The sequence below is a fragment of the Salmo trutta genome, chromosome 30 (genome assembly GCF_901001165.1).
Source record: "Salmo trutta chromosome 30, fSalTru1.1, whole genome shotgun sequence".
NCBI classification, from domain to species: domain Eukaryota; kingdom Metazoa; phylum Chordata; class Actinopteri; order Salmoniformes; family Salmonidae; genus Salmo; species Salmo trutta.
This window is the reverse complement of record NC_042986.1, coordinates 2,024,691-2,096,779: the sequence shown is the minus strand read 5'-3', so window position 1 is coordinate 2,096,779 and position 72,089 is coordinate 2,024,691. Positions and strand designations below refer to the sequence as shown.

Genomic DNA, 72,089 nt, shown 5'->3' with positions numbered 1-72,089 from the left:
CATGCCATATTTGGAATAGATAATGCTAACAAAAGGTTGGAATGTTGTTATATAAATTCAACAAAAGACTAATTAGTTAATTTGACAAAAGTACAAATCAGTTTAAATTGCACTGTGGATGTATTAGACTTGAGAATTGCATTGGGGGCATACTTACAGTACCAGTCAAAGGTTTGGACACCTACTCATTCAAGGGTTTTTCTTTATTTGTACTATTTTCTACATTGTAGAATAATAGTGAAGACATCAAAACTATTAAATAACACATATGAAATCATCTAGTAACCAAAAGTGTTAAACAAATCAAAAACATTTTAGATTCTTCAAAGATGCCACCCTTTGACTTGAGGACAGCTTTGCAAACTCTTGGCATTCTCTCAACCAGCTTCACCTGGAATGCTTTTCCACTTTTTTGGTTACTACATGATTCCATATGTGTTATTTCATAGTTTTGATGTCTTCACTATTATTCTACAATGTAGAAAATAGTAAAAATAAAGGAAAACCCTGGAATGAGTAGGTGTCCAAACTTTTGACTGGTACTGTATATATTTGTTACTGCTAGACTAAAACAATCTCTGTCGACCATCAGCCTAACGACCAAACAATCGACCAGTTGACTAATTGGGGTCAGCCCTAGTGTTCCTTACATGTAGGCTTTTGATTGAACGAAACTGCACTCACTTTTTTCTATAGGGCACTTGGAAACAACTGCACTGTGAAACCTATCATTACAACAATTATTATTATTTTTCCCTGGTTGCACTGATGCTCCCAAAATAAAATGTCAGGTTACACAGCAAAATATCTAGGAGCATATGAGACCAAAATAGTCACACTTTAGAGCCCTGTGGTTGATAGTGTTTCTGTGGCCCATTGTGCTTGGGTTGTGGATTGCTCTGTTCAGGTATTTCTGTATTTCTGTCATAATATTGCCTGTCTTTCTGTCATGGTCTTGACTTCAGATATGTGGTGGACGTTTTGAATGTTGATGAAGCATGTTTTTCTGAATTTATTGCTTTGTTCTGTATTCTTTGTAGTCTGTTCATTTGATGTGTGGAAGTTGTAATCCCGGCAGGTACATATTCAAGGATTGATCTGATCTAAACTTTTAAAATGGTTTCAGGTGCTGCTCTGTGTTTCCTTTCACAAAGTGCTTTTAAGCGATTGATCCTCCTTCAGTTCTCAATATGGGTCTTCCACAACATGTTTCTTAGAATTGTTAACCCCAGGAACTTGGCATCTTTTTCCATTTTCATTGTTTTATTATACAATTTGAGGGTAATGGGTTTCTTTGGTTTTAGGTTTGCGTTTCTGGTGAATAAGATGCGCTGTTTCTTTTTCAGTGTTTAGTTTCACTCGCCACAAGTTTGACCACTTTAAAAAAAATGTCTAAGCACTTGATGTGTTTTGTGGAAGCTAGTTGTTGTGGACATTTGGAGCTGGTTCAGTAGCAGAAGTCGTCAGCAAATTGTGATTCCTGAGATGTAGATGTTTCATAGAAGTGGGCTGAGGACTGAACCTTGAGGGCCTCCAGCTTCTGGGGTGAATGGTGGCTGTGGAAACCTTGGCTGTTTTGGAGGAAGCTTGGGATGATATTTCTGATTGAGTGCGGGAGTTGGAGGTTGTCTGCTAGTTTGTGGCACAAAATTATCCTTTTGACCAGTGTGATTTATATACTTCAATGGGCAGGACCAGCAGCTGCTGTGGGAGGATATGCAAATAAAATATGAACTGTCATTGGTCTATTATAATCAGATCAGATTAGTACGTAATGGTCTGGGCCAAAACTCGACCCACCCAAAACAAGCAAATTCCATCCGTTTATTTTTTATTTTTTAAACAGCTCTTACACAAATTAGAGCGTTATCATAATTTTCACAATTTCAGAGTGTATTTTCGAGCCTCTGCACAGCCCTTTTACAAATAAATCAAAGCCATATCAGACGCAATGATTGTTCAGTTGGAAGTGCAAAGAAACATTTGCTGCTTTCCAGCCAGGTACTGCACGATCTCGCTTGCTTTTGCTTGTCATTGCCTAAAGTGAAACCACAGATGAATGGGGAAGCTCTCATGCTGCGTTCAAGACAACTCAGAAATTTGACTTGGAAACTCATTTTAGAAAGATGAGGTCCACGTTTCCCACTTGCAAAGTATCAGAATCAACTAATAGGAAGCTCAGCGCAAAAAACATATGCAAATTTAACTGAGGCTTTGCAGATGGGTGTACCCAATAAACTGGCCCCTGAGTGTATATCTGGTGTCATTTCATGGGGACTGAGGAATACGGAGTGTTGCTGGCCCATTCCATTGGCCCCAATGCAATACACTCTATTTGAAATACATATTGGTTTCTAGAGAAAACGATTCTTTGTGCCGAGGTAAAAGTGGCGTTAGAAGTACTCGGTATGGTCTGTAGAATCTATATATGGTTTTATTTCATGGTTTTATTTCTAGATGGCACATGGCCACCGTGACGTCATTCATCTCTACTTCATTTCTGAGTGTTATTTCCTTTTTTTGTGGAAAAATGTCAATGCCTTACATTTTCCAGTTGTTTCAGTTTTCTACTCAGACTACTGCAGCAATGGCACGCCCAGGCCCAATGCAGCGCCAGAGAGCAGAGTGCCATCATAGCCATGAAGACGCAGAGGCACAGAAGAACTCTGCTTGCGGCTTTTACTTCCTGGAAGGAGCGTTTCCTCTACCAGCAGAGCTTAGCCAGGGCAGCAGCATGCCACTGGAGACAAAGGGCACTCGAAAGCAAGGCAGCCAGCCACCGCGTCACCTGTCTGACCTGGTATTCTTTCACCCGGTGGAGATGGGCGCTGCACAGACGGAGAGACAGGTATTAAGTATATCAAATAAGTAGCCAAATAAATTCTGTTTTAAGGTGCAGAAGATAACTAATACACAGTAGAATACAATATGAACATCCAACATACTAATTTGTAGCAGGAAGACTCAGTTTGAGCTGTTAGCACACCTTTCATATTCCGACTTGGAAGCACAAGGTGCGAGTTTCCCACTTGAAAAGTATCAGAATCAACCAATACGAAGCTCTAAGCAAAAAAACGGTTGACTAGATAGTGTTTAATACTTTTTCATCATTTGTTTCTTCATGTCATATAATCATATTGACGTCCATGTATTTGCTCCCTAGGTGCCAGCGGGCGAGGGTGCTGGGTAGGGAGTGGGCGCGGCGCGCCAAGCAGAGCATGGATGACCAGGAGAGGGCGACGGAGCTCCTTCAGCAGAGACAGAGGAGAGACGTCACAGAGAGGTTCTACTACTGGATCACAGCCCATCAGTCCTCACTGACCAGTTTGGTATTCCACAACCAGACTCTGTGCAAGAGGTGTGATGATGGGGAAATGTGTGTGCTGTGTTGCCTTACGACTCAAACTGAATTTTTCCTGTTCGCTACATATTTCAGTTTGAGAAAGCCGTTGTTGAAGTCGTTTGTGTTGACGTCAAAATGAGGGGTGTTGTGCAAAACAAAGTTATCAGCGATTGGATTATCTGTAACCAATCAGAGTATCAAAGCCAGTGACGCTGTACCCACGTGTGTTCTGGCTCTGGCCCAACCCATCGGTTTCTGGGACCAATCAGAATGGTTAGAATGTGTTTGCGTTCTAGAAATCTCAGTTCCAGACTCATTGCGGAGACTAAACTAAAGTCCCTGGGCGTGGCGTAGCATTCGGCCGGAGCAAGGGTTTGGGTAGCCAGGCAATGTGTTGTGTGTGTGAGAGAGAGAAAATGTAACTAATCATTCGACCTTGAATATGAAAAGGAACATTTGCCCGACAATAACAAAGCAGTGTGCCATGTATTGCAGTACCAGTTTGCTACTTGATTTTTCTCAGAATTCCATGTACTATATTTCACAAAGGGACATTCCTCCAATAACTTTTGAGTGGATTGGACAAGTAATTCTGTGTAGCATTCAGATTTATTCTCACTTCTCTCTCTCCCACGCAGGGTTTTCCAGCGCTGGCAAGCCTACACCGGCCCTGCCCTAGCACGTAGGCACAAAGGTGCCAGGTTCAATCTTGGCAGAGCCAGGAGGCTGGTGGCCCTGTGTTTTACCCACTGGAGGAGTGAGCTGGAGCAGGCTCGAAACAGACTGAAGGTCCTGGAGCAGAGACTGAAACACATACACTTCAAACTCACTGCTGTCACCATGAACCACTGGAGAACGGCCACTAGAGGGTGCATAGCGCTCAAACACTTCAACAGAGGGACAATACGTCAGGTGCAGCATCCCTTCCCTTAATACACACAGGTCCCATCTAGACACAACCCTAAGGGTTTAACCCTTTTTGCACATGCATATTTGAGAGGACTGCTGAAAAAACATAGAATTAGATGATTCTCAAAGAATTCAATATCAATGATTTGCATTCTATTTCTATGGGCAAAAACAACAAGCCACACCCAATCCGAGAAAAAGGAGCTAGGAAAAAATGTACAGTACTACTATATTTCTAATCCTAATCAAATTCTTTCAATTTCACACAACTTCTCATTGGATAGGCAGGGGTAGAGGTTGTTTCTGGACAGAGTCATATTCACATATTTAGCAGGAACTAAAGGAAGGTGACATCTTCATGAATAAAAATAAAAATGACTCATTCAATCTGTATTGTGCTTTCCCATCAGTAAGTAGCCAGTGTGTGTTTGTTTTAGTGTTTTGATCACTGGAGGGAGAGGACACGCACATCCAGAGCAGTCACTATACTGAGTGTACAGAGAGAGAGGAGAGGGGCACGTGAAGTTCTGCTATGCTGGTGGAAGTGGACCAAAGGTAGCGACATGATTTGTAATGTATCATTCTCTAACACGTTGAACAGAGGGACTGTTTAATATGTGATGTTGCCTTTGTTTGAGAGCCAGGTGGCTATAAGATTCCATATTTCAGCGTTTCTCAAACCATTCCTGGTGATCCCCAGGGTGTGTACATTTTTGTTCTAACCTGCACTAGAAAACCTGATTCAAGGGAATCAGCTTGGTTATTGATTAATTAGTTAGGCGTTTGGGGGGCTGATGCAGGGCTGAAATAAAAAAGGTCCACATTCGGGTGTGCAACCAAGGAATGGATGGAGAAATGCTGCCATATTTCAATGTGTCGCATTCACATGGGTGAAGTATGGCAGCCATTTTGTGCTGAAGCGCTCCCAGGTCCCCACCCACACACGGCCTGTTTGTGTTGGTCAGAGTCTAGATGCCAGAGGCAGATGGAGGAGGCAGTGTGGCTGTGGCTGGAGGGTCGCAGAGTGACCAGAGCCTTCCAACTGTGGCTCAGAGTCCACCATCGTCACCAAGAGGCCTCACGGCTGGGCCGGGCTCACCTAATGTGCAGGTAGGCTGTTGGTTTTAACCTGTTAGATGTACAGCGGGTATCATAAGTATTCACCCCACTTGGATTTGGGGGATGTAAATACATTTCAAATTTTTTTTTGTCAATGAATTACAAAACATATTCTGTAATGTCAAAGTAGAAGAAATTCAAAAAAAGCAAAAATAACAATGAATGAAAAATAAAACAAGTATTCACCCCCGAGTCAATACAGGTTAGAAACACCTTTGGCAGATTACAGCTTTGAGTTTTCTTGGGTAAGTTTCAGGCAGGTAGCCTAGCGGTTAAGTGTTGGGTCAGTAATCGAAAGGTCGCTGGTTTGAATCCCTGAGCTGATTAGGTGAAAAATTTGCCGATGTGCCCTTGAGCAAGGTATTTAACCCTAATTGCTCTTGTAAGTCGCTCTGGATACGTGCGTTTGCCAAATGACTCAAATGTAAATGTAATAGCTTTACACACCTGGGTTGCGCAATATTTATAATGCCAAACCATTAAAATTGTAATCTACAAATAAATAATCTCATAATGAATTGTGCATTAATTTAATATTATCATATTTTCAAAATAGCCCGTCCACTGCATGTTTACATGTGAACGTTTTTTAACCTAGCTAACATTACCATGACAGTAGCTGGCTAAGCTAGCTAGAGAACTTAGTCGACATAGCTAATGTTAGCTAGCATAACCTATTTAAAACCTTATAAAGCAGAGCATCTATCTATATAATAAATTGTGACATAACATCATTAGCTAGTATCTCAAACGAGTGTAACTTACCTGGCTTGAAAAGACATTTGTGGTGATGTCGTCTTAATTCTCGCAAAAAAACCTCCTGTGCCTTATTTTTCAAATTGGCATGTTTGTTTCTAAATGTCTGCGCAAGAGTGACGGTTTCATCAAGTTGTGAGATAGTACTTTTGTACATATAACACACTGTGGCTGAGGAAAGGCACTACTCCCAATATAAGTGAACCCCAAATCAATGTAGTGCTCATCATTTTTGCACCTGTTCGATGGTCCAATGTCCCTGTCTGTTGTTCGGTGCTTTCCCAGGTAAGGGGTCAGCAGCTCTTCCGCTGCATCAAATTCACAACTGTCTGTGCCCATGTTAGCTGGGCTAACAACAAATGTAGAATTACTGATGCTAGCATTGGAGGTGCTCGTGGAAGCAGAACAACTTGTGTGTCGTCAACAGGTGCAGGTGTACTACTGCTGATAACAGGGTCCAAGTCAAGTCTGAAGTTATTTTCTATCAAGTCATCAAATTTGTGGCTGGAGTCCGACTTGTGACGCGTGTCCACACCTCTGGGTTATAGCCCCCATCTCACCTAATCTGCATCAGATGTGCTCATAAATGCGCTGCTACTCACTGAATGTTTCAGAGATATCAAGTTATGGTAGACTACTGCCTGCATTTCATCAAATGCTCGCAGTCAAACAACCAATAATAGGCCTACTGCACACCTCTGGTTATTTTCCTCTGTTTGGTCGGGACTGTGTTCACACCATTTTGATTGAGCCATGGTGCATTGTTTAGTGCGCTCCCGAATACGGATTGTGTTCACACCAGTCCAAACTAACCGAACTAAGGGTGAAAATCGCTCCAAAACAATGTTGTGAAAGCCCAAATGGTTTGAAGGCGTGTGCTTTGTCAGTGGCTGTGATGTAGCATTCAGCCAGGAGTTGATGGACAGTCGGAAGATTGAAATAAATGGTAGTGTAGGCGGGACATCCCAGCTTCAAGTGGTGTCAGATTTCGGAGTTTGCTTTCCCCTGCTCAGATGTCGCATACATCAAGAAATGGTTGCGTGCCACGTCATTGACTGTGTCGACTGACAGATTTCTATAACATAACGTGTAGAACCACGCTAGTCCCCTCTTTAGGGAACTTAACATCTAAGAAGTTTTAATAATAAGTATTTATTGAATCTGCTTCCATTGTCCTCCAAGAGTGGCCAAATATCATTCTCTTCAGGTAGGCTTCACATACAGTGCATGTCATCTGTAACTTTTTAGTCCAATTACAGTTGAAGTTGTAATACGGCATCACATTGCTTGCCCCTGGATTCTTTGATTGTGGGCATGTCAAGACCTTTACTTCCCAATTGGTAATCTCATTGCTGTCTTTTTTGTCCCGTATAGGTCTTTTCAGGTCTGGCGAGGGGTAGTGAGGGAGAGCCTGTCAACTTTTCAGACGGCGGAGTCACGGCTACGCACCCACCAGACCCAATCAGCTTTCAGTGTCTGGAGGAGGCGCACCGTGTCCCATAATCTCTTAAGTGACCTGGTCCAGAGAACGAAATCCAGGCAGAGGAGGAGTCTGCTGAGATCATCACTCTACACCTGGCACCAAGAGGTATCTTTTGGGAAGAATCATAATGGAGTTGATAGAATGATTTGGATTCTTTCATTAGACCAGTCAGTATTGTGTTAAGTCCAGAGGAAGCTGATGAATGACAGTATACCATGTGTTTGATACGGTTTCATTCATTCCATTCCAGCCATTCCTATGAGCCTGTCCTCTAAATTAAAGTGACACCAGCCACCACTGGTTGAGCCCTTCTGTCTTTGCATGGTTAGCTACTGCACAGAGATGCATATAATATCAATAGTCCTATTTCTGTGACCTGCTGTCACCCTTATGATGTGTAGCAGGTAAGTAGGTAGTAGGTAATGTCCTACTTGGTTTTGTTTTCCACCTGCATCAGGTCCAGTTGTGTAAAAGACGATCTCTACACCTCTCACAGAAGTACTTTGCCTGTTGGGTGAACAGAATTGGCATCAGACGCATTGAAAGGAAGAATCAGTTGGAGGCTAGACTGAGGTACGTCTCATGGCTGTATGTACATGTATCTGAACGGAGACAAATGTTGCTTTTAGTCTGTATACAAAAGTAGTTGGTGTAAGCAAGGTAAATGAATGTTTATTAAATCATCGATATAATCAAACCTTTGATAACACTTCCAAAGGAAGTGTCTACGGCGGTGGCGTTTAGGTGTGCTGCTGAAAAGAGCTCGGAGGAGACTCGCCCAGGTGTTGTGGGTCAGCTGGAGAGACCAGACCGCTGCTGCACTCCTACTCACGACCCTGGTAAGAAAGCAAAGTGCTCTCCCGCACGTTGGGACACTTAGAGAAGTGGACTTATTAGGATTCACCTTAGGTTACAGTGACACTTTTTAATGAGCCATCTGTTTTGTAATGTATTCGCTTAACTTAATGGTTATTATTTATGCATTTAAAGTTGTCATGAGCTGTTATGAATGCTTACTGCATATTTTATAGTGCATATTACCACCTGTGTGTAAGGCATTGTAATTCAGTTTCCGTTGTTTGTTTGTGTGTGACCACTCCTCTCTGCAGCACACTGACCGACTGCAGCAGGGGGCCTGGCTGACTTGGAGGAAGAGACGCATCAGAACCCGGGTGTCTGAGACCTTTGCCGCGCAACTGAACCAAGCCCTCATTGCGCAGGTGAGACAGAGCAAGTTCCCATGTATTGGTGTATAGAGGACTAGTTATTATTAGCCATTGTTATTCTATAGTTATACCAAAGTCAGCATTATTTAAAATCTCTCTGGTTAACCTATAACTTTACCAAAGGTAATTTTGTTTCTTGTTAAAGGAGTAGTTCACTATTTTAAATCTTGATAACTTTGTTCCGCACCCTGAAAGTAGTCCATGGGCCAAGAGAAACTGTAATCCATGGTTCAGTTCTTTTAAACATCCATTACAAACTTCAACAAACCTTATCCACCACAAGCTAACAATCAATGGAAGTGCTGGGGGCATGTGAGCATGTTTAAAAACAATGTCCAAATCACCTGAAGTCACTTCAGATCAACTCCATATTTGGTTTGATGTTACTTAAAGGTGATTTGACCATAAAAAATAAAAAACATTCCCCCATCACTTCCATTGATTGTTAGCTTGTGGTGGCTGACGTTTTTAGTGGCTGTTTAAAGAAATCAACCATGGATTACAGTTTCTCCTGCCCATAGACTATTTTCAGGTTGAGGAACCATCTAACATCATGTTGTAAAATAGTGAACTACTCCTTTAATAGTTATTACAACAAATATCAGCATTTTTTTATGGTAACTAAAATCTCTAAATGTATAGAGTTCTTTGGTTCTCCTGTCGTTCTACCTAGAGCCTTCTATTTGCAGAGTTGTGACAGGCTCTGATTGTACCTGGTTGATCCATCAGCAAATCAAACCTCACTGTGGTTGAAGCAGGTCAGTGGCAGTGCCCCGCTACAACAGCTAGAGTTTGTTTCTGTGTTTCCTACTGTAGGTGTTCAACATGTGGCGGCAGAAGCATGCTCTTCGCTCCACAGCGACCGACACGTGACCTACAGTATAGGGAGAAGTAGCTGTCCACACCTGTCCTCTGCTCCGTCAACCCTTGACCTCTCACCCCAACTCCTAGCCCCTATATGGTTGGGGAGATCACGAGTAGTGTGTGGCTTTTCACCATACTACCAGTACAGCACTTCATATTTCAAAATAGAGGTTCACTTTTTGTTTTTTGGGGTCAATGTCATCTGGCAACAGTCATTGCTCACATTTCAAATGTATTGTTTTGAAAACATGTGCCAACCATTCTCATAGATGTTGGCTTTTACCTCCTTTGACATTGGAGAGCTCCTTTGAATGTTCTTAGAAGTGGAAACTAGTGTGGAGAAACTACTAACACGAGGGGAAACTAGTGAGAACAGCTTCGAGACATAATAGATACACTGTTCATATGTCACACTATTAATCCTGGAAAGCAGCACACTGTGCGTGAGTGCCACTATTATAACTAATTTAACACCGGTATTTGAAATTCTTTCACAATAAATACCATTCTGTGTAGACTTTTGTTTTTGTGTTTCCCAATTGAACTGTGATTGTCTTAATGATTACAATTTCAAAGTTATCAGAATATGAAACAGAATCACATTATGTCCCATTTTCTCTCCAATATGTAGAAATAAGCAGACAAAACACAATATTTAAATGGATAGGTAGATGGATGAATGGTTAGGTGGATAGGTGGAGATATTGATAGGTAGGTAGAGGGTGGGTATGTAAATAAATGGATCGGTAAATGGTTAGGTAGAAAAGGGGGATGGGTATGTAGGAAGGTGAGTATGGTAGGTTTTCATTAGTTTAGGCAGCAGCCACTGAATAAACCTGTAGTTAGAGTTATGATTACATTTGAATAAGAACATGACTTGTAAACATGGTTGTGTTAAAAAAAAAAAATCACTTTAAGGGTGAAAACATACACTAGAACTACAGTATAAACCTATTCTCTGGACCACACTGCTGTATGTCACCATTCTCCTCACCATGTGTCTTTTCTTCTAAACATATTCCCCTCTGTTCCCACCTTTTCCTCAAGACTCTTTTTGCCTTTTTTCTGAGGAGCCTATTTCTCTTGCTGGCTGTTATTTTCCTCTCCCTTTACTAGCTTTTTACCTGCCTTTGCTTCTTTTTCTTGTTGCCTTTCCTCTCCTGAATTAAGTCAAGAAGAGATTAAAATACAAGCTTTAAATGATTATACTTCTCTAAAATTGATCACCTGAAGTTTTAGAGCCAAAGTCATGACTACTTTTCCTTCCAACACTATTGGTTGACTTCTTTCCCCTTCCCATAATTTCATTCTCCTGCACGACCACCACTTCCTGTCCCTGGGCCTGAATGAGCTTCCTGGCTAATTCTCTCAGATTGGCGTCAGTGGCGGGAGCCAGGCTGAAGTACTCTACAGGGCTGGGAGAGGCTTCTGAATGGGTGTGGCTAAAACTCCAATGGGTGTGGTAATAAATAGAAATGTGATGAGAATACTTACAAGATAAGAGCAGCATTTGCAAGGCCTTCTTGTCTGTTTAACTCTGATCTGTTTTGATTTCTAGGGAGAGTCTTAAACAACAACCTCAACCAATGTGAAAGGACCTGTGGAATTGGATTTCTAGAACTTGACTATGACATTACATAGCACGCCAGTATGTAATTATATATTTTTTTAACGTCAATGAGTGATCGCTGTTTTTTTTCAGCCATTCCTATGTGGGAAATGAGTAGGGAAATAATTCGGATAAACGCTGAAACTAAGGTCTGAGGTTAACACAGGCTCAGGAGTTACGTTTTGTTCTATGAGATATGTCAGTTAACATGACATTTATGCATTTTGAAGCCTTCATGTGCTTGTTTTGATTACATTAATGCTTCAAAATTCAGTGATGTTAGCTGATGATGATTTCATGAAACAAATCGTATAAGATCTAAGCCACAATATCTTATTTTTTTGGCGTTTACAAAATAAACAACTTAAATTTCTCCATAGGTTTTGGCCAACGAGCCATGGAGGAGATAGTGCCTACAAAAAGACGCCTTTACTATTGCGCTCTATTATGACCAATAAGCATCCTGTGCTCCTGATAGATGCGGTAGTGGTCAGTCAAACTAGACAAAAATAATGAAGTTGCCATGGAAACACGTGGGGGGAAAAGACCCCGACTCTCCTCATTGCCTCCCACCAGAATATCCTACATTTAGGCAATTGTTTGTGTACAGTCGTGGCCAAAAGTTTTGAGAATGACACAAATATTCATTTTCACAAAGTCTGCTGCCTCAGTGTCTTTAGATATTTTTGTCAGATGTTACTATGGAATAGTGAACTATAATTACAAGCATTTCATAAGTGTCAAAGGCTTTTATTGACAATTACATGAAGTTGATGCAAAGAGTCAATATTTGCAGTGTTGACCCTTCTTTTTCAAGACCTCTGCAATCCGCCCTGGCATGCTGTCAATTAACTTCTGGGCCACATCCTGACTGATGGCAGCCCATTCTTGCACACACACACACACACACTACCCCATAATGACAAAATGAATTTTTTATTTTTTTTTTATGTTTGCAAATGTAATAAAAATGAAAAACCATATAGCTTATTTACATAAGTATTCAGACCCTTTGCTATGAGACTTGAAATTGAGATGTGGTGCATCCGGTTTCCATTGATCATCCTTGAGATGTTTCTACAACTTGATTGGAGTTCACCTGGGGTAAATTAAATTGATTGGACATGATTTTGAAAGGCACACACCTGTCTATATAAGGTCCCACAATTGACAGTGCATGACAGTGCATGTCAGAGCAAAAACTAAGCCATGTGGTCGAAGGAATTGTCTGTAGAGCTCTGACAGGATTGTGTCGAGGCACAGATCTGGGGAAGGGTACCAAAAAATGTCTGCAGCATTGAAGGTCCCCAAGAACACAGTAGCCTCCATCATTCTTAAATGGAAGGAGTTTGGAACACCAAGACTCTTCCAAGAGCTGGCCTCCCGGGCAAACTGAGAAATCGGGGGAGAAGGGCCTTGGTCAGGGAGGTGAACCTTCCAGAAGGACAACCATCTCTGCAGCACTCCACCAATCGGGCTTTATGGTAGAGCGGCCAGACGGAAGCAACTCCTTAGTAAAAGGCACATGACGGCCCGCTTGGAGTTCGCCAAAAGGCACCTAAAGACTCTCAGACCATAAGAAACAATATTCTCTGGTCTGATGAAATCAAGATTGAACTATTTGGCCTGAATGCCAGGCGTCACATCTGGAGAAACCTGGCACCATCCCTACGGTGAAGCATGGTGGTGGCATCATCATGCTGTGGGGATGTCTTTCAGCGGCAGGGATTGGGAGACCAGTCAGGATCGAGGGAAAGATGAAAGGAGCAAAGTACAGATATATCCTTGATTAAAACCTGCTCCAGAGCGCTCAAAACCTCAGACTGGGGAGAAGGTTCACCTTCCAACAGGACAACGACCCTAAGCACACAGCCAAGACAATGCAGGAGTGGCCTCGGGACAAGTCTCTGAATGTCCTTGAGTGGCCCAGCCAGAGCCCGGACTTGAACCCGATCGATCATTTCTGGAGACTGGAAAATAGCTGTGCAGCGACGCTCCCCATCCAACCTGACAGAGAGCTCCCCAAATACAGGTGTGCCAAGCTTGTAGCGTCATACCCAAGAAGACTCGAGGCTGTAATCGCTGCCAAAGGTACTTAAAGTACTGAGAAAAGGGTCTGAATAGTTATGTAAATGTATTTGTTTTTTATTTTTAATAAATGTGCACAATCTTATAAAAACCTGTTTTTGCTTTGTCATTATGGGGTATTGTATGTAGATGAGATTATAATTTTTTAATTCAATTTTACAATAAGGCTGTAACATTTTTTGGGGTGAAAATGTCAAGGGGTCTGAATACTTTCCGAATGCACTGTATATAAACCTTCATGCATTTGATTGTTGGACATATTTGGGGCATTCTTTCTTCCTGCCTAAGTCAAGGTCTGTATCCCAAATGACACCCAAACCTAAGTATCCCTCACTACTTTTGACCAGGACCCACAGGGTGCAAGTTGGGATACTTAGGTTGCCTAATTCTGATCGGTTTTCCACTAGTTGGTATTTTGACCAATCACGTCAGATCTTTTCAGAGCTGATCTGTTTGTTCAAAAGATCAATTAGTGAAAATAATCTGAATTGGCCTGCCTGTCTAAACGTAGCCATTGTGGTCTTCAACAATTCAGTACTACTGATCTATAGTGAGAATAATGACCTCTGCAGTCCCATCTGTCTAAAGTCCAAAGATTTAGCGGACATAAGGAACCCGGGAGTTTGACATAGGAAGCCTTCCATAAAAAAAAACTTGTGGGGCTGTCCCCAAATGAACGGCAGAGGGTGCTTCCCCTCAAATTGAGTTTTCTACACACATACTGTGTTATGGCTACCTATAGGGTAGTATAGACCACAATATATATATTGAAGCCTGTGCTGCTCCCCACCTAACGTTCCCTCAAAGTCCCTTCAGTTTCCCTTATGTCCTGTTAGTTTGACTGCTCAGCCTACCTTAGTTGTCCCTCAAGCATCATAGCCCTGCCATTCCCAACCAATCAGAGTGCTTGGAAATGTGCATCTGGACACTGCACCTGCCCACTCAGGTCAGAGTGTTATTGTCGTCTGAAGAGAGAAGACGCACATATTTCTGAGGACTTTTTATTGTCGACAGGAACACGAATGTCTGATATAATCACAAATCATTCGGAGTACCACAGTTACTATTCCACCAAGTCAAGATGGTATATAATCAAAGTGTGTGTGCTTAATGTGTGGTGGTGAAGAGGAAAAGAAAACAAAAACCCTAAAATGAGAAGCATCCGCATTGTTCTTATATCCCGTAGAGGGTCACAACCCAAGTCAGAGTCAGCATAAGTATAATAGCAGTTGAGGGCATTGTCACAGGCCGGCTCATAGCCTGTGGCAAAAATTAGGGGACATCAACAACAGGTATAGGCCAATTCAAAAAGTTCTTTATTGTAAAACACAACTTTTAACTCTAAACAAAGAAAAAGGAATGAGGTGTGGAAATGTCATAATGTAAGGTGCATGGATGCGTGAATGTGTGTGGGAACATGACCGAGTGGAAACTAAATAAACCAACAAAGTAACAAACAAAACAGGATCATACCTGGAGGAGCAGGGAGAAAGAAAGAGAGAGGTTAGTGGAGCAGTTTTATACCCTGAGCCCAGGTGGCTCCAATCAATGACCCTCCTCTGCCTGCAGGAGGAACCGCCCCTGCACTGCAGAGGAGGAGCCGTGACAGCATTGACAACCGACTGCTCAGAATGGTGAGGGCATAATACCAGCCAACCATTTTTAGATAATAATAATACTTTATTCAACTTCTATAGTGCTTTTCATTACAAGGATCTCAAAGCGCTTGAAAAAAACAAAAGAATCGAATAAAACATCTATATGATAAGAGTAGTAGGTCTGGACTACTCATTCTGAACACTTAACATGGTAAACGTCACCAACTCCAGACCAGTATTTGCATTTTTAATTGGTTTCAGTGAGTTATGAAAGATGGTGGAACTGGAACAGGCTCTCGGTAGGCTAATATGCCACCTTCCAGTGGAGTACAAGATAAATTCATTAGAGGTGCAGCTGTCTGTGTGTCTAGGTCTAAGGCATTTGATATGTAATTGTGCCCGGAGACACATGGATCACAGTTCAAGCTTAATTAAGCCAAAGGGTTCCCCTCTCCACTATCATGTTCCTCTAGTCTCCTACTACCCTGGGACTAAGGGGCTTACCATATCAAATCGTATTTGTCACATGCGCCGAATACAACAGGTGTAGACCTTACAGTGAAATGCTTACTTACAAGTCCTTAACCAACAATGCAGTTAAGAAAAATACCATAAATAAATAAATAAAATAAAGTAACAAATAATTAAAGAACAGCAGTATATAGCGAGGCTATATACAGGGGGTACCGGTACAAAGTCAATGTGCGAGGGCACCGGTTTGTCGAGGTAAATGAGGTAATATGTACATGTAGCAGTGGAGGCTGGTGCCTTGAAAATGTGAGGAGGATGGGAGACCCACGGTACAGGCGCGGAATGCACGGAGATGACAAAGTGTGTTTCAAAAATCGTCAAAGACTATTTTTAACCTAAAGCATTTAATAAAGACATTTTTAGTACAATATTATGGGGGATGGGAATGAGAGGCCTACTTACACCGTGTTGGAAAGGGATCACAGCAGTGATTGAATGAGGGTATGAGTTGAGGTGTTCAGAGGCTTGACCAGTGCAGAACAGGATTGGACTGGGAAGACAAAAAACAATAACACAACACAGTTAGACAAGAGCTAAGAATGAGTTAGTCCAAGCAAGGAGTAAAATCATTGATGTGTAATAATGTGATTGTGTATGTGATTGACTCTACATACAGTAATGAGAGAAAATTGATAGGGGTATTCACAGTAATTGGAGGGGAACATTCAATGTGCCAATGGCTGAGCGGGCACACGAGACGTGGCTTCAGTTCATGTCAGGAGAAAGTTGACAAAGGTAGTGGAGAGGAGTAGTCATTACCTCTTAAATCACAGAACATGAGGGGACTTACCTGTAAATACAAATAGCAGATACATTCCATACAGCTGCACCATCGTAGGTTTGGACAACGAGTTTCTCTATGAACTTAAACATCTCAAAGTTCATAAAGTCAAGCACAGATTGCACATCTCGCCCACTTGACACATCAAAGTATCCCAAGAAACGTTCCTGAATAAAGCCCTGATCATCCACATACCTGACAACTGCAAGCAGACTGGCGTCACCATAGGTCCCAGAGTGGTGGGGCAATTTTTACCGCCTTATATGTTAACCCCTAACTAGGAAAACTCTGAACCTTAAGGTATGACAGTGATTAATCAGTTGTTAAAAGGTTTGATACTGTATGGGCTATGATGGGACCAGTTTTTCCTAATCAGGTCACATGATTTTTTTTATAACTCCTGAAAAAAAAACTCCTGAAAAAAAACTCCTGGCCCAGGGGATGAAAACCCTGTCAAACTGCTGCTACCTTATATTTGTTCATATAAATTATATTTAGACTAGATTAGGAGGGGGATTTCCTCTACCCAGACACATAGACAACAACTGATAGACAATAGAACTCACAGGGCTGAGTTTGCTTTATGCATGTTTGCACCATGCAGGCCTATGCAACTGTTGGCCTTATAAAACATTTACTCACATCTGTCATCACTATGTTGATTCGTTAATTCCAGTTAATCATTTTGGATTAAAAACGTATAATATAAACTTGAATATAAACTACATTTTATCACATTCATATTTTCTCCTGACATACAAATTGACTATAAATACATAACGTTACCAATTAGTTTACCCTGACCAGATGGAGCAGCATAGGATGTATGCAGCTGCTCTTATTAGTAGCCTACAGTTGATCAGACTGAAAAATAGTATTGTTTTCATCCCATACAGCATGTCAGATTTCTAATGTTTAGGTGTGAACTACGCTGCAGCAATATTTATGTCATGAGTTTTTGCTTGCGTCTGTCCGTCGTGACGTGTTATTATCTTTGCTAAATAAATACAGGAGGAAAATGAATGCGCTGCGTCAAACTCTCTAATCTTTTAATGGATGATGCGATGGAAGCTGTCAAATCATTCGGAATTGTTTTCGACCATCCCAGAAGACAGTCGAAAGTTCGATATGTTCAGCAAGTAACCTCTGCAAGCTCCTTGTAGTTGCCCCTGTCGGCGGAAATGTCCATCTGGTTATGTCCTCTGAAAGCTAATTATTGCATGCCCCAAAACGCAGGCAAGGCCAGCAATACAGGCGGCTTGATGAAAGGCTCCCTGTTAACCAGCTATACTTTTGATACCAGTTGGTATTGAACGCCCTCACCGTTTCATCCTTCATGAAACTGACCTCAGGCAGAAGTCGACCCTCGTTTTTAATTCGCACATTCTCCGTGTAACCCCAGATAGTGAAAGGGGTTCTTCAACAAAAAGTCCAACATTTTCAGCAGTATTGGCCAGTCTACCATTCTGGCGCAGAACACTGCACAATCTCGCACTGCTAGCTAGCTACTGAAGTAGGGCAAGACAAACTGAAATTGCACTAACTGGACACAAAAATAAATGTTATAAAACTATTTATAATATACCTCCACAGTCTCCTGTAATTTGAAAAAAATACATGTTATATTAGTTCAAAACGAACTATATCTATGGAAGGGGGTGAGGCCTAAGAGCCTCCTAGATTTTGTATTGAAGTCAATGTAACCAGAAGAGGACAGAAGCTAGCTGTCCTCTGCCTGCCCCATGGTGCTACACCAGACAGTGCTGTTGAAGTTACTGTAGACCTTCATTGCAAAACAGTGTTATTTAATCAATTATTTGGTGACATATGAATATATTTAATATTGTTTTATCTAAAAAGGATAACTTTAATGTTTCTTTATTTTTATGAAATTTCACTGAGGATGGTCGAGTTATGTCGGTAGAGTTATGAAAGTGACTGCATAGATAAGAGTAGCAGCAGCATAAAAGAGGGGGGGGGGGCAATGCAAATAGTCTGGGTTACGATTTGAAGGGATGTGGATCAGGTTTCATCGTAGTTCAAGCATGTGGCCCTGCATGAAGGCATCATAGATTAGATTGATTGACGAAATTCAGAGCAACTCTTAGGAGATAGCCATTGGCACACATAACAGATCTGAGACTGGTTTTGTCTTTCTCAAACCCCCAGAATTATGCTGCCCCATAAGTTGGTCATGTCAGTCTCTTTTTAGAATTTAGAAGAGTTCTGCCAAGTAGGCTTCAATGCTGTTATTTTTAGTTTGTTGACTCTGGTGATGACTCATATGTGTTGTTGGCAGGAAAGGGACAAAGTAACCACATTGGTCAATATTTTGAACCCGTACCACCATGACTAACAGGGTTTGTGTTGGCATCTACCACTGGCAGCACTACAGTAGGTTAACCTCATATAGGTACATGTTTGAACTGCAGCCAAGTGCGCTAGGTTTTATGTAGGTTGTAGGTCAGCAAGTGCAAAAGATAAGAAATCATTCCAGCTTAGGCAGTGGGATATCATCTGACTTCTTACTGGCCACAGGGGCAATTAATGATACTCCACCCAATTTCTGACAAATCACAGACTTCTATGTTCTGAGGGGAAATCCCAAATATGTGTCAGCGGGTGACGAGGTCTCATAGCCTTTTTCACAGACTGTCATCATGCAAATGGTATCGCCATGTAGACAACCATGTACACATCAGGTCACAGTTGACCGTTGCAACAGTAAGTGTTTTTTTTTATTGATCTTAATAAATCATCACGTTGCACAACATAAATAAATATGAACAAAAAAAGCTGAAATATAAAGCAGTGGGAAATCACTGATTAATGTTTGTTAATAAGGCCACGCGTGAAATTTCCAAACCGGTCTGTAGCAGCTCGGTACTGTTTCAATTATTGTCTATGGCAGATTACAATTGTAATCACAAATCAAGTCTGTCATTGCTCATGTGTTCTGGTAACTCTGAAGCTTCATGAAAAAGTCACTGTATTGCTCAATTTAAACTTGGGTTATGCAATTCTATAGTCTACACATCTCCTCTCTCATTGCTACTGTCAAAGTTGTGAACAATGTGCCCCATGGTGGCGGTGGGGTTATGGTATGGGCAGGCATAAGCTATGGACAACGGGTACAAATGCATTTTATCGATGGCAATTTGAATGCACAGAAATACCATGCGATCCTGAGGCCCATATTTTTTAAATTATTAAATAAAGATCAAACAAAAAAGTAGCACAATGTAAACAGCTTCCTATACTGTACCACTGTTTTCTCACCCTTAAGTACATACATGTTTATATGAATACACCAAACACACAATTAAAAGGTTTATAAAGTCCAAAATGTTTCCCTGTGTCATTAATCATAATATTCATTGGGTCAAGTGCCTCTCGATGATTAAGATTCATCATCCAGATAGTAGCTCAGTTTACAACAGTCATATTGTATATTACACAAGATAAACATCTGGTGTTGGACTAATTTAGTTTGTTTCATGGCACATTTTCTCGCCATTTATCTTCAAATGAAATCCATAGGCTTAAAATAGTTTTAAAAAACTAATTTTGAAGTACACTGAACAAAAATAAACGCAACATGTAAAGTGTTAGTCTCATGTTACATGAGCTGAAATAAAAGATCCCAGAAATGTTCCATATGCACAGAGCTTATTTCTCTCAAATGTCTGGCACAAATTTGTTTACATTCCCGTTAGTGAGCATTTCTCCTTTGCCAAGAGAATCCATTCACCTGACAGATGTGGCATATCAAGAAGCTGATGAAATAGCATGATCATTACACTTTTTACTGGGGACAATAAAAGGCCACTCTAAAATGTGCAGTTTTGTCATACAACATAATGCCACAGATGTCTCAAGTTTTGAGGGAGTGTGCAATGGGCATGCTGACTGCAGGAATCTCCACCAGAGCCGTTGCCAGATAATGGAATGTTTATTTCTCTACCATAAGCAGCCTCCGACGTTTTATCAAATTTGGCAGTACGTCCAACCGGGCTCACAACCGCAGACAGCGTGTATGGCGTCGTGTGGGCAAGCGGGTTGCTACTGTCAACATTGTGAACAGAGTGCCCCATGGTGGCGGTGGGGTTATGGTATGGGCAGGCATAAGCTATGGACATCGGATACAAATGCATTTTATCGATAGCAATTTGAATGCACAAAAATACCATGACGAGATCCTGAGGCCCATTTTTTTAAAGGTATCTGTGACCAACAGATGAATATCTGTATTCCCAGTCATGTGAAATCCATATATACTGCTCAAAAAAATAAAGGGAACACTAAAATAACACATCCTAGATCTGAATGAATGAAATAATCTTATTAAATACTTTTTTCTTTACATAGTTGAATGTGCTGACAACAAAATTACACAAAAATAATCAATGGAAATCCAATTTATCAACCCATGGAGGTCTGGATTTGGAGTCACACTCAAAATTAAAGTGGAAAACCACACTACAGGCTGATCCAACTTTGATGTAATGTCCTTAAAACAAGTCAAAATGAGGCTCAGTAGTGTGTGTGGCCTCCACGTGCCTGTATGACCTCCCTACATCGCCTGGGCATGCTCCTGATGAGGTGGCGGATGGTCTCCTGAGGGATCTCCTCCCAGACCTGGACTAAAGCATCTGCCAACTCCTGGACAGTCTGTGGTGCAACGTGACTTCCGGTTTGGAGCGAGCAGTCGCACTACGCTTCACTCCACAGGTAATATTACACTTCACTACATTACAACGGTTTGATTTGTTTGATCCGAGCAATTCTTTTCTTTTCTTAGCTAGCTACATAGCCGTCCTTGTATCAAAGATAATCGTGTAGCTTAGAGTAATTATCGAAGTTAGCTATCTTCGTCCTCCTAACGTAGTCATCACTGCTAGCTAGCTAGTCAACACTGCTAGCTAGCCAACCAGCCAACTTCCACCGACTAGCTGCACTATCCATTACATTACAACGGAACGACTTGACTAGTGTAGTGTTAGTGAGCCAGCTACTTAGTTGTCTTTGCATCTAAGATAATTGTGTAGTTTAGAGTAATTATTAGTAAGTAGCCAGCCGCGACGCCAGACGTAGTCAACACACCTAGTCATCATTAATCCACTGCTAGCTAGCTAGCCAACAGCTAGCCAACCGTTACCGACTAGCAGCGCTGTAGATACCAATACTTTACAACGGAACGATTTGACTAGTGCAGTGTTGGCTAGCTAGCTACATAGTTGTCTTTGTCATAGCTTGATAATTGTGTAGTTTAGTAATTACCGAGGTTAGCTAGCCAGCTATTGCCGTCCCCCGCGACGCCATTTTTCCAAACCCAGCCAACTAGTAACACTGTAGAAACTAAAATACATTACAAAGGAACGTCTTGATTAGTGTTATGTTAGCTAGCTACAAAGTTGCTTTTGTATCATGACAAGGTGTAGTACTGAAACTATCGAGGTCACCTAGCCAGCTACACGGTCAAACAAAGTCAACAACGCAGCCACTGCTAGCTAGCCTATTCCACCAGCCAGCAGTACTGTATCATTTTCGTCATTTTAGTCAATAGATTTTTTGCAACGTAAGCTTAACTTTCTGAACATTCGAGACGTGTAGTCCACTTGTCATTCCAATCTCCTTTGCATTAGCGTAGCCTCTTCTGTAGCTTGTCAACTATGTGTCTGTCTATCCCTGTTCTCTCCCCTCTGCACAGGCCATACAAACGCTTCACACCGCGTGGCCGCTGCCACTCTAACCTGGTGGTCCCAGCGCGCACGACCCACGTGGAGTTCCAGGTCTCCGGCAGCCTCTGGAACTGCCGGTCTGCGGCCAACAAGGCTGAGTTCATCTCAGCCTATGCTACCCTCCAGTCCCTAGACTTCCTGGCGCTGACGGAACATGGATCACCACAGATAACACTGCTACTCCTACTGCTCTCTCCTCGTCTGGCCACGTGTTCTCGCATACCCCTAGAGCATCGAGCCAGCGGGGTGGTGGCACTGGAATCCTCATCTCTCCCAAGTGGACATTCTCTCTTTCTCCCCTGACCCATCTGTCTATCTCCTCATTTGAATTCCATGCTGTCACAGTTACCAGCCCTTTCAAGCTTAACATCCTCATCATTTATCGCCCTCCAGGTTCCCTTGGAGAGTTCATCAATGAGCTTGACGCCTTGATAAGTTCCTTCCCTGAGGATGGCTCACCTCTCACAGTTCTGGGTGACTTTAACCTCCCCACGTCTACCTTCGACTCATTCCTCTCTGCCTCCTTCTTTCCACTCCTCTCCTCTTTTGACCTCACCCTCTCACCTTCCCCCCCTACTCACAAGGCAGGCAATACGCTTGACCTCATCTTTACTAGATGCTGTTCTTCCACTAATCTCATTGCAACTCCTCTCCAAGTCTCCGACCACTACCTTGTATCCTTTTCCCTCTCGCTCTCATCAAAAACTTCTCACTCTGCCCCTACTCGGATGGTATTGCGCCGTCCCAACCTTCGCTCTCTCTCTCCTGCTACTCTCTCCTCTTCCATCCTATCATCTCTTCCCTCTGCTCAAACCTTCTCCAACCTATCTCCTGATTTTGCCTCCTCAACCCTCCTCTCCTCCCTCTCTGCATCCTTTGATTTTCTCTGTCCCCTATCCTCCAGGCCGGCTCGGTCCTCCCCTCATGCTCCGTGGCTCGACGACTCACTGCGAGCTCACAGAACAGGGCTCCGGGCAGCCGAGCGGAAATGGAGGAAAACTCGCCTCCCTGCGGACCTCGCATCCTTTCACTCCCTCCTCTCTACATTTTCCTCTTCTGTCTCTGCTGCTAAAGCCACTTTCTACCACTCTAAATTCCAAGCATCTGCCTCTAACCCTAGGAAGCTTTTTGCTACCTTCTCCTCCCTCCTGAATCCTCCTCCCCCTCCCCCCCTCCTCCCTCACTGCGGATGACTTCGTCAACCATTTTGAAAAGAAGGTTGACGACATCCGATCCTCGTTTGCTAAGTCAAGCGACACCGCTGGTCCTGCTCACACTGCCCTACCCTGTGCTTTGACCTCTTTCTCCCCTCTCTCTCCAGATGAAATCTCGCGTCTTGTGACGGCCGGCCGCCCAACAACCTGCCCACTTGACCCTATCCCCTCCTCTCTTCTCCAGACCATTTCCGGAGACCTTCTCCCCTACCTCACCTCGCTCATCAACTCATCCTTGACCGCTGGCTACGTCCCTTCCGTCTTCAAGAGAGCGAGAGTTGCACCCCTTCTGAAAAAACCTACACTCGATCCCTCCGATGTCAACAACTACAGACCAGTATCCCTTCTTTCTTTTCTCTCCAAAACTCTTGAACGTGCCGTCCTTGGCCAGCTCTCCTGCTATCTCTCTCAGAACGACCTTCTTGATCCTAATCAGTCAGGTTTCAAGACTGGGCATTCAACTGAGACTGCTCTTCTCTGTGTCACGGAGGCTCTCCGCACTGCTAAAGCTAACTCTCTCTCCTCTGCTCTCATCCTTCTAGACCTATCTGCTGCCTTTGTTACTGTGAACCATCAGATCCTCCTCTCCACCCTCTCCGAGCTGGGCATCTCCGGCGCGGCCCACGCTTGGATTGCGTCCTACCTGACAGGTCGCTCCTACCAGGTGGCGTGGCGAGAAGCTGTCTCCGCACCACGTGCTCTCACCACTGGTGTCCCCCAGGGCTCTGTTCTAGGCCCTCTCCTATTCTCGCTATACACCAAGTCACTTGGCTCTGTCATATCCTCACACGGTCTCTCCTATCATTGCTATGCAGACGACACACAATTAATCTTCTCCTTTCCCCCTTCTGACAACCAGGTGGCGAATCGCATCTCTGCATGTCTGGCAGACATATCAGTGTGGATGACGGATCACCACCTCAAGCTGAACCTCGGCAAGACGGAGCTGCTCTTCCTCCCGGGGAAGGACTGCCCGTTCCATGATCTCGCCATCACGGTTGACAACTCCCTTGTGTCCTCCTCCCAGAGTGCTAAGAACCTTGGCGTGATCCTGGACAACACCCTGTCGTTCTCCACTAACATCAAGGCGGTGACCCGATCCTGTAGGTTCATGCTCTACAACATTCGCAGAGTACGACCCTGCCTCACACAGGAAGCGGCGCAGGTCCTAATCCAGGCACTTGTCATCTCCCGTCTGGATTACTGCAACTCGCTGTTGGCTGGGCTCCCTGCCTGTGCCATCAAACCCCTACAACTCATCCAGAACGCCGCAGCCCGTCTGGTGTTCAACCTTCCCAAGTTCTCTCACGTCACCCCGCTCTTCCGCTCTCTCCACTGGCTTCCAGTTGAAGCTCGCATCCGCTACAAGACCATGGTGCTTGCCTACGGAGCTGTGAGGGGAACGGCACCTCCGTACCTTCAGGCTCTGATCAGGCCCTACACCCAAACAAGGGCACTGCGTTCATCCACCTCTGGCCTGCTCGCCTCCCTACCTCTGAGGAAGCACAGTTCCCGCTCAGCCCAGTCAAAACTGTTCGCCGCTCTGGCACCCCAATGGTGGAACAATCTCCCTCACGATGCCAGGACAGCGGAGTCAATCACCACCTTCCGGAGACACCTGAAACCCCACCTCTTTAAGGAATACCTGGGATAGGATAAAGTAATCCTTCTAACCCCCCCCCCCTTTAAAGGATTTAGATGCACTATTGTAAAGTGTTTGTTCTACTGGATATTATAGGTGAATGCACCAATTTGTAAGTCGCTCTGGATAAGAGCGTCTGCTAAATGACTTAAATGTAAATGTAATGTAAATGTGGATGGAGCGAGACATGATGTTCCAGATGTGATCAATTGGATTCAGGTCTGGGGAACGGGCGGGCCAGTCCATAGCATCAATGCCTTCCTCTTGCAGGAACTGCTGACACACTCCAGCCACATGAGGTCTAGCATTGTCTTGCATAAGGAGGAACCCAGGGCCAACCGCACCAGCATATGGTCTCACAAGGGGTCTGAGGATCTCATCTCGGTACCTAATGGCAGTCAGGCTACCTCTGGCGAGCACATGGAGGGCTGTGCGGCCCCCCCAAAAAATGCCACCCCACACCATGACTGACCCACCGCCAAACCGGTCATGCTGGAGGATGTTGCAGGCAGCAGAACGTTCTCCACGGCGTCTCCAGACTCTGTCACGTCTGTCACATGTGCTCAGTGTGAACCTGCTTTCATCTGTGAAGAGCACAGGGCGCCAGTGGCGAATTTGCCAATCTTGGTGTTCTCTGGCAAATGCCAAACGTCCTGCACGGTGTTGGGCTGTAAGCACAACCCCCACCTGTGGACGTCGGGCCCTCATACCACCCTCATGGAGTCTGTTTCTGACCGTTTGAGCAGACACATGCACATTTGTGGCCTGCTGGAGGTCATTTTGCAGGGCTCTGGCAGTGTTCCTCCTTGCACAAAGGCAGAGGTAGCGGTCCTGCTGCTGGGTTGTTGCCCTCCTACGGCCTCCTCCACGTCTCCTGATGTACTGGCCTGTCTCCTGGTAGCGCCTCCATGCTCTGGACACTACGCTGACAGACACAGCAAACCTTCTTGCCACAGCTCGCATTGATGTGCCATCCTGGATGAGCTGCACTACCTGAGCCACTTGTGTGGGTTGTAGACGCAGTCTCATGCTACCACTAGAGTGAAAGCACCGCCAGCATTCAAAAGTGACCAAAACATCAGCCAGGAAGCATAGGAACTGAGAAATGGTCTGTGGTCCCCACCTGCAGAACCACTCCTTTATTGGGGGTGTCTTGCTAATTGCCTATAATTTACACCTGCTGTCTATTCCATTTGCACAACAGCATGTGACATTTATTGTCAATCAGTGTTGCTTCCTAAGTGGACAGTTTGATTTCACAGAAGTGTGATTGACTTGGAGTTACATTGTGTTGTTTAAGTGTTCCCTTCATTTTTTTGAGCAGTGTATATATATATATATATTATTTTTATATTAGGGCCTAATTAATTTATTTCAATTGACTGATTTCCTCATGAACTGTAGCAGTAAAATCAATTAAATTGTTGCATGTAGCGTTTATATTTTTGTTCAGTGTATATATACTGTATAGTATAATACTCCAGTTAAGTACTTTGTGGTGTTCGTTTTTAGTGAAAAGTTCTCGATAGCAGGACCGGGGAGAAAAAGTTAAAAAGTCAGTCAGTGGCTGTCGCCACAGTTACTTTGTGGGTTGATCTTCCACAGGTGACTCCTCGGCAGGCTGTTCTGCAGGTTGCTCCGTGGGTTGCTCCTCTGGGGGGTTGTCAAGCAGCTCAAACATGTTGTCGATGACCTGCCACAGGCAGTTGTCCAATGGGAAGTCATTGTCCACGAGGTTGACTAGGAAGTAGTTGTCGTGGATGTACTTGATGATCATGCGTGATGGCGACTCGTCCTCATACAGCTTGGCCCACTGCTCAATCCACAGGGCAAAGGCCTCGTCCTATTAAAAGAAGGTGAAAACAATTCACTCTACGCATTTCAGAAAGGTGGGAATTTCAAGTGTTTCGACATCGATTTAGCTTTACAGCTCTGATAAAACTTTCAGAAAGCTTTATCAATTCCACACCAAATAATGACTTGGAAAAGGATTACTTTAAAAGGCTTCATGAGAGGTTTTTGTGCCATGGGACTTTCCAAACGCTCCAGCTCAAAGAGACGATGTAGAGGGTTAAAAATTCCATACTCAACTAAAATCTCAGAAAATGTTCATAGAGAACCAATGACAAGCATTTCACAAACTCATCCGAGTCAAGGGAACGTTCCAGAACCAGAATCAACCCCTAGCACACTCCATCATTCCTTCTGATAGATGGTTTCACCTAATTGTTTACACCTATCCAGTCCTCTCATTTCTACACAAGTGCATAGGGCGTAATGTTCCTGGAAGGGGCCAGTAGGTTAATGAGATGACATTTGACCTTACCTTCCAGTACATGAAGCTGACTGGATCCACCACCGTGGGCTGGACAATCTCCCTGCCGGGGAAGATGCCCCACGTCACAGCATTGGGTTGCATGTCATGGGCGTTCGTCGTATTCTGACCCTGTAAATGGAAACAATCAACCAGTAGATCAATCCAACAATCCATTCAATTCACAAAATAGGTGTAAATGTAGGCTAATATATGTAGATGAACTTACATGAACATTGACAATATGGTAGTTGACGCGAGGTTCGTACTTCTTCAGCACTTTGAGGAGAACGGTGACGTTTTCACTGGAGGTGAAAAATTCCAGATAGGCCTGTTGAATTTGCAAATGTCGCAAAGCATTAGGTTCATGTCATTACATGATGAGTATGCGTGTAATACAAAAACTGTTACTAAGTTTGAGAAACCTTTAATTTATTCACTCTTCCTCATTTCTAGGAAAGATTGTGAATCACCCTACTCTCAGCATCATGACAAGAAAGAAAAGGGGACAGCCTTCATTTTTTAAACAGTTATTTTACCTTATATTAATACTTGATCATTTGAATGACTTAATGGGTGTTTAAATTGTGTTATAAATTCAAATGTTTTGTCACGTCCTGACCAGTAAAGGGGTTATTTATTATTGTAGTTTGGTCAGCATGTGGCAGGGGGTGTTTGTTTTATGTGTTTCGTTTTTTTTGGTTAATGTTCTATGTTAGTATAGTTCTATGTTCGTTCTAGTTTTTCTATTTCTATGTTTAGTTTATTGGGTTGACCTTCAATTGGAGGCAGCTGTTCCTCATTGCCTCTAATTGAACGTCCTATTTAGTAGGGGTGTTTTTCTATGTTTTTTTTGGGGTAGTTGTTCCATGTGTAGCTGTGTGCCTTACAGGACTGTTTCTCGTCGTTGTTTTTGTTTAAGTGTTTATTTTGGTTTTCTTCTAAATAAAGAAGATGAGCATACACATTCCCGCTGCGCCTTGGTCCCATCTTTACGACGAACGTGACAGAACTACCCACCACCAATGGACCGAGCAGCGGAGGAAGGAGCAGCAGAGGGATTTGGAGTCATGGACATGGGAGGAAATTTTGGACGGGACAGGACCTTGGCACCAGGCTGGGGAGTTCCGGCGACCTAAGGAGGAGCTGGAGGCAGCCAAGGCGGAGCGGCGTCATTACGAGGCATTATACGCGCAGATTGGCAAGTGTGAGAGGCAGCCCCAATAATTTTTTTGGGGGGGGGCACACGGGAAGAGTGGCTAGGTCAGGTAATAGACCTAAGCCAACTCCCCGTGCTTATTATGGGGAGCAGTGGATCATGAGAGCGCCAGTCTATGCGGAAGTGCGCACGATCTCGCCCATGCGCACGCACAGTCCGGTGCGAGCGATCCCAGCCCCTCACAAGTGCCGTGCTAGAGTGGGCATCCAGCCAGGTAGGAGTATGCCTGCGCAGCACATCTGGCCACCAGTGCGTCTCCTAGGCCCAGGCTACTCTGCGCCTGCTCTACGCACGGCAGCCATCAGGCCTCTGCACAGCACAGTTCGCCCTGTGCCAGCACTCCGCTCGTGCAGGGCTACTGTTACCACCCAGCCAGGACGGGTTGTGCAGGCTGTGCGCTCCAGACCTCCAGTGCTTGTTCATGGCCCGGTGTATCCAGTTCCTGCTCCTCGCACTAGCTTTGAGGTGCATGTCTCCAGTCTGGTGCCTCCAAAGCCAGCACCACGCACCAGGCCTCCAGTATATCAGCCCAGTTCAGTACATCCTGTTCCCGCTCCTCGCTCTAGCCTTGGGGTGCGTGTCTCCAGTCTGTTACCTCCAGTACCAGCCCCACGCACCAGGCCTCCAGTGTGTCAGCCCAGTCCAGTACGTCCTGCTCCTGCTCCTCGCACTAGCCCTGTGGTGCGTGTAAATAGTCTGGCGCCTCCAAAGCCAGCCCCACGCATCAGGCCTTCAGTGCGCAGTCCCCGTCTAGAGCTTCCGACGACAGTACCCCGTCTAGAGCTTCCGACGACAGTTCCCCGTCCAGAGCTTCCGGTGACGGTTCCCCGTCTAGTGCTTCCGGCGACGGTTCCCCGTCTAGTGCTTCCGGCGATGTCCTACAGTCCGGAGCCTGCAGAGTCGGCCCACAGTCCGGAACCGGCACAGCCAGAGTCGCCCTCCTGTCCGGAACCGGCGCAGCCAGAGTCGCCCTCCTGTCCGGAACCGGCGCAGCCAGAGTCGCCCTCCTGTCCGGAACCGGCGCAGCCAGAGTCGCCCTCCAGTCCGGAACCGGCGCAGCCAGAGTCGCCCTCCAGTCCGAGGTCTCCAGCGACGCGCATCAGCCCGAGGTCTCCAGCGACGTGCATCAGCCCGAGGTCTCCAGCGACGTGCATCAGCCCGAGGTCTCCAGCGACGCGCATCAGCCCGAGGTCTCCAGCGACGCGCATCAGCCCGAGGTCTCCAGCGACGCGCATCAGCCCGAGGTCTCCAGCGACGCGCATCAGCCCGAGGTCTCCAGCAATGCGCCTTAGCCCTGAGCCTTCAGCTGGGGTGGACAGGTTAGGTTGGGGACTAAGGCCGGAGCCTGAGCCACCTCCATAGTAGGAGGATTGGGGAGGGGGGGTGTAGCACAAGAACTGTCGGTGACGGTGGCCACCCTCCCTTCCCTCCTTTTAGTTTGGGATTATTTTTGTTTTGGGGTTTATTTTTGTGTTTTTTTGTTTGAGGTGCATCCGGGGTCTGCACCTTTGGGGGGGGGGGGGGGTACTGTCACGTGTCACGTCCTGACCAGTAAAGGGGTTATTTGTTATTGTAGTTTGGTCAGGACGTGGCAGGGGGTGTTTGTTTTGTGTTTCGGGGTTTTTGGTTAATGTTCTATGTTAGTATATTTCTATGTTCGTTCTAGCTTTTCTATTTCTATGTTTAGTTTATTGGGTTGACCTTCAATTGGAGGCAGCTGTTCCTCGTTGCCTCTAATTGAAGGTCCTATTTAGTAGGGGTGTTTTTCTACGGGTTTTTGTGGGTAGTTGTTCCATGTGTAGCTGTGTGCCTTACAGGACTGTTTCTCGTCGTTGTTTTTGTTTAAGTGTTTATTTTGGTTTTCTTCTAAATAAAGAAGATGAGCATACACATTCCCGCTGCGCCTTGGTCCCATCTTTACGACGAACGTGACATGTTTAAATCTCCCCCTCCCTTTAGTATGCCTACCTTCTTTCTAGAATTATTTTGGTAAAACTTTACTTTAAGCCTGCAGGTACAGTATGATGATTTATAACTTGTTATAAAGTATGTATGAGCCTTTATCATGTTATATAATCTTATAATTGGTAATCCCCAAAACCAAACCACGGAGGCCTAACTTCACCTTCTGGAAGACGTAGCCCCCCGGTGGGCCCCAGCCCACGATGGGGTCGTCAGAGGGCATGCCATTGATGGTGGGCTGGGAGTTGATGGTGAGGACCCCCCGGCGGTTCACCTTGTCGAGCTTGTCCATCATTAAGTTGGTCTCCGGAGCCAGTGGCTCGTCGTTCCATGGCAGACACATCACCTAGGAGATAACAGCCAATCATTGATGTCAGTTGAGCAAAGCAGAAATCAAGGGTTTAGGCTTTTGTTTTAAGTGGTAGTCATAATGGCCACGTGGGTCGAATTCATGAGGCTCCAAACGGAAGAAAGCTGACTGAAACATTTCAGTCTAAAGTGTCTAGGGCCAGGTGTCACCTTGTGTCCGGCGCAGTTGGGCTGCGCCTTGATGTAGCTGGTGAAAACCTCGTAGACACTCTGCTCACTGGTCAGCTCCTCGCCCCACATCTTCAGCAGGGCGTCCTTTGACGACTTACTCTTCAGGTAGAACAGGTAGTAATCGTTGAGTTCGCCAAAGGCTGGAGATGACGAGTTGCCCCTGAAATAACACAGAGCCAAGATGAAGTCCTGGGAACATTGCCTTTTCACGGATTATACAGTAATTATTCACATGGAAAAGTCACAGAATAGGTTGAGAAAACAAACGTACTGTATATCATGCATTCCCTTAACTATTAGACCAATGACAGCTACAAAAACATTGGAAATGTAACCATGTCTAACCACAAACTAGCCAAGATGCAAGGTGATTTCTCTAGAGCTTTTGTCCAGTGTGTGGCTTGTTCACCATCGTCCGTTGGGGAAGTCGTCCCAGTCCTGTGTTCTGTATATGTAGCTCTTGGGTCTGGAGGCCCAGAAGATGGGCCGCACGTCCTCCACTTTGCGTTTGGGGTGAGCACTCACCGCCCAGGGGAGTGGACGCCTGGCAACCCAAGAAGACAACCAGAAGGAATCAGTACTAGTAGAAAAGGGTGCGACAGCAGCGATTCCATTCAAATACATAGGCAGTTAAATTTCATGTGAAGTGGTTTGTTTGGCTTTATTAAGCGTTCCAGGACAGAGTGTGCATGTACCAATCAAATTGAATCTGAATATTGCGCAATAGACAATTAAACCTTACACAGTATACCCATTTGGTTCTCTTTCAAATACTTGTTTCGATGTATCACAAATAATATCAAAAGTATCTGTTGGAGACAGACCGGTATAGTGGTGAATGAGGTGAAAAGGAGCCACTCTCTGCCCTCTGGTTATTCTCGCTTCTCTGCCTCACGAAGAGCAATACTACTCTAGCTTTCCTCATATCGACTGGATACCTGTTTTCCTGCTTAACTGCTCACAAGTGAACCATGAAGGATATCGCTGCCGTGCGAAAGGTCTTCAGACCCTGTTAGTCGCAAAGCTTCTAACTAGCTAGCTTCGTACGCCGTTTACACTTTGTTCCTATAACAGACGCTGCTTGGTCCCTTTAGCAAGCCTCATTCCTCACAATGTCCACTGCTACCCCGTCCAGGGACGAGACTAGCACTCAAACCCCCACGTTCATGTGCCTGTAGGTCCATGATTGCAGTGAAAGATTCCCCCCCTCTATGCATCAATTGCTTTGGTAAGGGACATCCCCAAGAGGCTTTAAGCGTGCTTCGATTTCGATAGCCACTCTTGCCTCCAAGCAAACAGCGACACCTGAGAGTAGGCTCTCTGCAACCGAGCCCAGTTAGGGAGAGGTCAAGGATAGCCTTGACTCCCTCCCGTCACTGTCTGATGATGTAGCAAGTTAGGGGACAACAAGGAAGAGGATGAGAATAATCTCACGGATATCCACAAGATTGCTCAGGAGGTGCGGACTGACAACCCCGTTCTCCCACCTTCTCAAGCATGCAGGCCTCACGGCCCCGAGAGCAGTGGAGCTGCCTCTCCTCTAGTGGAGTTTGGGATCCTTCATGTCTGCAAGCGGGCTGCGGCCAGACTCTGCATCGAGTGGCCGTCTCCTACAGGGGCTCAGGGCCCGTCAAGGGACCTATACAATGGGAAGAGACTCCCGTCCCAAAGATTCTTACCAGGTGTACCCCTAGCCTGGATATGCACAATATGGAGGAATTACAGACCTGAACCTCTGTGCCTCCCAAGGCTGTGGTCGTACCATGAGCCTAGCGGGTGTGGGGGGAATGGCGCTTTGGCTGAGCTTATACTACATCTTGGAAGCCCCAGTGTCACCCAATGAGTTGTTTGGGCCCACTGTCGCCGCCATGCAGCAGAAGTGTGACATGCACAAGAAATAAGGCAAAGCCTTCAACTTTTGCTTGCACCGCAGACCAGGGCCCCGTGGCCGGCCGCTGGTTCCTGCATCTCGCCCCAGCATCACAGTTGGGAGGGGGCAACAAGCTGGCCTTGGGGGACTGAGGTCCCCAGTGACGCAGCAGCCTGCCAAGACTCAGGCTAGGCCATTGAACCAGGCAAAACCTGTAGTAAAGCTGTCTTACGCTGCAGCAAGGATCCACCCCTCCAACCTTCCTAATGGAGGTGAGAAGGGTTGGCCAAGATAGGGCGCAGCCCTGGTGAATGAGGAGCATAGTGTGCAGGGCCGACGGCTCTCTGCCCTACCCTCGCTCTTCGAGTTTAACGTTTGATAGGGGAAGGAGTAGCATTGTTTTGACCACAGTGGTAAGGCAGGGCTGCGTTGAGACAAAACCCTAATCTCTTTGCAGCAGCTCACTTTAGTGACTGTGCTCACATGAAAAAATGGAGCACAGATGTCCGTGATCGTCTGAGACCAGACAGCTGATGAAACTGTAGGTTTGCACATCCAAAGAATTTCTGCACAAACTGTCAGAAACAGTCTCAGGAAAGCTCATCTGCATGCTCATTGTCCTCACCAGGGTCTTGTCCTGACTGCAGCACGGCGTTGTAACCGACTTCAGTGGGCAAATGCTCACCTTCGATGGCCACTGGCACGCTGGAGAAGTGTGCTCTTCACGGATTAATCCCGGTTTCAACTGTACCAGGCAGATGGCAGACAGCATGTATAACGTCGTGTGGGTGAGCGGTTTGCTGATGTCAATGTTGTGAACAGAGTGCCCCATGCTGGTGATGGGATTATGGTATGGGCAGGCATAAGCTACGGCTAACGAACACAATTGCATTTTAACCTCTCTAGGGTCGGCGGGACAAAATCGTCCCACCTACTCAACAGCCAGTTGAATCCTGTGGCGCGTTATTCAAATACCTTACAAATGCTATTACTTCAATTTCTCAAACATATGACTATTTTACACCATTTTAAAGACAAGACTCTCGTTAATCTAACCACACTGTCCGATTTCAAAAAGGCTTTACAACGAAAGCAAAATATTAGATTATGTCAGCAGAGTACCCAGCCAGAAATAATCAGACACCCATTTTTCAAGCTAGCATATAATGTCACATAAACCCAAACCACAGCTAAATGCAGCACTAACCTTTGATGATCTTCATCAGATGACAACCCTAGGACATAATGTTATACAATACATGCATGTTTTGTTCAATCAAGTTCATATTTATATCAAAAAACTGCTTTTTACATTAGCATGTGACGTTCAGAACTAGCATACCCCGCGCAAACTTCCGGTGAATTTACTAAATTACTCACGATAAACGTTCACAAAAAACATAACAATTATTTTAAGAATTATAGATACAGAACTACTCTATGCACTCGCTATGTCCGATTTTAAAATAGCTTTTCGGTGAAAGCACATTTTGCAATATTCTAAGTAGATAGCCCGGCCTCACAGGGCTAGCTATTTAGACACCCGCCAAGTTTAGCCCTCACCAAAGTCAGATTTACTATAAGAAAAATGTTATTACCTTTGCTGTTCTTCGTCAGAATGCACTCCCAGGACTTCTACTTCAATAACAAATGTTGGTTTGGTTCAAAATAATCCATAGTTATGTTCAAATATCCTCTGTTTTGTTCGTGCGTTCAAGACACTATCCGAATGGTAAAGAAGGGTGACGCGCACGACGCATTTCGTGACAAAAAAACTCTAAATATTCCATTACCGTACTTCGAAGCATGTCAACCGCTGTTTAAAATCAATTTCTATGCCATTTTTCTCGTAAAAAAGCGATAATATTCCGACCAGGAAAGCGTGTTTAGGTTCAAAGAGAGAGAAAATAAAAACATGGGGTCGACTCGTGCACGCGCCTCAGTCCCATTGTCCTCTGATAGAGCACTTACCAAAAGCGCTAATGTTTTTCAGCCAGTGGCTGGAATTACATCATTCAGCTTTTTCCAGCCTTCTGAGAGCCTATGGGAGCCGTAGGAAGTGTCACGCTACAGCAAAGATCCTCAGTTTTCATTAAAGAGAGCCAAGAAGAACAAGAACTTGTCAGACAGGTCACTTCCTGTAAGGAATCTTCTCAGGTTTTTGCCTGCCATATGAGTTCTGTTATACTCACAGACACCATTCAAACCGTTTTAGAAACTTTAGGGTGTTTTCTATCCAAAGCCAATAATTATATGCATATTCTAGTTTCTGGGCAGTAGTAATAACCAGATTAAATCGGGTACGTTTTTTATCCGGCCGTGCAAATACTGCCCCCTACCCCCAACAGGTTAAATCGATGGCAATTTGAATGCACAGAGATACTGTGACAACATCCAGAGGCCTATTGTCGTGCCATTCATCTGCCACCATCACCTCATGTTTCAGCATGATAATGCACGGCCCCATAACACAATGATCTGTATACAATTCCTGAAAGCTGAAAATGTCCCAGTTCTTCTATGGCCTACATACTCAAACATGTCACCCATTGAGCATGTTTGGGATGCTCTGGATTGACGTGTACGACAGATTTTGTTAGCAACAAATGCGGAAAAAGGTACAGTAAATGTAAAATACACAAAATCAACAGTGTAATGTTTAGATTCAGTCGTGTCAGGTGAATCAATAAAATGTATTTATAAAGCCCTTTTTACATCAGCAGATGTCAGAGCTATACAGAAACCTAGCCAATAACCCCAAACAGCAAGCAATGCAGATGAAGAACTGTTGTGTCCTCATCTTTTGTCTAATAATTTCCCATAATCTCCAAACTGTTCCCTTGTAATTGCTACCATGGTCATGCATTCTATATTTCAGTAAGTGTCACGTCCTGACCAGTATAAGGGGTTATTTGTCATTGTAGTTTGGTCAGGGCGTGGCAGGGGTGTGTTTGTTTTGTGTTGTCGGGGTTTTGAGGTTTTGTATTTCTATGGTTTTTCTATGTTGTATATTTCTTTGTGTTGGCCTGGTATGGCTCTCAATCAGGAACAGCTGTACATCGTTGTTGCTGATTGGGAGTCATACTTAGGTAGCCCTTTTTCACCTGTCGTTTGTGGGAAGTTGTTTTTGCATAGCTGTGTGTAGCCTGCAATACTGTGCGTTCGTTCGTTTTCTTGTTTTTGTTTTGTTCAGTGTTTAATAAAAGTTAAGATGAGCACTCAACCCGCTGCGCCTTGGTCTACGCCGTACGACACTCGTTACAATAAGAAACATTTCAATTTAGCCCTATCCATATAGGCCAATTCCAACGAGTGAAGGGTTAATGACCTTTTATTTTATTTATTTCACCTTTATTTAACCAGGTAGGGTAGTTGAGAACAAGTTCTCATTTACAACTGCAACCTGGCCAAGATAAAGCAAAGCAGTTCGACACATACAACAACACAGAGTTACACCTGGAATAAACAAACATACAATCAATAATACAGTAGAAAAAGTCTATATACAGTGTGTGCAAATGAGGTAGGATGAGGGAGGTAAGGCAAATAAATAGGCCATGGTGGCGAAGTACACTACTCAAAAAAATAAAAGAAACACTAAAATAACACATCCTAGATCTGAATGAATGAAATAATCTTATTAAATACTTTTTTCTTTACATAGTTGAATGTGCTGACAACAAAATCACACAAAAATAATCAATGGAAATCTAATTTATCAACCCATGGAGGTCTGGATTTGGAGTCGCACTCAAAATTAAAGTGGAAAACCACACTACATGCTGATCCAACTTTGATGTAATGTCCTTAAAACAAGTCAAAATGAGGCTCAGTAGTGTGTGTGGCCTCCACGTGCCTGTATGACCTCCCTACAACGCCTGGGCATGCTCCTGATGAGGTGGCGAATGGTCTCCTGAGGGATCTCCTCCCAGACCTGGACTAAAGCATCCGCCAACTCCTGGACAGTCTGTGGTGCAACGTGGCGTTGGTGGATGGAGCGAGACATGATGTCCCAGATGTGCTCAATTGGATTCAGGTCTGGGGAACGGGCGGGCCAGTCCATAGCATCAATGCCTTCCTCTTGCAGGAACTGCTGACACACTCCAGTCACGTGAGGTCTAGCATTGTCTTGCATTAGGAGGAACCCAGGGCCAACCGCACCAGCATATGGTCTCACAAGGGGTCTGAGGATCTCATCTTGGTACCTAATGGCAGTCAGGCTACCTCTGGCGAGCACATGGAGGGCTGTGCGACCCCCCAAAGAAATGCCACCCCACACCATGACTGGCCCACCGCCAAACCTGTCATGCTCGAGGATGTTGCAGGCAGCAGAACGTTCTCCATGGCGTCTCCAGACTCTGTCACATGTGCTCAGTGTGAACCTGCTTTCATCTGTGAAGAGCACAGGGCGCCAGTGGGGAATTTGCCAATCTTGGTGTTCTCTGGCAAATGCCAAACGTCCTGCACGGTGTTGGGCTGTAAGCACAACCCCCACCTGTGGACGTCGGGCCCTCATACCACCCTCATGGAGTCTGTTTCTGACCGTTTGAGCAGACACATGCACATTTGTGGCCTGCTGGAGGTCATTTTGCAGGGCTCTGGCAGTGCTCCTCCTTGCACAAAGGCGAAGGTAGCGGTCCTGCTGCTGGGTTGTTGCCCTCCTACGGCCTCCTCCACGTCTCCTGATGTACTGGCCTGTCTCCTGGTAGCGCCTCCATGCTCTGGACACTACGCTGACAGACACAGCAAACCTTGCCACAGCTCGCATTGATGTGCCATCCTGGATGAGCTGCACTACCTGAGCCACTTGTGTGGGTTGTAGACGCCGTCTCATGCTACCACTAGAGTGAAAGCACCGCCAGCATTCAAAAGTGACCAAAGCATCAGCCAGGAAGCATAGGAACTGAGAAGTGGTCTGTGGTCACCACCTGCAGAACCACTCCTTTATTGGGGGTGTCTTGCTAATTGCCTATAATTTCCACCTGTTGTCTATTCCATTTGCACAACAGCATGTGAAATGTATTGTCAATCAGTGTTGCTTCCTAAGTGGACAGTTTGATTTCACAGAAGTGTGATTGACTTGGAGTTACATTGTGTTGTTTAAGTGTTCCCTTTATTTTTTTGAGCAGTGTAATTACAATATAGCAATTAAACACTGGAATGGTAGATGTGCAGAAGATGAATGTACAAGTAGAGATACTGGGGTGCAAAGGAGCAAGATAAATAAATAAATAAATACTGTATGGGGATGAGGTAGTTGGATGGGCTATTTACAGATGGGCTACATACAGGTGCAGTGATCTGTGAGCTGCTCTGACAGCTGGTGCTTAAAGCTAGTGAGGGAGATATGAGTCTCCAGCTTCAGTGATTTTTGCAGTTCGTTCAAGTCATTGGCAGCAGAGAACTGGAAGGAAAGAGGCCAAAGGAGGAATAGGCTTTGGGGGTGACCAGCGAAATATACCTGCTGGAGCATGTGCTGCTATGGTGACCAGTGAGCTGAGGTAAGGCAGGGCTTTACCTAGCAGAGACTTGTAGATGTCCTGGAGCCAGTGGGTTTGTCGGCGAGTATGAAGCGAGGGCCAGCCAACGAGAGCGTACAGGTCGCAGTGATAGACTGCATCCAATTTGTTGAGTAGAGTGTTGGAGGCTATTTTGTAAATGACATCGCCGAAGTCGAGGATCGGTAGGATGGTCAGTTTTACGAGGGTAACCCAATCATTGGCTCAGGTCACCTTTTTTTCCATTGTCGCACCTTGGAGCCTATAGCTTTTCCCCTGAAGGGCGTTGTCCAGTACACACAGTGCACATCGACTTGGGCAAGTGTGTCATGCTCTTTGCTCATTAGGCAACCTCCCTTCAGAAGTTGGTGGGGACCCCCGTTTTCTCTTTGACTATATCCTGACGGTTCAGGGGGACTATTATATGTTTTTATAATGCTAGGGTGGTAGCCTTTGGATTGGCCTGGAAGTGCCCTTTCCTAGTGTTTACCTCTTGGGCACTGTTTTTGGGACATACACTACATGACCAAAAGTATGTGGACACTTGCTTGTCGAACATCTCATTCAAAATCATGGAAATTAATATGGAGTTGGTTCCCCCTTTGCTGCTATAACAGCCTCCACTCTTCTGGGAAGGCTTTCCACTAGATGTTGGAACATTGCTGCAGGGACTTGCTTCTATTCAGCCGCAAGAGCATTAATGAGGTCGGGCACTGATTTTGGGCGATTAAGCCTGGTTCGCAGTTGGCATTCCAATTCATCCCAAAGATGTTCGATAGAGTTGAGGTCAGGGCTATGTGCAGGCCAGTGAAGTTCTTCCACACCTATCTCGACAAACCATTTCTGTACGGACCTCACCTCGTGCACAGGGCCATTGTCATGCTGAAACAACTGTTCGTCTAGATTGTCATTGTATTCTGTAGCGTTAAGATTTCCCTTCACTGGAACTAAGGGGCCTAGCCCAAACCATGAAAAACAGCCCCAGACCATTGTTCCTCCTCCACCAAAATGTACAGGTGGCACTATGCATTGGGGCAGGTAGCGTCTACTGGCATCCGCCAAACCCAGATTCTTCCATCGGACTGCCAGATGGTGAAGTGTGATTCATCACTCCAGAGAACGCGTTTCCACTGCTCCAGAGAACAATGTGGGCTAGCTTTACACAACTCCAGCCGACGCTTGGCATTGCGCATGGTGATCTTAGGCTTGTGTGCGGCTGCTCGGCCATGGAAACACAATTCATGAAGCTCCCGATGAACAGTTCTTGTGCTGACGTTGCTTCCAGAGGCAGTTTGGAACTCGGTAGTGAGTGTTTCACTTTTTACCCGCTACGCGCTTCAGCACTCAGCGGTCCCGTTCTATGAGCTTGTGTTGGCTACCACTTCACGGCTGAGCCGCTGTTGCTCCTTGACGTTTCCACTTCACAATAACAGCACTTACAGTTGACCGGGGTAGCTCTAGCAGGGCAGAAATTTTATCAACTGACTTGTTGGAAAGGTGGCATCCTATGACGGTGCTACGTTGAAAATCACTGAGCTCTTCAGTAAGGCCATTCTACTGCCAATGTTTTGATTTTATACACCTGTCAGCAGGTGAGATTTTAAAAGCCACATACTGGGCTTCACCTCTCTTTGTTATGAGGTTCTTCCCAATGGGTTGTTTCTGCACCTTCTTGGTGCCTACACTCAGTAACGGGACCTCTGAGGGTTGGTGATGTTGGGCCTACCCTGGCTTCGGACAGCAAGTTTTTTGCGATATGGGAGTTGGCCATATCCCCATATGTGATACATCGAAATTAGTATTTGAAAGAGAGCTTAAGGTTACTTGCGTAACCTGGTCCTCTGATAATATGAGTAAGATGTATCACTGCATTCCCCTGCTCACAAGGGCGTGAGGAAGAGAAGCATGCTTGAGAATAAGCAGAGGGCGGGAGTGGCTCCTTTTAAAGAGCAACTGCCCCTAAAAACCAACTTCACATTTAGAAAACAGCTTATGGTCGCGTTGGTGAGTCAGAAACATTTGATTATACTGTCAAAATTGACTAGAGTGTAAATAGGATAATTCTTGTCATAAAGTCTGTCTCGTCAAAAACAGAGTTTTATGACAAGCATTACAAAGAAAATGAAGGTTGGGTTTGTTTCAATCCTGCCCACATGCCCACAGCTGGTAGTAATCATCAATTTGGAGTACAGGTGCACGTGACCCAAACGCAATGTCAGTGGTAAATTTGGGTCAACTTTGGAATCCCTATGGGGCTAGTTAGGGACCATCGGTAAATTCCACAATGTACATGGGACAATATATAAAAATTCCTCCAAATTGACTTAAAAACCTCAAATCAATTACAAATTGTAGAATTTTATATACAAATATTGAAAGCATTTAATGAGAAAATGAATGAAGCAAATTTTTAAAATGAGGCCAAATCAGGAAGTGCAGTCGTCCTTTAAGAAAGGTGAGGGTCTCACCTCATTCAAGTAGGTGATCCTAAACGAATCCCCATATGTGATACATCTCACTCATATTGTCTGAGAACCAGGATTACGGTAGTAACTTTACATTTCATTATTCTTCAAATACTCTGTCAGCTAAATCAAGCAAACAACCTGAAGTGTTTGAAAGAAAAAAACAATCCTATTTGGACCCAGGTATGGTGTGGTAGGTGGTCCGGGCTTAGACAACCAACCTGGGGTCCTCGATCCAGAGGCCCAGCTGCCGCAGAACCTCCATGGTGGCCACCTCGCGGTTCAGCGTGTAGAAGTGGAGGCCCAACACATTGCCGCTCTCCAGGAGCACGCGGCACATGCCCACCGTCTGCTCAATGCCGTAGTTGCGGATGGCTGCGTCATTGTCCTTGATTGGCTCGATGACCTGCATGATCTCCTCAGGCACCTCCAGCTTGGACAACTTCACCAGCTGCTTTAGAGATTGGTAGCCCTGGAGGAAAGGAGGAATTATAAAACACAAAACAAAACATACAAATACTTTAGAAAATAATTTCAAATACTTTAGCTGTGCTTGGTTGAGCTTGCCTGTTAAAATTAAGCAAACCCCGCCCACTGGACACTCCAAACATTTCCCCTTATAGGAAAATGTCCCCTTGTCCGATGAATAATGTCTTGTTTTGTTTTTGCACGGAACATACTTGGTCATTTGTTACAACATTGCTCGCTATCATCCCATCCTAGAACATGCCATTCCAAGAAAGCGTTACAAAGTACGCAACCCCTCCCTTTCAACCTTTGACAAATGTAGTCTTTGACCACACCACCCCACACACACAAGTCCATGGCCCAGTTTAGGCCTATGTCCCAAACTACCTGGTAGGGCTGAGACGATACCAGTAATGCAATATTTTTCCATGGCAAAAATGAAAACTATTCGGTCCTTTAAAAACCTGCTCTATGTAAAAAAAAATGTAAAAAGTGCTACAGCTTGGAAAATAAATACATGTGACTCTGGATAACAACATAATGATGTTTGTTTCCAACATGAAGGCTGTTCTCCTAAAGAAGTCAAATCGGCCTCGAGTTTTGTTTCCTTGCCGCAATACTAACGAGTATCCCGATAATGGTATCGTCCCGGCCTTAGTACCTGGATAGGGAAGATGCCCGGTAGGATGGGGCAGGTGATCCCTATGGCCCTGCAATCTCTGACAAACTTGAGGAAGGTGTCGGTCCGGAAGAAGAGCTGGGTGATGATGAAGTCTGCCCCAGCGTCCACTTTCTCCTTCAGGTGTCTCAGGTCCTCGTCGTAGCTCTCTGCCTCCGGGTGGCCAGTAGGGTAGCCTGCCACAATAAATTTGTTTTAATGTGCAGTGTGTGTGTACAGGTCACATTTTACCAACAACTTGAAGGACTAAATGGCTTTACGGGAGATAAAATGCTCACATCGTATAAGTAGGTACAACAGCCTACTTTAAAGTCCTCCACAAATAACCTGATAAAAGGATATCATTACTATAAAATGACAATATGCTGAAGCTTTGTAAAAATATCTTTTTTTTAAATAAGTAATTTTACATCAATCATACCAGCCACACAGATGTCAAAGTAGTCATCAAACTCGCAGCGGATGTGTTTGACCAGGTCTGTGGCGTAGTTGAAGCCCCCTTCTTCCTCTTCCCAGTCAGCCCCTACAGGATCTATGAAGAGATCAGGAAAACATGGTGTTCAAAGGGAATTTGTCACAATAAGACATTTAAAAATATAAAATGTAAGATGCAACAATTTCAAAGATTTTACTAAGTTACAGTTCAGTGAAATCAGTCAATTGAAATAAATTCATTAGGCCTTACTCTATGATTTCACATGACTGGGAATACAGATATGCATCTGTTGGTCAAAGATACCTTAAAATAAAAAAGTTAATGTTTTGGATCAGAAAACCAGTCCATCTGGTGTGACCACCATTTGCCTCGTTATGGTATAGCTATGGTAAGTTGGCGCTGACAGACATGGCAGCTCTGCTTCTAGCTCGTAAGCAACTTCGCAGTATTTCGTTTTTTGTGTGTTATTTCTTACATTATTAGCCCAGAACGTTTGTGTTATTACATACAGCCAGAAATAACGTTTGGATATCAGAGCGGCGGTAACTCACCAGTATTACGACCAGGAATACAACTTTGCTGAATTGGATCTTTTGTTCATACCCTCCTGGGTAATTTAACTTTTCCCAGAGGCGCTCCAAGACGCCGCCAGCGGAGAAGTAGTATTCGGAGTGGACTTCTAGTCCCACTCAGGAGGCGGGCACACCATCCACCTCTTCCGAGTATATTACTCGCTAATGTTCAGTCTCTGGACAATAAAGTAGACGAGCTCAGGGCAAGGATCTCCTTCAGGAGAGACTTCAGGGACCGTAACAGCCAGCTAGGTTCTCAGTTCATCGCACAGACAGGAATAAAGAACTCTCCGGGAAGAAGAAGGGCGGGGATGTATGTTTCATGATTAACCACTCATAGTGTGATTGTGATAACATACAGACACACAAGTCCTTTTGCTCACCCGACCTAGAATACCTCACAATCAAATTCCGACTGCATTTCCTCCCAAGAGACTTATCTTTGGTTAGTTAAAGCTGTGTATATTCCCCCTTAATCCGATACTCCCGATGGCCCTCAAAGAACTACACTGGACTTTATGCAAACCACATATTTATTTATTGTAGCTGGGGATTTTAACAAAACAAATTTGAGGAAAACACTACCGAAGTTCTATCAAACACATGGACTGTAGTACTCGCTTAGGAAAAACCCTAGAGATGCCTACAAGGCCCTCCCCCGCCCTCCCTTCGGTAAATCAGATCACGACTATTTTGCTCCTCCCTTCCTATAGACAGAAACTCAAAACAGGAAGTACCCGTGCTAAGGTCTATTCAACGCTGGTCTAACCAATTGGAATCAATGCTTTAAAATTATTTTGATCACGCGGACTGGGATATGTTCCGGGTAGCCTCAGAGAATAATATTGACATTTACACGGACACAGTGACTGAGTTCATAAGGAACTGTATAGGGGATGTTGCTCCCAGAGTGTCTATTAAAACCTACCCAAACCAGACACGGTGGATAGATGGCAGCATTCGCGCAAAACTGAAAGGGAAAACCAGCCACGTCGCGGACACCAACATCCTGCTCCCAGACAAGCTAAACACCTTCTTCGCCCACTTCGAGGATAACAGTGCCACCGACGCGGCTGCTACCAAGGACGGTGGGCTCTCATTCTCCGTGGCCGACGTGAGTAAGACATTTAAGCATGTTAACCTTCGCAAGGCTGCCAGCCCAGACGGCATCCCTAGCGGTGTCCCCAGAGCATGCGCAGACCAGCTAGCTTGAGTGTTAATGGACATATTCAATCTCTCCCTATACCAGTCTGCTGTCTGTCCCCACTTGCTTCAAGATTTACATTTACATTTTAGATGTCCATCATTGTTCCTGTACCAAAGAAAGCAAAGTTAACTAAATGATCATCACCCTGTAGCACCCATTTCTGTCATCATGAAGTGCTTTGAGAAGTTAGTTAAGGATCATATCACCTCTACCTTACCTGATACCCTAGACCCACTTCAATTTGCTTACCGCCCCAAAAGATCCGCAGACGATGGAATCGCTATCGCACTGCCCTATCTCATCTGGACAAGAGGAATACCGACGTCAGAATGCTGTTCATTGACTATAGCTCAACATTCAAAACCATAGTATCCTCCAAGTTCATCATAAAGCTCAGGGCCCTGGGTATGAACCCCGCCCTGTGCAACTGGGTCCTAAATCTGACGGGCTGCCCCCAGGTGGTGAAGGTAGGAAACAACACCTCCACTTTGCTGATCCTCAATACATGGGCGTGCTCATCCCCCTCCTGTACTCCCTGTTCACCCATGACTGCGTGGCCACGCATGTCTCCAACTCAATCTTCAAGTTTGCAGATGACGCAACAGTAGCAGAATTGAAAACCAACGATGACGAGACAGCCTACAGGGGAGGAGGTGAGGGCCCTAGCGGAGAGGTGAAAGGAAAATAACCTCTCCCTCAACGTCAACAAAACGAACAAGCTGATCGTGGACTTCAGGAAACAGTAGAGGGAGCACACCGCTATTCACACCGACGGGACCGCAGGGGACAAGGTTCCTCAGCGTACACATCACTGACAATCTGAAATGGTCCACCCACACAGACAGTGTGGTGAAGAAGGCTCAACAAGGCTCTCCAGAGGGTGGTACAGTCTGCCTAACACATCATTGGGGGCACACTGCCTGCCCTCCAGGACACCTACAGCACCCGATATCACAGGAAGGCCAAACATTATCCAGAATGCGAGGTCAGTAGAGGTGAATCAAAGCTGGGGCAGAGACTGAAAAACAGCTTCTATCTCAAGGCCATCAGACTCTTAAACAGCCATCACTACCGGCTACCACCCGGCTACTCAACCCTGCACCTTAGAGGCTGCTGCCTTATATACATAGACATGGAAACAATGGCCACTTTAATAATGTTTACAAACTGCTTTACTCATCTCATATGTATATACTGTATTCTACTCTATTTCAGTCAATGCCACTTTAGATGTGCGTTGTTGTGAATTGTTAGATACTACTGCACTGTTGGAGCTAGGAACACCAGCATTTCGCTACACCCGCAATTTAATCTGCTAAATATCATTCATCATCATGGTATCCCTGTGCATTCAAATTGCCATCGACAAAATCAATTGTGTCCGTAGCTTATGCCTACCCATACCATAACCCCACCGCCACCATGGGGCACTCTGTTCACAGCGGTGACTTCAGAAAACCGCTCACCCACACAACGCGATACACGCTGTCTGCCATCTGCCCCGTACAGTTGAAACCGGGATTCATCCGTGAAGAGCACACTTCTCCAGCGTGCCAGTGGCCATCGAAGGTGAGCATTTGCCCACAGAAGTCAGTTACGATGCTGAACTGCAGTCAGGTCAAGACCATTGGTGAGGACGACGAGCTTCTCTGAGATTGTATAGAAATTATTTGGTTGTGCAAACCCAGTTTCATCAGCTTTCTGCAGTCAGCTTGCCAATTGCACACTCCCTAAAAACTTGAGACGTGGCAAAACTGTACATTGTAGAGGGGCCTTTTTGTCCCCAGCACAAGGTGCACCTGTGTAATGACCATGTTGTTTAATCAGCTTCTTAAAATATGCCAAACCTATCAGGTGGATAGATTATCTTGGAAAATGAGAAACGCTAACTCACAGGGACTTAAACTAATTTGTGCAAAAACGTTTGAGCAAAATAAGCTTTTTGTGCATATGGAACATTTCTGGGATCTTTTATTTCACCTCATGAAACATGGGACGAACACTTTACATGTTGCGTTAATATTTTTGCTCAGTATACACTACCGGTCAAAAGTTTTATTACACCTACTCATTCAAGGGTTTTCATTTATTTTTACTATTTTCTACATTGTAGAATAATAGTGAAGACATCAAAACGATGAAATAACACATATGGAATCATGTAGTAACCAAGCAAATCAAAATATATTTTATATTTGAGATCCTTCAAAGTAGACACCCTTTGCCTTGATGACAGCTTTGCACACTCTTGCCTTCTTAAAAGTTAATTTGTGGAATTTCTTTCCTTCTTAATGCGTTTCAGTCAATCAGTTGTGTTGTGAAAAGGTGGGGGGGCATAGAGAAGATAAAGAACAAGTTCATATTATGGCGAGAACAGCTCAAATAAGCAATGAGAAATGACAGTCCATCATTACTTTAAGACATGTCAGTCGATGTGGAAAATTTGAAATACTGAAAGTTTCTTCAAGTGCAGTCGCAAAAACCATCAAGCGCGATGATGAAACTGGCGCCCATGAGGACCGCTATAGGAGAGGAAGACCCAGAGTTACCTCTGCTGCAGAGGATAAGTTCATTAGTTACCAGCCTCAGAAATTGCAGCCCAAATAAATGCTTCAGAGTTCAAGTAACATACACATCTCAACATCAACTGTTCTGAGGAGACTTCATGGTCGAATTTCTGCAAAGAAACCACTACTAAAGGACACCAATAATAAGAAGAGACTTGCTTGGGCCAAGAAACACGAGCAATGGACACTAGACTGGTGGAAATTTGTCCTTTGGTCTGATGAGTCCAAATTGGAGATTTTTGGTTCCAACCGCCGTGTCTTTGTGAGACTTCAAGGCACACTTAACCAGCATGGCTACCACAGCATTCTGCAGCGATACGCCATCCCATCTGGTTTGGGCTTAGTGGGCCTATCATTTGAGATGGTTTGGGATGAGTCGGAACGCAGAACGAAGGAAAAGCAGACAACAAGTGCTCAGCATATGTGCGAACTCCTTCAAGACTGTTGGAAAAGAATTCCAGGTGAATCTGGTTGAGAGAATGCCAAGAGTGTGCAAAGCTGTCATCAAGGCAAAGGGTGGCTATTTGAAGAATCTCAAATATATTTTCATTTGTGTAACACTTTTTTGGTTACTAGATGATTCCATATGTGTTATTTCATCATTTTGATATCTTCACTATTATTCTACAATGTAGAAAATAGTAAAAATAAAGAAACCCACTCATTCAAGGGTTTGTTCTAAAACTTTTGACGGGTAGTGTAGTTTCCATGTCCCTCTTGAAAAACGCTTCTTCTCAATGAGAAAAATCTGGATAAATAAGGGTTAAACTGAGACTCAGCGATATGATTTTACCACAAGCCACAATGTGAACCAAAAAATTGCAGTGAGAGCGATGCAGGAGGCTGTAATTGTGAGCGATATGACATGGCCACAAGCAGCAATATGAACAAACATTTTTGCACAGGAATTCACTTCCCTTTAAAAAATATCAGGCAGACCCTCAGGCTATTGGAATACAATACCAAAGCGCACACACAAACACTCCTACAATAGACTAACCATGCTCTGGGTAGAAGAGCAGGGTTGTCCCTAAGATCTAGGATCAGCTGACCCTACCCAAATTCTAATCTTAACCGTTAAGAGGAAAATATGAAAACTGCCCTTAGATCTGTGCCTATGTGCAACGTCACCCTACTCGATGTGGCCCTACCTCCTCTTAGAGCCATGATGTTCTTCAGGCCAAGGTGTTTGGCTTTGCTCAGGTACCCAGTGATCGTTTCTTTGGTCTGGTTGCAGCAGGTCAGGTGCAGGATGCTCTCCAGGCCACAGTAGTTGACCGCTGTGCTGGCAATCATCATAGAGGAGGTCTCCTTGTCCGAACCTGGGTCCCCGGCCGGATGCCAGGTAATATCTATGAACAGGGGCCCCCCAGAGCCCATGCGATCAAATCTGAATGGGAAAAATGGGAGGGAGAGATGTGGTTAGTTAGCAACTCCAGTATTTACACGTCACTAGCGTTGCTGGGAAGTGGCTTGCAAAAAAACTGAATAGTCCACCAGAAGCCAGAAGTTCAATACATTTCCATTTCAAATGTCGATTGTCCGTAGGCTTGGTCCTTACGCATGGGTGAATTTGAGGGGAAAAAAACATGTAATTTAACATATAATTAAACAGAATTTCCAAACGTGGATCTGTTGTAGATGCATGCAGCAACTCCTCAGCTAGGTCAAATCCTCTCTGCTTACCTCATGTCAAAATAACAGTCCCCCACAAGTCCTTGCTTTTTTTGTGCATGTATGGCACACATTGTAAGTGATGTAAGTGTAGAGGAATTGGGTCTACAACAGAGCCACATTTGGAAAGTCTGTTTACTATATGTTCTATTAGATGTTTTTTCTCAATTTCCCTCCTGCATAAGGACCAATCCTACGGACAATCGGCAGAGTAAGTAAAAATTGAATTTTATTTAACTTCTGGCAGACTATTCCGTTTTTTTGCAAGCAAATTCCTAGCAACGCTAGTGTGTAAATACTAGCGTTGCTAAAAGTAGATAGTTAGTTAGCAGCTTAGCGAGCAGATCCGACCCACTTGCTTACAGCTGCACTAGGAACGGACAGGCTTCCTGTGTAGATTAAGACAACGTGGAGCCGACGCAAGGTATGGCTTGGAAAATGTACCTCAATCCAGGAATGAGAAATAAGTTGTACTCCCCCGAAATTGCCCCATTATCCCAACTGTTACAGAGAATATTGAACAACTGCTAAAAACTATCAGTTATACAATCTTCTCGGTGTAACAGTTGAGATAATGGGACAATTCGCAGTACAATGCATTTCTCATCCCTAGATTGAAGTACATTTTCCAAGCCATATCTCGCACTGGCTCCGCTGTGTCTTAATCTACACAGGAACCCTGTCCGTTCCTAGTGCAGCAGTAAGCAAGCGGGTCGGATCTGCTAGCTAGTTAGATGCTAATTTCAAACTCTGACCTCGTTTTGAGTTACTAGCTAGAACAAGCCAACGGCAAATTGGTATTAGCTACAGACCTAGAGACGAGATTGACAGCTCCACTGGCAGTACGAGGGGGGAAGAACTCTAGGGAAAACCAGTGGTCGCCTGACTCTGTCCGCCGGCGCATCTTGTCCCGTAGCCTTTCCGTGCGGTCGGCAGCCAGCACAGGCGTCGAGGAGCGAGAGCTCTCCTTGGAACTCTCGCCGCCGCTGTTGCGCTTGCCACTCGAGTCGCTTTTGGTGCATGTTCGCCAGTTGTCGTCGACTCTCTGCACATTATTCACCATGCTGCTGCAGAATAAAAACAGTGTTTGACTCCCAAACTGTCATGAGTGTGCTTAAACTGAAGTTCTCTCTCTCACACACACACACACACCACACACACAAAAATGGGCATTCCTGGTGAAAACGTTAAAGACATGCTAGCCAGCATGCAACACTGCTTGCTAGCTAGCTACAGTGAAGGAAAAAGTATTTGTTCCCCTGCTGATTTTGTACGTTTGCCCACTGACAAAGAAGTGATCAGTCTATAATTTTAATGGTAGGTTTATTTGAACAGTGAGAGACAGAATAACAACAACAAAATCCAGAAAAAAAACGCATGTCAAAAATGTTATGAATTGATTTGCATTTTCATGAGGGGAATAAGTATTTGACCCCCTCTCAATCAGAAAGATTTCTGGCTTCCAGGTGTCTTTTATACAGGTAACGAGTTGAGATTAGGAGCACACTCTTAAAGGGATTGCTCCTAATCTCAGTTTGTTACCTGTATAAAAGACACCTGTCCACAGAAGCAATCAATCAATCAGATTCCAAACTCTCCACCATGGCCAAGACCAAAGAGCTCTCCGAGGATGTCAGGGACAAGATTGTAGACCTACACAAGGCTGGAATGGGCTACAAGACCATCGCCAAGCAGCTTGGTGAGAAGGTGACAACAGTTGGTGCGATTATTCGCAAATGGAAGAAACACAAAAGAACTGTCAATCTCCCTCGCCCTGGGGCTCCATGCAAGATCTCACCTCGTGGAGTTGCAATGATCATGAGAACGGTGAGGAATCAGCCCAGAACTACACGGGAGGATCTTGTCAATGATCTCAAGGCAGCTGGGACCATAGTCACCAAGAAAACAATTGGTAACACACTACGCCGTGAAGGACTGAAATCCTGCAGCGCCCGCAAGGTCCCCCCTGCTCAAGAAAGCACATATACATGCCCGTCTGAAGTTTGCCAATGAACATCTGAATGATTCAGAGGACAACTGGTGAAAGTGTTGTGGTCAGATGAGACCAAAATGGAGCTCTTTGGCATCAACTCAACTCGCTGTGTTTGGAGGAGGAGGAATGCTGCCTATGACCCCAAGAACAACATCCCCACCGTCAAACATGGAGGTGGAAACATTATTCTTTGGGGGTGTTTTTCTGCTAAGGGGACAGGACAACTTCAACGCATCAAAGGGACGATGGACGGGGCCATGTACCGTCAAATCTTGGGTGAGAAACTCCTTCCCTCAGCAAGGGCATTGAAAATGGGTCGTGGATGGGTATTCCAGCATGACAATGACCCAGAACACACGGCCAAGGCAACAAAGGAGTGGCTCAAGAAGAAGCACATTTAAGGTCCTGGAGTGGCTTAGCCAGGTTTCCACCATTGTTTCTGGAAAAATATTTTGTTTCTCAAAATAGTTTCTGGACATCAGAACAGCTATCACTAACCCCGTTTGGACGAGGACTTCTACTTCAATGAGTCAGAGGTGAAAGACATATTGATTATCCCGGACCAGGCCCTAATCCCAGACACTCGTAGAAGGCGCTATAGAGGCTGGCATGTGGGCACCCCGGTGCGACTATGGCGGCAAAATAATAAAATCGCTTCTACCCTCTGTTCTATTGGTGAATGTGAAATCGCTGGAGACTAAACTGGACAAGCTCCGAATGAGACCATCCTATCAACAGGACATTAAGAACTGTAACATACTATGCTTCTCTGAGTCATGGCTGAACAAGCACATGGATAATACACAGTTGAAGTCGGAAATTTACATACACCTTAGCCAAATACATTTAAACTCAGTTTTTCACAATTCCTGACATTTAATCCTAGTAAAAATTCCCTGTCTTAGGTCAGTTAGGATCACCACTTTATTTTAAGAATGTGAAATGTCAGAATAATAGTAGAGAGAATGATTTATTTCAGCTTTAATTTCTTTCATCACATTCCCAGTGGGTCAGATGTTTACATACACTCAATTAGTATTTGGTAGCATTGCGTTTAACTTGGGTCAAAAGTTTCCAGTAGCCGTCCACAAGCTTCCCACAATAAGTTGGGTGAATTTTGACCCATTCCTCCTGACAGCGCTGGTGTAACTGAGTCAGATTTGCAGGCCTCCTTGCTCGCACAAGTTTTTTCAGTTTTGCCCACAAATTGTCTATAGGATTGAGGTCAGGGCTTTGTGATGGCCACTCCAATACCTTATCGTTGTTGTCCTTAAGCCATTTTGCCACAACTTTGGAAGTATGCTTGGGGTCATTGTCCATTTGCAACCAAGCTTTAACTTCCTGACTGATGTCTTGAGATGTTGCTTCAATATACCCTGTGCTTGACGGTTGGGATTGTGTTCTTTGGCTTGCAAGCCTCCCCCTTTTTCCTTCAAACATAACGATGGTCATTATGACCAAACAGTTCCATTTTTGTTTCGTCAGACCAGAGGACATTTCTCCAAATAGTACGATCTTCGTCCCCATGTGCAGTTGCAAACCGTAGTCTGGCTTTTTTAATGGAGGTTTTGGAGCAGTGGCTTCTTCCTTGCTGAGCGGCCTTTCATATAGGACTCGTTTTACTGTGGATATAGATACTTTTGTACCTGTTTCCTCCAGCATCTTCACAAAGTCCTTTGCTGTTGTTCTGGGATTGATTTTCACTTTTCGCACCAAAGTACGTTCATCTCTAGGAGACAGAACGCGTCTCCTTCCTGAGTGGTAAGACGGCTGCGTGGTCCCATGGTGTTTATATTTGCTTACTATTATTTGTACAGATGAACGTGGTACCTTCAGGCATTTGGAAATTGCTCCCATGGATGAACCAGACTTGTGGAGGTCTACAATTGTTTTTCTGAGATCTTAGCTGATTTCTTTTGATGTCAAGCAAAGAGGCACTGGGTTTGAAGGTAGGCCTTGAAACACATCCACAGGTACACCTCAAATGACTCAAATGATGTCAATTAGCCTATCAGAAGCTTCTAAAGCCATGACATCATTTTCTGGAATTTTCCAAGCTGTTTAAAGGCACAGTCAACTTAGTGTATGTAAACTTCTGACCCACTGGAATTGTGATACAGTGAATTATAAGTGAAATAATCTGTCTGTAAACAACTGTTGGAAAAATGACTTGTGTCATGCACAAATTAGATGTTCTAACCGACTTGCCAAAACTATAGTTTGTTAACAAGAAATTTGTGGAGTGGTTGATAAACGAGTTTTAATGACTCCAACCTAAGTGTATGTAAACTTCCGACTTCAACTGTAAATCTAGCTGTTTTTTTCTATGCATTAGCAGGACAGAATATAAGAGAACAGTAAGATCAGGGGTGGTGGTGGGGGTCTCTTTATTAACAAAAGCTGGTGCACAATCTCTAATATTAAGGAAGCCTCAAGGTTCTGCTCGCCTGAGTTAGAATACCTTATGATAAACTGTAGACCATACTATTTAATAATTGAGTTTCTGTATTTTTCGTAGCTGTCTATTTACCACCGCAAACCAATGCTGCCACTAAGACTGCACTCAACGAGCTGTATAGGGCCATAAGCGAACAAGAAAATGCTCATTCAGAGGTGGTGCACCTGGTGGACGGAGATTTTAATGCACGAAAACATCTGTTTTATCAGCATGCCACCTGTGCAACTAGAGTAGAAAAATCTCTAGATCACCTTTACGCACCACAAGCTCTCCCCTGCCCTCCATTTGGCAAATCGGACCATAACTCTTATCGTCCTTATTACAAGCAAAAACTCAAAACAGGAAGTACCAGTGACATGCTCAATACGGAAGTGGTCAGATGAAGTGGATGCCAAGCTACAGGACTGTTTTGCTAGCGCAGACTGGAATAGGTTCTGGGATTCATCCGACGGAATTGAGGAGTCTACCACATCAGTCATAGGCTTCATTAATAAGTGCATCGAGGACTTTGTCCACATAGTGAACATATGTACATATCCCAACCAGAAGCCATGGATTACAGGCAACATCCGAGTTAAAGGTTAGAGCTGCCGCTTTTAAGGAGCAGGACACTATCCGGACATTTATAAGAAATCCCACTACGCCCTCTGACGAACCATCAAACAGGCAAAGCGTAAATACAGGACTATGATCGAAACTTACTACACTGGCTCTCATGCTCGTCGGATGTGAAAAGGCTTGGAAACTTTCACGGATTACAAAGGGAAAACCAGCCGAGAGCTGCCCAGTGACGAGTCTACCAGCCGAGTTCAATGCCTTCTTTGCTCACTTCGAGGTAAGCAACACTGAACCATGCGTGAGAGCACCAGCTGTTCCGGGCAACTGTATGATCGCGCACTCTGTAGCCGATGCGAGTAAGACCTTTAAATAAGACCTTTCAAACAGGTTCAACATTCACAAGGCTAGATTACCAGGATGATAGATTACCAGGATGCATTCGCGGAGCATGCGCTGACCAGATGGCAAGTATTTCACTGACATTTTCAACCTCTTTCTGACCCATTCTGGAATACCCACATGTTTCAAGCAAACCACCATAGTCCTTGTGCCTAAGAAAGCCAAGGTAACCTGTCTAAATGACTACCGCCCCATAGCACTCACATCTGTACCCATGAAATGATTTGAAAGGCATCATTTCATTGGCAAGTCGGTTAGAACATCTAATTTGTGCATGACACAAGTCATTTTTCCAACAGTTGTTTACAGACGGATGGCTCACATCAACACCATCATCCCAGAAACACTTTTCCACCTGGACAAAAGGAATACCTACGTGAGAATACTGTTCATTGACTATAGCTCAGCGTTCAACACCATAGTGCCCTCCAAGCTCCTCACTAAGCTTAGGACACCTCCCTCTGCAACTGGATCTTTGACATCCTGATGGCCACCCCCAGGTGGTGAGGGTAGGCAACAACACATCTGCCATGCTGACCCTCAACACAAGAGCCCCTCAGGAGTGCGTGCTCAGTCCCCTCCTGTACTCCCTACCACGACTGTGTGGCCATGCACAACTCCAACGCCATCATTAAGTTTGGCGACAAAACAACGGTGGCAGGCCTGATCACCGACGATGATGACAGCCTATTAGGGAGGTGGTCAGAGACTTGGCAGTTTGGTGCCAGGACAACAACATCTCCCTCAGCATGGGCAAGACAAATGGTGCTTATCATGGACTACAGGAAATGGAGGGCCGAACATGCCCTCATTCACTTCGACAGGACTGTAGTAGAGCAGGTCGAGAGCTTCATGTTCCTTGGTGTCCACATCACTAAGGAACTATTATGATCTAAACACCAACACAGTTGACAATGCCCCTACCCCCTCAGGAGGCTGAAAATATTTGGCATGGGCCCTCTTATCCTGAAAAAGTTCTACAGCTGCACCATTGAGAGCATCTTGACTGGCTGCATCACAGCTTGGTATGGCAACTGCTCGGCATTCGACCGCAAGGCACTATGGAGGGTATTGCGTACGGCCCAGTACATCACTGGGGCCATACTCCCTGCCATCCAGGACCTCTATACCAGGCGGTGTCAGACGAAGGCTCTAAAAATATTCAAAGTCTCAAACCACCAAGCACAAATGCAATGATATACATTTTATTGGCTTGCTATATGAGCTGCTTTTCCTGAAAATGTCTGACATAGCTAGCTAGTTGTTGTTGTAGTGCAATGTCCATTAAATGTTACAGCCCCAACATGATCATGTAGTCATGCATCTGCAGACCAGCGAGGAGGAGAAAAGCCTGCTTTGGGTGAGATAGCTAGCTAGTTGATGTTGTTCTAGCTATAATATTAGATCACATTTACAGGAAATGCAGCTCAAATACCAAGCCAATTACAATGATAGACATTTTTTGTTTTGACATTGACATCTAGGTATCTAATCAATTATAGCAGTAGCAGTTTTCTCTTATCTCGTCTGGGCACTGCAACAGCCAGATTGAAGCAACTGCACATCTAATCTTCTTTCCCATCCCCTCATCTTGATTCTACAGGGAGCTAGCCTTTTCTCTTCAAAACATCACTGGCAAGCTAGCTAATGTTAGCAAACTTGAGCATAGATCTCAGCTTGCTAACTAGCAAAGCCAACCAACTGTCTACACACCAAATATACACAGAGCCTAACAATTATTTCCTAAACTAATGTTAGTCTCAAGCATTTGAAAAGTACATAGCAAGTCCTATTGCTCTGTTACACAATGTAAGAACCACTAGATACAGGCTAGCCAGAACGCTCTAATGCTAGCTAGCTAACCAGCCATGTTATTTCGATTGAGAAGAGGCAATGCCTTTCTGTAGCTTTCAAATTCTGTTAATATCATTTAGTAACTTTAACACATTTTATCCATATTAGCACAGTGGAGAACGTGCTTCCAGACAGGAACCCTGGCACCCTGTTTGAAAGCACATTCCAGAATGACAACACCTCACTTTATTGGTCAGAAGAATATGCCTGCCCACCAGAGCCCTCTTATTTTTCTCTGCTGCTGCTTTACATTTTTATTGGCAGATCGCAACCAACTGACAGGTGCATACACCGCCACCTACTGTACTGGAGTGAGGCCAGTCACGACCTAGCTAACCCTGAATAAAATAATTGCCTACAAAACCTCACTACTCCCATCATCCCCATCCAAAATACCACATAATCCCCATTCCATCCAACCTCTGACCCTATCAAACAACCTCTCCCTTTCTACATCATACATTTCACAAAATAATAATACATGATCAACCGTTTCCTCTACCATTCAGCCATTACACATTCCAGTACCATGTTTCCCTATCAATTTTAGAGGAATTCAATCCCATATGCCCTAATCTCATCCTGCACAACATAACTTCCTCCCTTCTGTTCCCATTATATGACACTATCTCCCGTACAGATTTCCTATAACTATAGAAATGTCAGCCCTTACTACTTTTATCCCATTTTCTCTGCCAGCAATCTAATACATTTTTCAGAATCAATGTTTTAATTTCCCCTCTACCCAACTGCACCTGTATATCCACAATATTATTTTCCCAGGATTTTTTTGCTATTATATCTACTATATAATTTCCATAAACTGTATTCACCAGAATCCAACAGAACTTAATTGTAATACCATTTATTTGTAAGCCCAACATGTTACTTCCGTCGTAAACATTGGACCAAGGTGCAGCGTGGTAGGCGAACATTTTACTTTTATTAAAAATGAACACCAACAAAACAACAAAAATACAAAACGAACGTAAAGTTCTGCAGGCTACACAGCAACTATGCAAAAACAAGATCCCACAAACTAAGGTGGGAAAAAGGCTGCCTAAGTATGATCCCCAATCAGAGACAACGATAGACAGCTGCCTCTGATTGGGAACCATACCAGGCCAACAAAGAAATAGAAAAACTAGAATGCCCACCCAAATCACACCCTGACCTAACCAAATAGAGAAATAAAAAGGCTCTCTAAGGTCAGGGCGTGACAATACCCAACCCCCAAAAGGTGCGGACTCCGGCCGCAAAACCTGACTCTATCGGGGAGGGTCCGGGTGGGCATCTAGCCTCGGTGGCGGCTCCGGTGCGGGACGTAGACCTCGCTCCGCTCGCGGATCCGCCATCTTCAGTGGCGACTCTGGTGCCGCCATCTTCGGTGGCGACTCTGGTGCGGGGATCGTCGCCGGAAGCTCCGGACCATGGATCGTCGCCGGAGGAACCGGACTTTAGATCGTCGCTGGAGACTCCGGACCGTAGATCGCCGCAGAAGGTTCCGGACTGGGAACCGCCGCCTGAGGCTCCGGACTTGGAACCGTCGCCGGAGGCTCCGGACCGCATACCGTCGCTGAAGGCTCCGGGCCATGGATCTTCACAGGAGGCTCCGGCCATGGATCATCACTGGAGGCTCCGGGCCATGGATCATCACTGGAGGCTCCGGGCCATGGATCATCACTGGAGGCTCCGGGCCATGGATCATCACTGGAGGCTCCGGGCCATGGATCATCACTGGAGGCTTCGGGCCATGGATCATCACTGGAGGCTTCGGGCCATGGATCATCACTGGAGGCTTCGGGCCATGGATCATCACTGGAGGCTTCGTGCCATGGATCATCACTGGAGGCTTCGTGCCATGGATCATCACTGGAGGTTTCGGGCCATGGATCATCACTGCAAGCTCCGGGCCATGGATCATCACTGCAAGCTCCGGGCCATGGATCATCACTGCAGGCTCCGGGCCATGGATCATCACTGCAGGCTTCTTGCCATGGATCATCACTACAGGCTTCTTGCCATGGATCATCACTGGAGGCTTCGTGCCATGGATCATCACTGGAGGCTTCGTGCCATGGATCATCACTGCAGGCTCCGGGCCATGGATCATCACTACAGGCTTCTTGCCATGGATCATCACAGGAGGCTTCGGACCATGGATCATCACTGGAGGCTTCAGACTGGGAACCCTCACAGGAGGCTCCAGACTGCGGAGGCACACTGAAGGCCTGGTGCGTGGAGCCGGCACAGGGCGTACCAGGCTGAGGAGATGCACTGGAGACCGGGTGCATGGAGCAGGCACAGGGCGTACCAGGCTGGAGAGACGCATTGGAGGCCGGGTGCGTGGAGCAGGCACAGGTCGAACCGGGCTGGGGAGACGCACTGGGGACCGGGTGCGCGGAGCTGGCACAGGATATACTGGGCCGTGGAGGCACACTGGCGGTCTGGAGCGTAGAGCTGGCACAACACGTCCTGGCTGGATGCTCACTTTAGCCCGGCAAGTGCGGAGCGCTGGCACAGGACGCACTGGGCTGTGAAGGCGCACTGGCGACACAGTGCATCGAGCCGGCGCAGGATATCCTGGACCGAGGAGGTGTACTGGAGACCAGGAGCGTAGAGCTGGCACAACACGTCCTGGCTGGATGCTCACTTTAGCCCGGCAAGTGCGGAGCGCTGGCACAGGACGCACTGGGCTGTGAAGGCGCACTGGCGACACAGTGCATCGAGCCGGCGCAGGATATCCTGGACCGAGGAGGTGTACTGGAGACCAGGAGCACTGAGCCGGCACAACCTGTCCTGGCTGAATGCTCACTTTCGCACGGCAAGTGCGAGGAGCTGGCACAGAACGCACCGGGCTGTGGATGCGCACTGGAGACACATTTACATTTACATTTTAGTAATTTAGCAGACGCTCTTATCCAGAGCGACTTACAGTAGTGAATGCATACATTTCATACAATTTCATATTTTTGTATATTTTTTTAATTATTATATATATTTTTTGTATCTCCGCAAAACATGGTGCCTGACTGATCCCACGCTCCTCACAGCGACTGTCTTGCTCCAGACACCAATGCATCCACTCTACCTCATCACTCCCCTCAACCATCTCACAATACTCCTCGCTCAGTCTATCCCAATATTCCTCTTCGCTCTCAGACTCGCCCCTCGGCTTCACCGACCAACCCGTGTGCCCACCCCCCAAAAAAATTGGAGGCTGCCTCTCGGGCTTCCGTCGTAGTCGTGAACTTCGGAGTCACCGTTGATCCTCCTTCGCTGCCTCCGCCTGCTTCCATGGCAGGGTCTTGTCCCCTGCCATAACCTCCTCCATGTCCATGATGTCCTCCACTCCCTTTTCTCCCGGGCCCAGGATCCCTGCTCCTCCTGGCCACGCTGCTTGGTCCTTTGGTGGTGGGATCTTCTGTTACGTCCGTCGTAAACATTGGACCAAGGTGCAGCGTGGTAGGTGAACATTTTACTTTTATTAAAAATGAACACCGACAAAACAACAAAAATACAAAACGAACGTAAAGTTCTGCAGGCTACACAGCAACTATGCAAAAACAAGATCCCACAAACTAAGGTGGGGAAAAGGCTGCCTAAGTATGATCCCCAATCAGAGACAACGATAGACAGCTGCCTCTGACTGGGAACCATACCCGGCCAACAAAGAAATAGAAAAACTAGAATGCCCACCCAAATCACACCCTGACCTAACCAAATAGAGAAATAAAAAGGCTCTCTAAGGTCAGGGCGTGACACAACAGCATCAATATTTTTTAACCATAAATCCTCACGTTCTTACTTTCCAGATCCTAAACTACAGGAACTGACGCAGAGTCCAAACATATTACTACTCTTCTTGGTTGCACCTCCTATTGCAATCCAACAATTTCTGTGGAATATACAGATAAAGAATAGCATAGATTAACATCGAACTCAGGAATAAACACACCTGCGGTCTTCCCGTTCATGGGATCCTTTGAACCATCTGTATACACATCAAGGCAAGAATAAAACTAAATACTAACATATTGATCCACTACTGTTCCTACACTGTCTTCTTCACACCACTGTTTCTTTTCTTCGATCAGGCTTACAGTAGATCAATGTCGTCTTGTATAAAACCACGGTGGCACATTTCCTATTGCTACAGATGGCCCTATAACAAGGTCCCTGAGTCCATATTCATCAACCCTTTTCCCAATCTCTGGGCCAAAACACCTCTTTTGATATCGTTCATTATTCCCAAAAGTCTTCCAATACTGTCAGTGCAGGATGACCTACCATACTACACTTCAGACCTACCATACTACACTTCAACTCATCTAAGGGATAGTGGCATTTCCCCAGTATCTACTTGTAAAGCCTCAAACAGTGTAGTTCTAAAATGTACCATCGCACATCCTGAGTGCCCTTGCTTGCATCCTATCAAAGGCGCAACAGCGATGTAAAAGCAGCAAAACCATATTCAAAGCACCCATAATCTATGGACGATCTCATCAAAGTACAATAAATATTCAGTAAAGATTACCTGTCTGCCCCCCAATCAAGCCCAACTATTGTCCTCAATACATGTAATATAACGTCTCCATGTAAGCTTTTCATCATACCATAGCCCCAAATACTTCAATTCTGTTACCCTTTCCATTCGTTCTCAAATATTATCGAACACTGACATCTTCTTTAATCATTTTGATAGCAAAAAACATGTGGAAAGATATAGATAGACAGATAACTTGAAACACCATGATAAGGACCATTATTTTACTGCTACAACAGCACCATGCATTTTCTCTATTACATAAGGAATATTTGTCACGGCTGTTCGAAGGAGCGGACCAAAATGCAGCGTGTTCGTAGTTCCACATATTTATTCAAACGTGAAACTGAATGCAATACACTTAAATACTTAAACACAAAAACAACAAACCGTGACGCAGAGAGGAAAACACACTACTCAAAATATAATAACCCACAAACAATGAAAAACCCCTACATAAGTATGATCTCTAATCAGAGGCAATGAGGATCAGCTGCCTCAAATTAGAGATCAACCCCAAACAATCCCAACATAGAAATAGGCAAACTAGAACTTGAACATAGAAATAGAAAACAGAACAACCCAAAACAGCCCCTGTCACGTCCTGCCCTACTCTGCCCTACTATAGAAAATGACATCTTACTAGGGTCAGGACGTGACAGTACCCCCCCCCCCCCCCCCCCCCCCCCCCCCCCCCCCCCCCCCCCCCCCCCCCAAAGGTGCAGACTCCGAATGCAAAACACCTCCCAAAAAACAACCACAAAACACAAAGGGAGGGTAGGGTGGGTGACAAATGTCTATGGCGGCGGCTCTGGTTCCGGGCGTAGTACCCCCACTGCCCGCTGATCCTCCCCGCTTCTGTATGTCCATGGATCATCGCCGGAGCCTTCAGACCGCCAACCGCCGCTGAAGACTCTGGGTTGCAGACCACCGCTGAAGGATCTGGGTTGCAGACCACCGCTGAAGGCTCTGGGTTGCAGACCACCGCTGAAGGCTCTGGGTTGCAGACCACCGCTGAAGGCTCTGGGTTGCAGACCACCGCTGAAGGATCTGGGTTGCAGACCACCGCTGAAGGCACTGGCTGTACCGGGTTATGGCTGTGCACTGGAGGAATAGTGCGGGGAGCAGGCACAGGACGTACTGGGCTATGGAGGCGCACTGGAGGGAGAGTGCGAGGAGCAGGAAAAGCAGGAATCGGTCTCACCGGACTGGGAAGACGCACTAATGGCCGAGTGCTCACAGCAGGCACTGGCTGTACCGGGTTATGGACGCGCACTGGAGGGTTAGTGCGGGGAGCAGGAACAGGACGTACTGGACTGGGCAGGCGCACTGGAGGCCTGATGCGTGGGACTGGCATAGGAGGTGCCAGACAAGTAACACGCACCTCAGGGCGAGTGTGGGGAGCAGGAACAGGACGTACTGGGCTGGGCAGGCGCACTGGAGGCCTGATGCGTGGGGCTGGCTTAGGAGGCACCAGACTAGTAACACGCACCTCAGGGCGAGTGCGGGGAGCAGGAACAGGACGTACTGGACTGGGCAGGCACACTGGAGGTCTGATGCGTGGGGCTGGCTTTGGTTTGCTCCACGGCTCTCTCCTGTACGCCCGGGAAGTTAGGTCAAGGCTCCCCCCTGACTTAGCCAAACTCCCTGTATGCCCCCCAAAACATTTTTTTTGGAGCTGCCTCTCGTCCTTGCCTCTTGTTGGATATCGCACTTCATAGTATCGCCGCTCTGCCTTCGCTGCCTCAAGTTCCTCCTTCGGGCGTTGGTACTCCCCAGCCTGCCTCCATGGTCCCTTTCCATCCAGTATTTCCTCCCATGTCCATGACTCCTGCTGCTCCATGCCACGCTGCTTGGTCCTTGGTTGGTGGGTTATTCTGTCACGGTTGTGATAAGGAGCGGACCAAAGCGCAGCATTTTCGTAGTTCCACATATTTATTAAAAGTGAAACTGAATGCAATACACTAATAACTTGAAAATAGGAAAACAACAAACCGTGACGCAGCGAGGACAACACACTACTCAAAAGACAATAACCCACAAACAACAATTGAAAAAAAAACGCTACTTAAATATGATCTCTAATCAGAGGCAATGAGGATCAGCTGCCTCCAATTAGAGATCAACCCCAAACAATCCCAACATAGAAATAGAAAACTAGAATTTAAACATAGAACTAGAAAACATAGATCAGCCCAAAAACACCCCCTGCCCTACTCTACTATAGAAAATGACATCTTACTTGGATCAGGACGTGACACTTGTTCATGCATTGTACAAATCCCTACACGCTGAGTCCGGGGAACAGTCCGGCTAGTCGATTACCTATCAACTACACTCCGTAACAGATCTGTGTCCTTTACTTTGAACTTACAACTGTGGTCCTTAGTAGATTTGCTTGTTTTGAGATCAAAGCAAGAGCAGCATGTAGCCACGTGTGCACATTTTGTTCATAACCTTTGCTAGTGAGTTATTTGCCCATTTATAGATCATTTGTAGTCAGCAATAGGGGAGTGATTGCTTCCTACAAGACCACAACACGTGTACATTTCTAGACATCTTTGAATAGCCAGTCAAGTAAAGAGCTTTTGTCTTAAAGGGGAAGTGTTGTTTTTTGAGACAGGCTTGAATAAGCTAAGTAGCTAATAGCCTGTGGGTAGCACAATTTGTCTGATTCTCTGTAATTGTATTGGAATAATAATGTATTTTATTTTGTAAAGTGGCTTCTTGAATCAAACATCCTTTTCAGTCACCTCCTTGTCTGAAGGACAAGTGGATAAAGAGGTTAATGTTAAGCCCTGCATGTTTTTTTTTTTCAAATGTCTTATGGAATGTAGACCTACATCGAACGCCACACATTGACGACTACTGTAGGCTGAATGATTGAACAGCCATTTACATGTTAAAATGTTATGGGATGCATTTTCATCATTGTTTTTGTTATGGTAGGCAACTCTGGCAGGCCTACATTATGATCAAATAGCCACAGTAGCCTACTTGGCCACTGTTAAAACTAAGTTTAAGCGGGTACAGCCTCTGCGCTCACAGTAAACGCGCACTGGAAGTTTCACAGAATTTTCACAACGTTCAAGTTTGTGCTCAGCAGATCTGAAAATTGCTTAATGTTACTGACGAAAGAAAATGAGGGTCCATTGCTTGAAAGTGTTGTTGCATTTATTCTCAAAAGAATTTAAATGTTTGATCATATTTTTTGCCACTACAAAAGTGATTTAATTGGTGCAACTCATATTTTACATGTGCAAATCATACTTTACATGCTTGTACACTTAACGTTATGTCTCTAATTTACCTTAATAAGAACTATCTAGCTTGCTAGCCACTGAACAGAATAAACAAATCAGCTACAAAGAGAAGGTTGGCTAGCTATCCTGGGCAAAAATGCAAACAAAAAAAAATACAGTAAATGCATAGCTACCGTTAGCCTACCTGTTTCTCTCAATTCTTTCGCAAATTCTATGTAGCTATTCCCCCAGGTTCGCCTCCACTATGTGAGTAGGTACAACGTGGAGCTGCTCATTTATGTCCGTCCCGTCCCCAGAATGAATTTTTCAACAGTATTGCCAAATATTTTCCAGTGAGATCTACTATTGGCTCCTTGATTTGTTGCTAGATTACGTTTAGCCGTTTCCTCGACGACGTAACAGCACCAATTTGCCTTGCTGCGGCACAGCTGCGGTCCCCGGCATAGCGTTTTCTCCCCTCTCCCGCCGCACACCCCTCCGGAATGTGCTTCTATGCCTATATGTTGCTGGCTCAGTGCTATTCGGGATCCTTGGGACGTCCATATCCTAACCCTAACCTTAACTATGGTTAAGGTCAACCCCTATATAACTCTGACTTCTGTTGCACAAACAGCTTCTCCTGCTCTCGTTTGCGGCAGAGTTGAGTGGAAAAGTCGCTAAATGCTATCAAAACTATAGAAACCCTTGGTGTCAAAACTCCCCAAAGGCAGCCTGAAAAGTAGCTGCATATTATTGAGGTAGATTTCTATCAAAATGTTTAAAATATAGTATATAAGCCTAGATTTACGCAGCAGTAATGTTAGTTATTAGCTACTTCTGAAGAAAAAAATGTCTTTCGGGTTCTCATTCACTTGCAGTGTTGTTTGATTGTCGACTGAACAGTCGATAAAATAATATTTGGTTGTGATCATTGCAAAATACCTATTTGGGATGCAGCAGTAGATAGTTAAAATGCTCATTCATTCGCTGACGTCATTAAAAAAATCGATGGTATGTATTTTACTGGTTGAATTTTAGCTATAATGGAGTTGATTGGCGTTATTGACACAAACATTCTAATAAAGAAAGGACATTCATAAAAGCCTTACATTCCAGTAATAATCTGAACGTAGATTAGATTATAACATTTTGTCCGTTTAGTTTGCACAGAATGGAAATGCACATAATGCAGCGTGTAAAACAACTTTTTTTTGACTGCCCCCAGTTTTTTCCCCCACGGTGATGAATTTGTGAATAGAGATTCGAAGAATACAGTATTAGCAGGATAATTCCATATCTCTGTTGAAACTTGCAGTGACAGCAGAAGGCACACATCAAGGATATAATTAATATAGTTAGGGTCAATGGAGATGTCCGTGTACAGAATAAGTCATATTTTCTATGCAACCAAGCCCACATTTTTAGATTTAAAAAGGTAGATATTTGATGACACTGAATGTTTTATTTAATCAGAATTTTGCTTTATTCCATTGGACCCCATTTATTTTCTTCTTAATTGATGCCCTCTACTGACAGTCTTTGGTACCTCAATGTTGTTTCTCCTGGCTCATGTGGGTTAATTTCACTTAAACAGTGCTCTTCCTGCACATAAGGGTTGTGTTTACTAATTAACCAAATCGTATTGTCTATGTTCCCTACAGGAGTTGTTACGTCACCACATGATAGAAAGATTAGAGACATGCCTAACCCATGTCCTTGGAAGAGCACCCCTGGGTATTGGACTATTTGGAGTTCACCTGCAGCCAGGAGTTGGCATTAGTCAATGAGCTTTCACAGCATCTAGCGATGCCCCAGGACATTACAGATGCTCTGACTGAGCTGCAAAACATCATAGTTCTGTAGAAAGAAAGTCAGGTGCCATCCTGAGCGGTGGTTGTTCAAAGGGGCCCTGGAGTTGGTCGACTTAGGCTACCCTAGTAAATCTTCTAGAAATAGCTCTCCCAGTGCCGTGCATAACAAATTTGTTGGGAGTGTCAGTTAAGGGTTTCTACAGTCCCTCCACCAATGATGAGCTAGACAGAATGGTCTCTGAAATAAAATCAAGGAGGCCCCATGCAGGATACAGGCTGGTTAAAGGTACTCCGCAGGCCCAGGGGCATCGAGTGCAGTGGGGGAGGGTGAGGGCGTCGATGCATCGCGTTGATACCATGGGGGTTTTGTCGAGGATGACCCAATTCGGAGGTGCTGTACCCGGCCAGAACATCTGGTCCACATCGATACAAACCATAAATCATTCACTAAGTACTTTTCAATACATTTCTATTGATATGGCTTTGATGTACAGATCGGTCTTATTCATGCCTTGATACTGGAAATGTCTTGCTAGGTGGCACTACAGTTATGTCATGCAAAGCACCAAGTTCATTTGCCATCATGTAATGTTAACAACCTGGGGCGGCAGGTAGCCTAGTGGTTAGGGTGTTGGGCCAATAACCGAAAGGTTGCTAGATCAAATCCCCGAGTTGACAAGGTAAAAATATGTTGTTCTACCCCTGAACAAGGCAGTTAACCCACTGTTCCTAGGCTGTCATTGTAAATAAGAATTTGTTATTAACTGACTTGCCTAGTTAAATAAAAAATCCTGTGCAATGGTATTGTTAACATATCTTTTCTGCAAATATCATAATTTTTGTATTGTGTTATTCAACAGCTACAACATGGTCATTTTTGGCAGAGTTGACGTATTTTCAAACGACTAAATATATATTTATCTAAAAAATTCATAAAAATGTCGAGAAAAATATAAAACAATAACAGAATGTATCACTCACATACTCTAAGTTTGGTACTTACTTTCTCAGGTGAATCATTGGCTCTTGAGATTAATCAAAGTAGATCAAGCTTGTGTTTATGTGACATTTGGCACATAACATTTGACATACTGTCCCTGAAAATAGTCCACCTTTCCCAGTCGGTCAAGGTCCCTTTTAGCAAGCCAGGCATACTTTTGCTTGAATTAAAACTCAGAGAGACTATTCTCAAGCTCTGAGAGAGGCTATTCTCTTTTCAATGCTCACACTATTACAAATGCTTTCATCTAGGACGAGAAGGATGGCTTTGTCATCCTTGGACATCCAACACCCCTTTAAAAAAACTCCACCCCTTTTGTAATCATCTTTTACAGCCATAGACTGTTAGGGATGGGTGAAGAAGAAAAATAATCTGTGTAGATCTTGAGAACCAACAACGGCATGGTGAAATTCTTTCTGGCTGGAAATGGCAATAAGGAAAACAAACTCCTGTCAGAATAAGGGAATAGTTATTGTAGGATGGAGGTAGGGGTGCTTCAAATCAAATTTTATCGGTCACATAAACATATTTAGCAGATGTTATTGCGGGTGTAGCGAAATGCTTGTGTTCCTAGCTCCAACAGTGCAGTAATATCTAACAAATCACAACAATACACACAAATCTGAAAGTACATTTATGGAAATAAGACATATAAATATTAGGATGAGCAATGTCGGAGTGGCATTGACTAAAATACAGTAGAATAGAATACAGTATATACATATGAAATGAGTAAAGCAATATATGACCCGAAGAGGGAAGTGTATGGGCCCATCGAATCAATCGATCACGGACTCCAAGCGGCGTGTACTGAGCACCTGCTGGACACTGAGAGGGTGCAGGTTCCAACCGCAACGCCCGCTCGATCTCCGCGTCCACCTCCCACACCACCGGTGCTACCAAGCATGAAGCTGGGAGGATGGGAGTTGGATTGATGGCCTGCTCCTCGGTGTCATATAGGCGGGACAGCGCGTCGGCCTTCGCGTTAAAGGAGCCTGGCCAATAGGAGATCGTAAAACGAAATCGGGTGAAGAACATGGCCCACCTGGCCTGACGCGGATTCAGTCTCCTAGATGCCCAGATGATTACGGTGGTCAGTCCAGATGAGGGAAGGGTGCTTAGCCCCCGCAAGCCAGTGTCTCCACACTTTCAGAGCTTTGACTATAGCTAACAACTCCCGGTCCCCCACGTCATAGTTCTGCTCCGCCGGACCGAGCTTCCTTGAAAAGAAAGGGCAAGGGCTGAGTTTTGGTGGCGTGCCCGAGCGCTGTGATAGCACGGCTCCCACCCCAGTCTCGGACGTGTCCACCTCCACTATGAATGCCAAAGAGGGGTCCGGATGAACCAGCACGGGAGCGTCGGTAAACAGCTCCTTCAGACGACTGAAAGCTCTGTTCGCCTCTGCTGACCAGCGCAAGTTCGCCGGCCCCCCTTTCAGCAGTGAGGTAATGGGAGCAGCCACCTGACCAAAGCCCCGGATAAACCTCCGGTATTAATTGGCAAACCCTATGAACCGCTGCACCACCTTTACCGTGGTCGGAGTTGGCCAATTACGCACGGCCTTAGCGCGGTCACACTCCATCATCACCCCCCGAGGTGGAAATGCGATAACCCAGGAAGGAAACGGCTCGTTTGGAAAACACAGATTTCTCAGCCTTAACGTACAGGTTATGCTCTAGCAGTCGCCCAAGCACCTTGCGCACCAGGGATACATGCGCGGCGCATGTCGCGGAATAGATCAGGATCTCATCAATATACACCACCACACCATGCCCGTGTGGGTCCCTGAGAATCTTGTCTACAAAGGATTGAAAAACGGCTGGAGCATTCTTTAACCCATATGGCATGACGAATTACTCATAGTGGCCCGATGTGGTACTAAACGCGGTTTTCCACTCGTCTCCCCCCCGAATGCGCACCAGATTGTACGCGCTCCTGAGGTACAGTTTCATGAAAAAACGCGCTCCATGAAATGATTCCATTGCCGTAGCGATGAGAGGTAGCGGCTAACTAAACCCCACTGTGATGGAATTTATACCTCAATAATCAATGCACGGACGCAGACCTCCCTCCTTTTTCTTCATGAAAAAGAAACTCGAGGAGACGGGTGACATGAAGGGCCGAATGTACCCCTGTCTCAGAGATTCCGTGACATATGTCTCTATAGCCAGCGTCTCCTCTTGTGACAATGGGTACACGTGACTCCTGGGAAGTGTAGCGTTTACCTGGAGGTTTATCGCGCAATCCCCTCGTCGATGAGGTGGTAATCGGGTCGCCCTCTTTTTACAGAAGGCGATAGCCAAATCGGCATATTCAGAGGGAATGCGTACAATGGAAACCTGGTCTGGACTCTCCACCGTCTTCGCACCGATGGAAACTCCTATGCACCTGCCTGAACACTCCTCTGACCACCCTCTGAGAGCCCCCTGTCTCTATGAAATATCAGGATTGTGATTGGCCAGCCAGGGAATCCCCAGCACCACCGGAAACGCAGGCGAATCAATGAGGAAGAGACTAATCCGTTCCCCATGATCCCCCTGCGTTACCATGTCCAGTGGAACCGTGGCCTCCCTGACCAGCCCTGACCCTAATGGTCGGCTATCTAAGGAGTGCACGGGGAAAGGTTGGTGCAACGACACCAGGGGAATCCCTAGCCTTAATGCGAGCCCACGATCCATAAAGTTTCCAGCTGCGCCTGAATCGACTAGCGACTTATGCTGAAAAGAGGGAGAAAACTCAGGAAAAATTATTAGCACAAACATATGGCCAACAGGGAGCTCTGGGTGAGGCTGGTGCTTACTCACCTGGGGTGAACGAGGAGTGCTCTGCCTGCCATTCCGACTCCCAGACGAGCTTCTCCAGCACCGGTCGGCAGTGTGTCCACACCGGGTACAGGAGGAGCCTCCTCCTCTGGTCCCCCTCGATGCGCCCCCCCCCTAGCTCCATGGGGATGGGAGGCTGGAGGGCCTGGAGGAGGAACCAACAGGGCCCGTTCTGGACGCCCGCGGGCAGCCAGCAGATTCTCCAGACGGATGGACATGTCGATGAGTTCGTCGAGGGAGAGGGTAGTGTCCCGACAGGCTAGCTCCCGGCAGACGTCCTCCCGGAGGCTACAACGATAATGGTCCATCAGGGCCCTGTCGTTCCACCCCGCCCCAGCAGCCAAGGTCCGGAACTCCAGAGCAAAGTCCTGCGCGCTCCTCGTCTCCTGCCGCAGGTGGAACAGCCGTTCACCCACCGCCCGGCCTTCTGGTGGGTGGTTGAACACGGCCTGGAACCGGCGGGTGAACTCGGGGTAGTGATCCCTCGCCGAGTCTGGGCCATACCACACTGCGTTGGACCACTCCAGGGCTCGACCCGTTAAGCAGGAGATGAGGACGCTCACGCTCTCCTCTCCTGAGGGAGTCGGATGAACGGTAGCCAGGTACAACTCCAGCTGTAGCAGGAACCCCTGGCACCCAGCCGCCGCTCCATCGTACTCCCTGGGGAGAGCCAGACGTAGGGCCCCGGATCCGGACGCCGGAGGAGGGGTAGTAGGTGGGGGGGGGGGGGAGCTGGAGATGAGGAAGGGAGGCCACTCCTCTCCCATCGGTCCATCCTCTCCATCATCTGATCCATGGCTGAACCGATCCGGTGGAGAATGATTGTATGATGAAGGACACGTTCCTCCATCGATGGGAGAGGAGGCGCGGCTGCTCCTGCTGACTCCATAATCTGGGGTGCGGGATTCTGTCAGGGATTCCTAGGAGTGGTGGTTGGAGTCAGGCACAGAGAGCAGAGGGTAAGTATAACCCCTTTTATTTCTCCGGCACAAAACGGTCACGCCAAAACAGATGGCGCGTAACAAGGTAGACCAACCCAAAAACACAGGGCAAAACAGTCCGGAGAGAAAATAAGGCGCCAGCCAGCACATCCAAATAACAAACAGTGAAATAATCCCGCACAAACCTGGGCGGGCCTAACAGGCTTAAATAAACACAAATCAAGAAACAAAACAGGGAACAGTTGCAACCAATAAGACCGAACAAACAGAAAAGGAAAAAGGGATCAGCGGCGGCTAGTAGACCGGCAACGACGACCACCGAGCGCCGCCCGAACAAGCAGGGGAGCCACCTTCAGTGGGATTCGTGACATATATAAACATTATTAAAGTGACCAGTGATTCTATGTCTATGTATATAGGGCAGCAGACTCTAAGGTGCAGGGTTAGGTAATCGGGTGGTAGCCGGCGAGTGATGGCTATTTAACCTCTCTGGGCCAGTGGGACGTTAGCGTCCCACCCTAGTCAACAGCCAGTGGAATCGCGTGGCACGAAATACAAATACCTCAAAAATGCTATAACTTCAATTTCTCAAACATATGACTATTTTACACCATTTGAAAGATAAGACTCTCGTTAATCCAACCACGTTGTCCGATTTCAAAAAGGCTTTACAGCGAAAGCAAAACATTAGATTATGTCAGGAGAGTACCCTGCCAAAAATAATCACACAGCCATTTTCAAAGCAAGCATATATGTCACAAAAACCAAAACCACAGCTAAATACAACACTAACCTTTGATGATCTTCATCAGATGACACTCCTAGGACATTATGTTATACAATACATGCATGTTTTGTTCAATCAAGTTCAAAAACCAGCTTTTTACATTAGCATGTGATGTTCAGAACTAGCATACCCACCGAAAACTTCTGGTGAATTTACTAAATTACTCATGATAAACGTTGACAAAATACAAAGCAATTATTTTAAGAATTATAGATACAGAACTCCTTTATGCAAACGCTATGTCAGATTTTAAAATAGCTTTTCGGCGAAAGCACATTTTGCAATATTCTGAGTACATAGCTCGGCCATCACAGGCTAGCTAATTTGACACCCACCAAGTTTGGGGCAACCTAAACTCAGAATTACTATTAGAAAAATTGGATTACCTTTGCTGTTCTTCATCAGAATGCACTCCCAGGACTTCTACTTCAACAACAAATGTTGTTTTGGTTCCAAATAATCCATAGTTATATCCAAATACCTCCGTTTTGTTTGTGCGTTCAGGTCACTATCCGAAGGGTAACACGCGAGCGCAAATTCAAAATATTCCATTACCGTACTTAGAAGCATGTCAAACGCAGTTTAAAATAAATTTTTATGCTATTTTTCTCATACAATAGCGATAATATTCCAACCGAACAACGTTGTATTCATTCAAAGACTGAAAGAAAAAAATGGATAAGTCTCGTGAATGCGCATCTCAGTCTCACTGTCCCCAGGCAGACCACTTACAAACTCTGCTGCTGTACTTTGCCCAGAGACAGGAGACATGTCATTCTGCTTTCTGAACGCTTTAGAGAGCCAATGGAAGCCTTAGAAAGTGTCACGTAACAGCACAGATGCTGTAATGTTGATAGAGATGCAACAGAAGGACAACAAATTGTCAGACAGGGCAATTCCTGCATGGAATCTTCTCAGGTTTTGGCCTGCCATATGAGTTCTGTTATACTCACAGACACCATTCAAACAGTTTTAGAAACTTTAGAGTGTTTTCTATCCAAATAATTATATGCATATTCTCGTTTCTGGGCAAGAGTAGTAACCAGTTTAAATCGGTTACGTTTTTTTATCCGGTCGTGAAAATACTGCCCCCTAGCCCCAACAGGTTTTAACAGTCTGATGGCCTTGAGATAGAAGCTATTTTTCAGTCTCTCGGTCCCAGCTTTGATGCACCTGTACTGAGCTCGCCTTCTGGATGATAACGGGGTGAACAGGCCGTGACTCGGGTGGTTGATGTCCTTGATGATCTTTTTGGCCTTCCTGTGACATCGGATGCTGTAGGTGTCCTGGAGGGCAGGCTGTG

The 72,089-nt window shown here is 45.3% G+C and overlaps 2 protein-coding genes across 6 annotated transcripts in view; one reads left to right on the top strand and one right to left on the bottom strand.

The window, feature by feature from the left end:
- The window catches only part of LOC115168945 (protein SFI1 homolog), a 70,156-nt gene extending 59,939 nt beyond the window's left edge, over positions 1 to 10,217 (top strand). Inside the window, exons 11-20 of one of the 4 annotated variants that reach the window (XM_029724483.1) lie at positions 2,564 to 2,848; positions 3,164 to 3,358; positions 3,982 to 4,255; positions 4,690 to 4,807; positions 5,218 to 5,362; positions 7,502 to 7,715; positions 8,068 to 8,183; positions 8,329 to 8,449; positions 8,720 to 8,830; positions 9,653 to 10,217. In XM_029724483.1, the coding sequence (XP_029580343.1) occupies positions 2,564 to 2,848; positions 3,164 to 3,358; positions 3,982 to 4,255; positions 4,690 to 4,807; positions 5,218 to 5,362; positions 7,502 to 7,715; positions 8,068 to 8,183; positions 8,329 to 8,449; positions 8,720 to 8,830; positions 9,653 to 9,709 (1,636 nt within the window). In that variant the 3' untranslated portion in view covers positions 9,710 to 10,217. Of the gene's footprint in view, positions 1 to 2,554; positions 2,849 to 3,163; positions 3,359 to 3,981; positions 4,256 to 4,689; positions 4,808 to 5,217; positions 5,363 to 7,501; positions 7,716 to 8,067; positions 8,184 to 8,328; positions 8,450 to 8,719; positions 8,831 to 9,525; positions 9,596 to 9,652 lie in introns of those variants that run through there. The other 3 variants (XM_029724482.1, XM_029724484.1, XR_003870778.1) reach the window with 3 other exon arrangements.
- A 16,019-nt stretch (positions 10,218 to 26,236) lies between these two features.
- Positions 26,237 to 64,253, bottom strand: LOC115168944 (methylenetetrahydrofolate reductase). Of its 2 annotated transcripts, none has more exons than XM_029724480.1 (12): positions 63,631 to 64,253; positions 49,188 to 49,439; positions 47,853 to 48,091; positions 42,341 to 42,451; positions 41,902 to 42,095; positions 40,994 to 41,244; positions 31,349 to 31,483; positions 30,919 to 31,099; positions 30,563 to 30,745; positions 27,448 to 27,549; positions 27,231 to 27,350; positions 26,237 to 26,747 (listed from the first exon to the last, which is right to left on the bottom strand). In XM_029724480.1, the coding sequence occupies exons 2-12, from the start codon at positions 49,436 to 49,438 to the stop codon at positions 26,484 to 26,486; spliced, it is 2,031 nt and encodes a 676-aa protein (XP_029580340.1). In that variant the 5' UTR covers position 49,439; positions 63,631 to 64,253; the 3' UTR covers positions 26,237 to 26,483. The 2 variants fall into 2 exon arrangements, with proteins under 2 accessions (XP_029580340.1, XP_029580339.1); XM_029724479.1 differs by having other exon boundaries at positions 49,188 to 49,442; positions 63,631 to 64,248.
- Between the last annotated feature and the right edge of the window lie 7,836 nt (positions 64,254 to 72,089).

Bases quoted from the DNA above. Each gene is read 5' to 3' on its own strand.
- LOC115168944 (XM_029724480.1), bottom strand. From the start codon at position 49,438: ATGGTGAATAATGTGCAGAGAGTCGACGACAACTGGCGAACATGCACC. The intron at 42,452-47,852 runs GTAGGGCCACAT...ATCTCTTCATAG, and splicing joins CATCATGGCTCTAAGAGGAG to ATCCTGTAGGGGCTGACTGG. The intron at 30,746-30,918 runs GTGACACCTGGC...GTTATCTCCTAG, and splicing joins CCAACTGCGCCGGACACAAG to GTGATGTGTCTGCCATGGAA.